Genomic DNA, 67996 nt, shown 5'->3' on the forward strand with positions numbered 1-67996 from the left:
AAGATTAAACTAATGTACGAAAATTCTCCTACTACAAAGGCTTTTTTTGTTGTTGTTTATTGTTTCTGATCATGTGCAGTCTTTTGTATCCAATTATTCTCGTACGAAAACCATATGAAAACAGTACACATTAAACTAAAATCATTCGTTCTGTTCATGCATGAGAACAATTTTGGAGTTTGTCCCTTCGGAAATTTTAGTTTGGCAAGTCTAAATCGGAAACAATGGGAAAAAGGTTTGGGACTTTGTATGAGGCACATATAGAATGTGCCTCCATCCCTAATTGGAGGTTAATGGAAAAGTTTGGGACTTTATTTGAGGTCATAGACATGGTGGAGATGAATTCAATAAGGGTACACATTTATTATCATAAAATCATGAAACAATTCAATAACAGAAGCCACATAGGTAAAACACATTATAGTAAATGTAATTTCATGTTTGTTCATACATACTATTAAAAGTGTGCATGCAATACAGGCAACTGGGGTACATCCGAGTATAGTAGCCAAGTGCCCCACAGTGGTCTGATTGATCAGTACATACATTCTATTGAGTTCATAATGGTACAGAAATAAGTCGACAATGCTTGCAATTGAGACAGTGAGACCAAAAATAATGCATAATCAAAACAAAAAAAGGGGATTATGAGGAAAATCATCGGGGTGTGGAGAAACATCCCAAGACCGCCCAGAACAGATGGTAGAAAGGGGGCTTGTATCTGCATCCCAAAATAGTAATGCCCGACGCTTTTAGTGTGTTGCACACTCATCAGGGGCGGGTGCTGATACTGTATCTACAAAAATATAATGAAGTATTATTAGTGGGCTATAGTAAAACCTATCCAGGAGAAGATAGAGAGGTGTATCCCAAAATACTTACAAGGACTCACTGTGAATGAGGTGTAGCACATATGATACCGGGGTCAACCAATCTATGCCGGGAGCTGAGGTGATCAGACAGCGCGCTGGCAGGGCATATATCCAACACTCCCCAAAACACAGGACACAGCCAGAGGGTATACGTGGTAAGTCAAAATATTGGAGCCAAAGGTGATTACCAAGGGAAGTCTAGAGAGATATGCAATATAAAGATGTCATGAAGTCTAGAAGGGTGTATAGTATCCAGATGTCATGATATTCATGCATGTTGGAAAATAATATATAATTTATAAAGTGATGAACAGTCATCCAAAATAGCTTACCAATGTCACTGCTGGGAGAAGGATGGTGAAATAAACTGCATCGTCAGATGTTTAGAAAGCAATGAAGAGCTGTGCCTGGGGAGGTCAGATATACCGCTCCACACAGGTGCACGCTGCCCGTCACCAGCGTCACGCAGGCACGGCTGAGGAGGGGAAGTCTAAATCGGATGTCGAAAGTTGTGTACTATACGAAAGTCGAACGATCATGCCTAATACGGATTTTTTCTTCTAATTTTCTTATAGTGTACCCTACTTTTAGAGGAGGGACCCAAGCCCTTTTCTGTCTGTAGTTCATCTGACTGCAGTATCTGTTAGAGAGTGACACTCTACAAGTGTGCAGCTATCGCTGTGCTGTCTCATCAGAAAACTCAGAAGACTTTTAGAAACCATGTCATGGAAACACTCTGTATTAATAGTTTATTTTGAAAAAATTTAAATTTGTATCATGTTCAACCAAAATATATCAATAAAATGACTCGTGCGTTTTTAATTTTTTTTTTTTCAAAACCCATAAAGAACTGTGTGGTATGAACTTCAGGCTCGAGATTGGCCTTTCAAAAAGCAAGCAGTTGAGGCTCTTATATGGCAAGTTGGAAGTGGTGAAGGTGTAAAGCAGCTATTGTCCACTATAAGTCTGGGCAAAGAGGTTACTGTAAGTATTCTGTGAAGAATAATAAAATCTCAGTGCTATTAAAAAATGTTGTGACACTAGCAGCTATATAACTCTCAGGTACAATTGCAACATGCATATATACTACAGAGATCTAGCACTCTGTAGACAACACACATCTGAATTAATCTTATGCCGCGTACATACGAGCAGAATTTCCGAACAGAAAAGGTCAGATGGGAGCTTTTCATCATATATTCCGACCGTGTATATGCCCCATCTGACTTTTTTCATCGAAATTTCAGACGGACTTAGATAGAGAACATGTTCTATATTTTTCCAACGGAACAAATTACTAATGGAGATCGCACATTCCTCACGCTGCAAATTCTGTGATCTTTTAATGCAGCACATTCTTTTGTGCTTTATAATGCTAGAATAATGAAGTTGTTTTGCTGCTGATATTCACACAGAGTTCTGACAAACTTATTTCTTTATTATTTCTCGTGATCTAAAACGATCTGGAAAGCACGAGTCTGAAAAGCGTGAATCGTCTCTCACCAAACTTCTACTAACACGAGATAAACATGAGATTAGCAGAAGGAGCCCAAAGGGTGGCGCAGTGGCTATTTAGCTTCCTTTTTCTAGTGCCGCCGTACGTGTTGTACGTCACTGCATTCTTGATGGTCGGAATTTGGTGTGAACGTGTGTATGCAAGACAGCTTGAGCGGAATTCCGTCGGAAAAACCTTTAGAGTTTATTCCAACGGTCATGTGTACAGGGCATTAGAACCATAAGTAACAAAGACTGCAATTTTATATAAATAAATCTCAGAAAGAAGTAATCCATTGGACTCTCACTTTTATAGACCATTCCACTAAGAAAAGAATGCTCATACTATCTACCAACACAGTACTCTTCCTTTTGTAGACCATGCACCACAAATATAAAATGGAATACACTGACCAGTGCTTTTAGCCTCCACCCAAATGTGTTTATCATATGTTAGCAGTGCTCCAGCAACTCTCTGACCTGTCGATACGGCCTGATTAAGTCATGTGTTCTTCCAGTTCACTTTGTCACATTGGTCCAATCCATTGATATACCTGCACAGGCCACAAATTATACCCAGGAACATGGGTTGCTGCCCTGCTGCATCTGCCACCTTCCTTGCCACTACCCCTATGCCAGCTTCCACTATTAAAGTGCTTGTAAATTTGCAGAGATAAATTGTACCTATAGGCAAGTCTATAATCAGGCTTACCTATAGGTACTGTAAATATCTCCTAAACGTGCACTGTTTAAGAGATATTTACTGTATATGCAGCTGTCTACATCATCAGTGCATGCGCTCTGAAGGAACGGCCACTCGTGCCATTCCTTCAGAGCCCTGTGCCGTAACCGGCGGGTCCCGCGCGTATGCGTAGTAGTGATGTCACATGGCTTCGGCCAGTCACACAGCCGAAGTTCGCGGACCCAGAAGGAAGATGGGTGAAGATGGAAGCGGCCTCCAGCAGGGACAATGCATCATTGACTTTACAGGTCAGAAAAAGAAGAAAAAATTTGGCCTGAGGTTTACCTTTGTCTTTGTTACTTGGCCCCTCTTCAACGCAACTTATGATCGGTCATTGAGGCCACCCATCACATTTATGAACCAATCGTGAGCCACGGAAGGGGGTAGGACAAACCCCAACCTACTAGTGCAATTGAGTATATGCATATTAGAGCACCACAGATTTTGGAGCACCCTGGAAAATAACAATGGCATTTTTATACTGCAGTGTTTGTTGGCACTCGCATTGTGATCTCAGTTTACAGAGACAAAACTAAGTACACAAATTCTTTAAGGTTTTATTCTTCATATTCTTTCCAAACATTTGTAGGAGATTCTTGCTGCATGCTGGGCTTTTCATATCAATGAAAGACCAAGCTTTACCTTCCTTATTCACATGATGGCAAAGCTGCCAAAACTTAAGCGGAGGTTGTCACATCCAGGTCACTTCTGAAAATCTGCAGAGTGAGTAGCTGGGTACTTTATGCCATTAACAGCATGGGCTGTAGGCTCACATAGGTATCTGTGCCAGTTTATAGGAAACACTGTGATACATTTATAACTGCTAGACAACCGAGAGTAGAATAATCCTGGATGCAGAGAGGAAATGGAGTCATGAGGCTTCTGTTTGGTAAAATTTGCACATCTGACAACAATATTGGGATCTGTATGTGCTTATTGTGCAAGCTTTCTCAGCCAAACCACCCAAAGGATCCACAGGGTTGATTATTTATCAGATCTTAAAGATCTGGTAATGTGCATGTATACAGTAGGTGCATTATGAACCCATGTTGTGTTAACATTAATAAAATATAGATCAAGCAAGACTTAATAGCATGAGTAACAGAAAGCAGAGCATTGTATCTAGAAAAGTAAGTGAAACCCGAGGGCATTACAAAGAGTGAAAACATGAGACACGTCACGTGCTGTATTTCACCTGTAAGGACTATGGAGGCTGCCGTTGCTGATGTTCTTCTCAAAGTGCTGATTGTCTTGTTTCTTTGTTTATTCTCTGGCAATACTTTCCATGTCAGTGACCCAGAACATGTATGCACAACAGCAGTTCTGATTTAACTTGCTCCAAACTCAGTCTGAGGCAGCAACTTAAGGCACTGATGGCATTAAGACAGCTAAAAATATTTTCAGCAATGGTAGCTTCCATATAACACTTTGTACTGTACTGAGCAGTTTCTGAGTGTGCAGATGCAGGCACTGGGATCAATGAAGAAGACTCCAGAATTTGTCTCTGTGGAGGTATGATATGTACAGTATACATTATATTTGCCTCTGTGGTGATTTTTAATAGATGTGCTACTGCAGAATCTAAGTATACAGTTCATCTGCTGCCTGCATGCACCAGTCTTCTATTCTGCAGTGCACTATGATGTTGGCAAATCCCAACTGACATCTAGTACACCAAATTCAAACAGTGCAGGGACTAAAAGCATACTGGCAGTGGAAGAACAGCAGGAAGAGTCAAGATTTTACAATGATTTTGATTTTGAGGTCATTTTTCCTGGTGTTCAGTTTAAAATGCTTGTTCTTGCTTTAAGGATTGGAACCTGCACCAGAATAGCTACCATGCTAACTATATGAGAAGGTGGCTAATAGGATCCACAACCTACAGCAGGCCCACTCAAGCTTTAAAGATATTTTTTTATACCTGATTTAGAGTAAATGTATGGTTACAGAGGAGAGAGGGAGAAAAATTATCTTTTACTTGTTTATCCAGGTAGAAATAATAGGTTTTGTACAAAAGAAACCAGCCATAGGGTTTTGCTGAAGCCTGTAGATATACAATAACTTCTCCAGTTCATAATAATGTATAATTTATAACTGATGTATGATCTCTAAGTGAGAAGTGGAAAACAGGATGGGATAAACCTGCAAACACCATCTAACCTATGAGCCCGAGCCCTTACACTGCTGGATCAGTAGCTGTGCCTTAATTTCATTAGGATATGTATATATATATATATATATATATATATATATATATATATATATATATATATATGTATGTATATATATATATATATATATATATATATATATATATATATATATATATATATATTGTAGCAGAGCGTCCCAGAGAGAGCCAGGAAAAGTCCTGTTGGGGGTTTATTCGTCTCCCAGGCTCCTCTCGTACACATTCAGGAATCTCTGATCCATGATCCTGTTCGGGTCCTGGTCCTGTTCCCCAGGCTAATTTAAGCTCACCTGAGCCTTTGCTCTTTGCCTGGTAAACACAGACAACACTGGTCTGTGAGAGCAAAAAGGTTGGTAAAAAGCTGTTAAGCAGTTTATGTGGAAACTGAAAAGCGGTAGGCTTTCTCAGCCTGGTAGTTAGGGCCTACATAGTGTATAGTTAGAGCCGAGAAATGGCTAGGTTTTTTTTTGGCTATTTTGTTCTATTTTTTTTTTTTTAAACACTGTACAGCACCTCTATAGACTTGTAAATATCACCATTGAACACTTCACTGTTTGTCACTACTTCACTTGTTCTGGTATCTGTGCCTGAAAGCCTGCTTATCCCAGGAAGCTTTTGTACCTGCTACCTGTCCCCCAGGTTACAATATAAAAAAAGCCCTGTAACTCCCCGTTTCTGAGTCACCCCATTTTCCCCCTACCCACCTCTGAGCACCGTTCCATGGTTCCACCCTCCACCCACCTCCTAAATGGCTCCTTTTAGAGAATACAGAACCAAGTAATCATTTTGTGGTGATAAGTAATTTTGTATGGGATTTGCTAATGTCAACAAGAAACGCAGTAAAATCAATACCCCACAGCCAGCAACAATAGATCCCTCTCCAGCAACATTAGACCCCCCAGCAACAAAAGATCCACTCACAACAACAGACAGCCCCAACAACAATAGATCACCCCCCAGTAACAATAGATCCCCCACAACAGTGTACACCCCCAGTAACAATAGATCCCCCACAATAATAGACACCTCCAGTAACAATAGATCCCCCCACTACAGTGTTCACCCCCAGCAACAGTAGAGCCCACAGCAACAATAGATCCCCCATAACAATGGACCTCCAGCAGCAACAACAGATCTCCCAGCAGCCAGCATCAAGAGATCCCTCCCTCAACAATAGATCCCTCCCAGCAACAATTGACCACACAGCTACATAAGACCCTGAACTGCGTTCCCCCACATTCCTGCTGAAAAGAAGCTATATTATATATATATATATATGTATATTCTATCTCTGGCAACAGTACTTCACAATCTAGAGTAAAAGAATTGAGATGGATTTTGGTTTAACTGTAGTTTCCCCATTATCATGCCTATTTGTAAACTTTCAATAAGGGCCCTCTCACGCCTGTGCTCATGCAGTAATATGTATTTATGATGTGCATCATAGAATACATTTTCATATGCACAGTAGTGCTTTTTTTTTTTTTTTTTTCGTGTAGTGTATTTCATTCACGTGTCATGCGGCGTGGGTTTGAACTTTTAGAAATGTGGGTTTTTCATGGTGCAGATGGTGCTCTAAAAAAGTGCAAAGATGGAGAATATGAAATTAATTTTTACTATCCCCTTTCAAGTAGTTGCTCTATGCAATGTAGGTAGCTTTGCTCTGTTTTTTATAAAATATGAAATACATGTACTTTCATTTTTACAAAGTGTCAGAACGTAAAAGTGACCTTGCCACCCACAACTGATTGTGGGGAGAAAAGGTTAATACATTTATGTAACCCATCGTGCCTAAACAAGGGTGACCTGACATCCCTTTCGGCAGGTCCCGAGGAATGCTGAGCAGCTCAAACCTCGCAAGATGACTGTCCTACTAGAGAGTTATTTTGCAAGATTTGGACTACTCTATATTCTCTGCGATCTCCCCGAAAGAATGGTACACTGCCATTTGCAGTACGCGAGATGTCAGATAAGTATATTTAACTTTATAGATTTTATAGGTAACAAAAGCTTGTTCCACTGCATAATTAGGACTCCCCTGAGAAAATGACTTTAAGGGAGTTGTCTTGTTTGTAGATTTTACAGGTTTATGAATGATTGCCTAATTTTTATATAGGTTTTGAGCTTTTGCCTTTGGTCTACATGCAGGGATTTCAGTTTGTGTTGGTAAAGTGAACCTGTCCTGTCCTGGGGAACAATAGCATTGAATTGTAGGCTTGTGGTTTCTGCAAGTACCTGTATTATCTTTCAAATTGATCCCTGTGGGCCTATTTGAGTTCTTAGGCCCAAGGGTGTCTTGATTTCTGCCCAAGTTGAAAATAGGCACCACTTCTCTTGATACTAAGCCTTACCCTTATAACTCCAGTGGCAGACTAGAAATCCTGTCGCTGGTGGCAACTTCTCAGAAACAGGATTACTTAATTGAACACTCATCTGCTTCTATGTGGGTTTTTCACTGTCCAAACTAATGCAAAATCTCATCATGGGAGGAATTCTGGAGCAACACCTTGCTGGTCTGGCAGTGGGGGAGTGAAAACATAGAAGCAGGTAAGTTGTTTTTTTTTATTGTTTTTTTTTTCCTCTCTCCTTGAGATACTGTTGATGGTGAGTTGTCACCAGCAAAAGGTTTATTAGCATTACATGGACCTAATTAGGTTGTCAAATTTTAGTGTTTCTAGTCCACACTTGTATTTTAGAGTAGAACGGCAAAGATAGTGCTTAAAGAAGAACGTCATCTGGGTTTAAAAAAAAAAAAAAAGTCAACAGCTACAAAGAAAAAAAACTACCGGCCCTTGTAACGCTGCCAATAAAGGTCCTTGTTCAGGCACTTGCTGTTATGGGACAATAACCCTCTGTCAGTTTCCTAATTCCCTACCTATGTTGCCACCGTTTTATATGTGCTTCCAATGTTAACTATAAGCGGCTGTGGCCACAGTAACAGTTATGCCCCGTACACACGGTCGGATTTTCCAATGGAAAATGTCCGATCGGAGCGTGTTGTCGGAAATTCCGACCGTGTGTGGGCTCCATTGGACATTTTCCATCGGTACGCAAATCCAACGGACAAAGTGCCACGCATGCTCAGAATAAATAAAGAGATAATAGCTATTGGCCACTGCCCCGTTTATAGTCCCGACGTACATGTTTTACGTCAACGCGTTTAGAACGATCAGATTTTCTGCCAACTTTGTGTGACCGTGTGTATGCAAGACAAGTTTGAGCCAACATCCGTCGGAAAAAATCCTAGGATTTTGTTGTCGGAATGTCCGAACAAAGTCCGACCGTGTGTACGCCCTATATCAGTAAGCCAATGATGTGTAGCTGCCGCTGGGGAGCGTGCATGTGGACAAAGTGGCTTCAAAGAGGATGGAGGAGATCAGTAATACTGAGTTGAAAAAAAAGGTAAAAGTTGAATTTTTTCTAAAAGGAAAAATAGTAAACTAAATGTCATCCAGTTAAGGTTTAGATCTACAGTGCCTTGCAAAAGTATTCACCCCCTTTTTTTAACCTATTTTGTTACATTACCACCTTTAGTTCAATGTTTTTTTTAATCTGAATTATATGTGATAGACCAGAACACAATAGTCTAAGTCGGTGAAGTAAAATTAGAAAAATATATACATAAAACAATTTTTCAGAAAAAAAACTGATAATTGACATGTGCGTATGTATTCACCCCCTTTGTTATGAAGCCCATAAAAAGCTCTGGTGCAACCATTTACCTTCAGAAGTCACATAATTAGTGAAATGATGTCCACCACCTGTGTGCACTCTAAGTGTCACATGATCTGTCATTACATATACACACCTTTTTGAAAGGCCCCAGAGGCTGCAACACCTAAGCAAGAGGCACCACTAACCAAACACTGCCATGAAGACCAAGAATCTCTCCAAACAAGTAAGGGACAATGTTGTTGAGAAGTACAAGTCAGGGTTAGGTTATAAAAAAAAAATATCAAAATCTTTGATGATTCCTAGGAGGACCATCAAATCTATCATAACCAAATGGAAAGAAAAATGGAAAGAACATGGCACAACAGTAAACCTACTAAGAGACAGCCGCACACCAAAACTCATGGACTGGGCAAGGCAGGCATTAATCAGAGAGGCAGCAGAGAGACCTAAGGTAACCCTGCAGAGACTGGAGTATCTGTACATAGGACAACAATAAGCTGTACGCTCCATAGAATTAGTCTTTATGGCAGAGTGGCCAGAAGAAAGCCATTACTTTCAGCAAAAAACAAAATGGCACGTTTTGAGTTTGCGAAAAGGCATGTGGGAGACTCCCAAAATGTATGGAGGAAGGGGCTCTGGTCTGATGAGACTAAAATTTAACTTTTTGGCCATCAAAGAAAATGCTGTCTGGCACAAACCCAACAGATTACATCACCCAAAGAACACCATCCCCACAGTGAAACATGGTGATGGCAGCATCATGCAAAAAACGCTGAAAATTTTGCTAGCCTGCCATCCAACATTTGTTGGTGGAAAATTGGACAACAATTGTCAAAAGGATAACGGTAAGATTTTAAGACAACAGTCTGTAAACAGACAATCCCCTGCCAACAATCGTACCGTGTGTACGAGGCTTAAGTCTGTGCCCAGAATTTGATCAGAATCATTGTAAGTCAGAAGCTGGGCTCAGGCTGCAGTCACAGTGCACCACCTGTTTGCTTCATCTGTACAGGACTCTGCAGCAGGACAGTGAGCGTGCTGAGAATGGAGGCTAAATATTCTGTATTGTCTGAATCTGAGCTGTACTGTCTATGCATTCTCTCCAGTCCTGAGCTCTCTGCCCCCCCCCCCCCCATCCTGGGGTCTCTCTGTCCACCTTGAGGTCTTTCTTTTCTTTTCCAGGACTTAGGGTTGGTTCATACTATGAATCGCACAGGAACACGCTGGCCAGAACTAACACACCGCTCCACCTTTACAGCCCAGTGCAGGTGCCGCTACTCTTCCCCCTCCCGGGTCCGGTTATAGCAATCAGAGCCCCAATGGGAGCCTGGTCCCAGTATCAGTACAGACATCTCTGTGGCTCAGGCCCCCCGTGTCTACTTAGTGCTGTAGTGGTGGCTGGAGCCGGTGTCTTGCCGAGAAAGTTCCCTCGGCGGATAAGTTCCCCCCCTGTACTGCGCAGGCGCAGCGCCTGAGCAGTACGAACTACTGTCAGCCGCCGGAGATAGCCGAAGCTCAAACTTTTCAATCAGCTGTACACGGTGCCTGCGCCCTAGGTCCAGGTTCCTTCCCCACCATCCAAGTGGAACTAGAGGGGGAATCAAAAAGAGATGAGCGAAGCGAGGCCGTGCCCGAAGCGTGGCGAGGGAAGCGAGCCCGCGAGGGGCCCTCTTACAGGCGCCGTGTACAGCTGATTTTCAGCTATTCTCCTTCGGCTATTTCCGCCGGATCCTACTGCGCAGGCGCAGCGCCTGCGCAGTAGAGGGGGGTCCTTATCCGCCGAGCGGAACTTTCTCGGCAAAACACCGGCGGCCCGGGACTGACAGCTCACATTTCTACTGTTGTTCAAACGATGACGCCTGCCACCTGCTGGACAGAGGGAACAGTGCAGTTAGAGGGGAGAGCGCTGCTGTTACTCTGTTTCATACATCATTCCCCGGCCATGTCCCATACACAGGAGGCTGCCTTCACCGAGTATCAGCACCAACACAAGGGCTTTCTATGGGCAGGGATGGTTTTAGTAGTGTCCCTTGCTCTTCCTTGTATCGTGTGTGTGTGTGTGTGTGTGTTATGTGTGTTATGTGTATTTATATATATGTATAATAATATGTAGTAGTCAGCAGTATGTTTCTCTTGCTCTTACGTGTATTATGTTGCCAGTACAGGATAGATGCATTGCCTGTGGAAACGTGAGAGGAGTGTTAGGAGTAGAGCGGTAAGTGCATGTCTATGTTGCCATGGCAGTCATAGTAGTGGAATGGAAGGAGCCCTCCTCTCCTCCTACTTGTGGCTCCTGTGAGGTTGTTGGCTGAGAAGAGCTTTGTCCTGTGTGCTGCTAGGCAGGCCGTCTGACTCCTTCTCAGCGATCTGCCTGGCAGCAGCATTATCATCAGAGTACACAGAGACCCATCCACTGTACGTCATCAATAGGGGCCCCAACACATCCCGAGTGATGATCCCCCCTTCCCCTGTTGAAGGGTTTGGAAGTGCGGAGCCGGGTGCGGTGTGCCCACAATGCCTACCATCAGGTCATGTCATATGGCGATGAGAGGCGACAGTGCCATGGACCTGTGTGTGGATGACAATGGGCAGTGATGGTAGAGGGCAGAGAGGAGGGAACAAAGCAAAGGATGGGGGAAAGGTGTAGTTCAAAGCCCCCCCCCCACCCCCCAGTATGCACCAAGCTCCTCACGAGGACGTAGAACACCTGCTTGTCCCCGGGGGCGAGGTCCCCCGCCTGGCCCAGCTGGTGGCCTTGGATTTGACCCAGAATTGTATCTTCTCATACACTTATCTTCACACATTAGGTCTTATGGCGTCACACCACTGCAAGGTTACCTATAACGTTTATGGTACCTACGGATTGAGATGTTAATTTATTTTTTTTTAATCAATAAAAATGTTTTTATTAATGAGAACACAATTCGCTACATGGTATATTTGCTTAGGTATACAATCCTTGAACAACAGGAGTCTCAATATTCACAATATATAAGTGGTGGTGAATGTATAACCATCTTATTTATCATGCGCCTGAGAAGCATTGTGTAATACCCTGAATTCCCTGCACTCATAACAAAGGGAAGTGCAACATTCAAACAAAATAATCAAAAAAGAAGGTACAAATAAAATTAAATTATAAGGAGAACTCTAGTCCAACTGGTAGTGTACGTAAAGGTAATTATGTTCTAAAAAACTAGCAAATCACTCTTGGCGGGTCACCTATTCTTCCATATAAGACTCGGAAATTAGCTCATGAAACCAACTATCCCATCAGTAATCTCTCTAAAGTTATCCGTGGGGGTGCCACCTCTGGGGAATTCAATCAGCTCTGCCATATGCTTATAAATTTTTTGGCCGATTTTCTATGATGGTATTTTTTTCTCGGATAAGGATAGTGTTGACCTGTTGAATCCGTTGTGTCATTTTTGGGGTGCGTGCCAAAAGCCAGAGTCGCGCAATCAGCTTCCTAGCTAGGTATAGGAGCCTTGTGAGGGCAATGTATACTGGAGGGGGGTACAATTGTTCATTAAGATTCCCTATCAGACACATTAGCAGATCTACTGCTAGTTGAACCTGGTATATACTATTGATTTAGGCAATGATTTTGGCAATGAAGGTGCTCCAGTAGCTCATCAGTTTGGGGCATCTCCAGAGCATATGAATAAGATTGCCAGCTTGGGCTTGACATTTTGGACAAATGGGGGTATCTTGCCTGCCCCATTTGTGCAACTGCACAGGCGTACAGTACACTCAGTGAAATATAAACAGATGGGACAGTCTTTGTGCCACGGACACCAACACCAAAGGTCCTACTCCCAAAATCTGCTCCCACTGTTTGCCATCAAAGGGGCCAACATCTCTCTCCCATCCCTCCCCTACAATGTAAAAGGTCAGGAACTTGTATGTTTGACAATAGGTGATTATAAATTCTAGAAATTATTCCTTTCTTCTCAGGGTCAGTGTATATGGAGTCTAGGAACGCAGAGTCCTCTAGTTTCAAATTAGAGTGTCTACTCTGGCACCTCAAGGCATAGTGTAGCTGAACGTATTGGTAATGATGACCTTTGACCTGGAAGAACCGTTTGTTCTCCGCTGCAGTGATGGAAACCTGCTGATACAGGGCCTGTGCTTCCTGTCACCTACACTCTGATTCCAAAGTGGGGGAGGCAATATACCTCTCCTCCTCCTTAGCGGCTTCACTCATTACCAGATTCTCCCATTCTTTAGTCTTGGTTTTAATGGCAATCTGCGTGATGATTAAACCCCTCAGATGAGCCTTCAGAGCATCCCAGATCACCGCAGATCCAGCTGAGCCCCGATTGAATTGTAAAAACTCAATCACGGCTTTGGAAGTGTGATCAGACTCTGGAAAGATTGTGAACCAAAAAGGGTTTACCTTCCACAGCCTATGTTGGGGGAGAGGGGAGGCAGCTATGCGAGCAGGAGGGAATGGTCTGAAATGTTGCATGGAGCATACAGCACGGAAGTGGTCAGGGTATGCGCCAGGTTGTTGCCCAAACGTAAATCAATGCGGGAGAGGCATTTGTATGATGCTGAATAAAAGTAGCATTGCACATTTGGATTCTGGTCCCTCCGCTCATCTGGCAGGCCAAGTTCTGCAAGAAATATAGCAAAGGGGGGTAGGACCTCCCGGTTGGGGATTGCCACTAGCTCCTGATTAAAATGTATCCATTTGTTTATCCATTACATTGTTGTAATCTCCCAGTACCCAAATAGGGAGGTTGGAATATGAGGCTATGAATTGTGTTAAACACTTCAGGCTGTCAAATGAGAAGGGTGGAGGGACGTGGATATTTGCAACAATACATACTAATTTGCATAATAAGAAAATGTGCTGTCCCTGGCCATCAATCAGGGAGTGCAGTAATTGGAAGGAGACAGAACGCCAAATAAGTATGCTGACACCTCTGGAGTAAACTGTGTGGGTGGAGTGAAACTGGGTGGGATAGCTGCGGCTTTTAAGTGTAGATATGGAGTTAGCCTGCAGGTGAGTTTCCTGCAAACACACCACAGAGGTTTTGTGGGCCTTTACCGTTGAAAAAAATGCCACCCGTTTCACTCCATCGCCCAGGCCCCTCACATTCCATGAGATTAAAGTACACACATTAGACATAAAGTAATAAACTGGTATGGAACTTGTAGGAGCAATTTCAAGTGTAGGGATTTGTGAAGGGACTCTCTGCATCTCCAGGTAGCAGCTTTATGGGATAGGCTTTCCCAGACCAAGTCTAGGTGAGTGTGTGACGGTGACCGCCATAAAAAATTATTCCCTGCAACCAGCAGGGGTCAGAATAGAAAGAAAAACAAAGAACATTAAGCAACCAAAAAAAAAAAGAAAGAGGAAAAGAAAAAAGTTTGTGTATCCTGTACACAATGAAGGAGCTCAGTAACATAGAGCATGTCCACGCAGGACTGTGTTTGCGGGGGGGGGGGGTGGGGGTGTTTGGGGTTGTGGCGCTTGCTGTGATTCATGCAACATCATATTTACGGAGGCGCTTCTTTACTTCAGTGAACTTAGCCCTGCGGTATTGTAAGTCAGCGGAGAAATCTGGGTAAAATGATATGCGGGCATTATCTATCTTCATAAGAGTTCCTTCCGCAAACATGGAGGAGAAGGAATCTTTGCCAAAACATGTTAAGTAGCCAGTTTTCAATGAATGCTACGGGATTTTTCCCTTCTGCCCTCTCCGGTATGCCCACTGCATGGACATTATTGCGTCCCTGCCTGTTCTCCATGTCCTCTAAACGGGCTGAGTGGCCGGTGATAATCGATTGCATATGGCAAACTTCTCTCTGCAGTGGTATAACATCATCCTCCACATTGCTCACTCTGTCTTCCAGGGCTGCAGTGCTGTCATGCAGCTGCTGCATCTCCTGTCTAACTAGATTCAACTCCAGTTTCACCCCTTTAATCTCCAGTAGTTAGGATAGTAATAGACATATTGCATGATGTAACTGCTGCAAAACTTTCCCTAAGGGTCGGTTCAGGGGCAGGGAGCTCCTGGTCTGCCAGTGCCCTGGCATTATTATCAGGGGCTAGTGTACCCACTGCGTACTCACTGCGTCCCATAAAGGAGGTATGTGCTGGGTCCTGAGGCCATGCATTCTCCTGTGTCTCTGGGAGGGAGTTCTGCTCGGTGGAGTCCAGGAGAAGGGAGGGTGTTTTAGACAGGCTACCCTTTCCCAGAGCACCTCCAAACATCTTTATGGCCGCCTCTTTGGCTGAGCACTGGGACCGAGCGCCATCTTGTTTACCATGCTCTGTTGCTGGCAGAGACTCTCTTCCTCCTTTGCGAGACATGTCCATTACCGGATCGCGGAGAATGTGGTACCGTTGGATCGGGGACAGTGCGGGCATCCCTCCGGTGCAGGTTAGTTAGTAGCAGTTTGGTCGTGACAGGATGGCTAAGACAGGAGATGTGCTCAGATTTTCAGCTGAGTTCTCACACCACGCTGCTTACTCCATCAGCCACAAGCCACGCCCCCTGAAATGTTAGGTTCTAATCGCTTGTGCGGTGGCAAGTCTCCTCATTCGTTTCTCATATGGCTTACATTACGATTTTCATACGTTATGACATTTCACTACTTACTTCAGTTGCCTAAAATGTCTTCAGGTTCATAGGCCTGAGTTTACATTTTTAATTTGGCTGATACGCCTCAGGTAACTCGGCCTTGGTAAATTCAGGAGACTGACACATTTCAGTCCTGCACTACGTATACTTCGTCATTTATCACATACATGGTTAAGGTTATATTTCACTTTTAGGTTACGGCGTTACACCATTTACATTGTTACCTGTCACGTTTATGGGTATTAACGGATTGAGATGATCGTTTTTTTTTGGCTTGTGCGGTGGCAAGTCTCCTCATCCGTTACACATACATTTCGACATTTCACAACTCTCATATCTTTGCCTGACACGTTTTCAGGTATCCAAGGCCTGAGTTTATGTTTTTAATTTGCCTGCTACGCCTCAGGTAACTCGGCCTATAGCCGTTTCACAAGTCTGACACGCTTTCAGGACTACACGAACACGAATTTCGTTAACAAATTCACTTCCACCATATGGAATACACTCATAGCACCTTTTTTCTAAGGAAAAAAAAAGGGGGGAATTTATCGCTTTTTCGTGAATAAATTATTTGCTCACGACGAGTTTTTTTTTTTCAGTCAAATAGGTCATGTCACATGCGGCAGCTATTGAAGATTTTGCTTCCATCCGTCCTTCTCCGGCAAGGGGTTCAGTACACGCTAACATGCCCTCCCTGAGATCCTAGACCATCCCCAGACTCATGGCTGAACTACAACGCAGGGGTATCTCGTACCCGGCTTCGGCTCGCAAAGCTGTATTTTTCAGACTTTTATTCCCAGTGCACCAGGCTCCAATCGTGAGCAAGTCACCCTTTGTTCGGTCGGGTTATCCCTCTAACAATTCGCTCCACCCTGAGCTCATTGACAACCTCCTGTCAGGAGCTACAAGTCAGGGTCAAGGTGTTGGAAAGCCATCCATGCCTGGCCCTGGAGGCACTCGTCATTCCCGACACATCAGCGGTTTCCGGGTCCCCCTTGGTTGGACCTTTAGCCTCAGGTAATGATGCAAGTTCTGTTTCTGTTACTCCGGCTCATTTCATTCCAGCAAATATCAAGAAAATATTCTACATGGTAAAGGCATGAATTTAGCTTCCCTTTTGTTAGCGACCCACGATATAACTGACAACAATCATATGTTGGTGGTGAGGTCTCTGTAGTGGCAAGACCAGGACCACAGGCTTAACCGTAAGCTCTCCTTTCCAGATTTAGCCCTTGCCTTAGTGTCTTTAGGGACGTTATTAGCTCTGTAAGTGAATGCTAGACAAACCCCCACTGATCTGCAGCAGCTTATGGCAATTTTTCTGCACCTAACACCCCACTGGCAAATAAGGAAATTGAAGGCCTAGCTACTACACTCACTTTCCTGGGGATCATGTCAGACACTTGGTCTATGCAGGCTAGTCTGCCTGCGAATAAGATAGCAAGAATCAGACCGTGTCAATGGGTTACGATCTCCCGAGTCTGTTCCAGGAAGGATTTGCAATCACTGCTAGGCATGCAAACTTTGCCATGAGAATCATTCCCCAAGGCTTTTTATTTCTTGGTTGTTGGCACTGTTACCTTTAGCCCCTGACTCAGATTATGAGGTCAAACTAGATTCTGGGGCTTTTTTCCAATTTACACTTTTGGGACGAGTCCTTCCAGCACTGGAAAGGCATCACCATTGTTATCCCTGCAGTTGCGGTGTTGTCTCCTCAGGTCATTACTGATTCTGCAGCCACCAAAGGCTATGCACCAATTTTTGGCACTCACTGGTTAGCACGACCATGGCTGGATGAATGTCTGGCAATTCCCAGGTTTGCACAAACGTCAGCTTTGGTTGAGATTACCCCATAGGGTCTGCAGCGCAGGTGTGGGGTCACTCATGGACAGGTAACACTGTAAGGTTCGCCTCAGACAATCAGGCTACCTCTGAGATCTTCAACAAGGTAAATCCAGTTTATTACTCATCATGGCTTTCGTACTCAGGCTCATTTGGCTGTCTCTCCAGTTCAAATTCCAGCTGCATTTGTAGGTTCATTAATTGGTATACAGAATACAGCTGCGGACGCACTATACCTCATTTTTAATTATCAGTTGTTTTCCAGCAAGTCCCAGACGCAGACGCCTGTGCCATCCCGTCCCCGCACTTCTCACTTCTAACGGTAGAATAGATACTCACTGAGCTATAGCAGTAGGGTTGGTCAACGGGTCATTATCTGCCAACACGGGGAAGGCTTATAACACCGCCTGGAATACTTTCCAGACTTTTCAAGCACGGTACCCTAGGCCTGATTGTTACAACATTCAATACCTTCTGGCTTTGTGGCCTACTGCCTCTCATAGCTTGAACTGTCCCACAACACCATTAAGACATACTTGGCAGGAATCCAACATTTGCATCCTTACGGTATCCCGATAGGCCATCTATATTCTTGGCACATTCCATTGAGGCCATTCTTAAGGGTATCCAGATGGGTAACCTCTCTACCACGGCCTTATCACAACGCTCTTGGTCAAACATTACCGCACCCTACTAATGAACTTGGGGCTGGACCCCAAGTCATACTCAGGTCGTTCTTTCAGGATAGGGGCTGCTTCAGCAGCCTCTTCCCAGGGTGTTCCCTGTCACATTATCAAGAGGTTAGGAAGAGGTTAGGTAGGTGGAAGTCGTCATCCTACTCCAGGGATGTTCCTCCGTTTCATGCTCATCCTACTGTCTTTATTTTTGCCCCCTTTTAGGCATAGTGACCACAGCACACTCCAGGTCACTTTCCCGCTTTCCTCCATTACATTTCCTTGATTATCTTCAAGAGACTCCGAGTACAAATGTGGGTTTATGTAAGTAGTAGCGTAAAACCATGGCAGATGTGTATTCTTGGTGCAGAAATAAGCTTCCAACTAAATGCCAAAAAGCGCCAGTGTGCGTGAGCCCGTAGGAACGGACTAATCATTGAGAAGGAATAACGTCACACTAAAAGCAGCTACATAGCTCGGTAAGGGCTTGTTTTAAAGCTTGTGCTTGTTCGAAATATGTAAATGTCTGTTGCCTGGACACAGGAGCACATTATAAAATGCTGTTTTCACATTTTTCATCCTTTTTTGCTCCTTATTGCTGTTAGTCCAGCCTCTTTGCAGCTGGTTACAGCAATGGTTTAGAATGGACTTCCTGATGGTGACTATTGTGGAACATGTCTATACCATGGTAGTGGCACGGCCAATAATAGTCTACAGTGGAAGTGCATGTGACAGGACAACAACGCAGCTGAGTGATTGGGAGACAGGGTGTTGCCACCCCATATCAGAAAGAGGTTGAACAAAGGACCTTTAATTCAAGATTATTATTTTTACTGTTATTTCACTATTCTTATCATTAGGTAATTTTATTTTTGGGTATTATTAGAATGAAAGCTGCTGATTTAAAAATATTGAAGATTACCTATAAACTTGCATTAATTACGTTACTTGTGTTTTTTATTGATTGGATTTAGATCTATTTCAAAGTGGAAGTCCACCCTAATGCCGCGTACACACGATTGGACATTCTGACAACAAAATCCATGTATTTTTTCCAACGGATGTTGGCTCAAACTTGTCTTGCATACACACGATCACACAAATCTTGTTGGAAATTCCTATTGCCAAGAACGTGGTGACATATAACACATACGATGAGCTGAGAAAAAAGTTCAATAGCCAGTGTGGCTCCTTTGCTTGATTCCGAGCATGCGTGGAACTTTGTGTGTCGGAATTGTCTACACACAATCCAGATCTCAAATTTTGTGTGACGGAAATTCCAATGGAAAATGTCCGATAGAGCCTACACACGGTCGGAATTTCTGACAACAAGCTCCCATCGAACATTTTCCGTCGGAAAATCCGACCGTGTGTATGGGGCATAACACTAAAATTGCTACATCTACAGACATCCACGATCTAACACTAACCTATCTAGCCCTGTAAAGAAGAAATCAGTATACATACCTTTTTTGAAGCCACTCCGGTCTCCAGCGGCGGAAGCTCTGCAGAGGACACAAATTAAATGAATGGGGAGTGACATCACCCCTAGACTTACTATGGGGTTTCAGTTGTCGGCTGTATCCTCTGCACCCACCTTCTCATCGAAGCCGCAGCTGACAGCTCATGCTGGACTTATCCTTTAAATAAACAATGCCGTCCCTCATTTAATGATTAAGCCTCGTACACACGCTTAAGCCTTGTACACACGCTTAGATTTTTGGATGACCGAACGTCCGTTTTCTTGTAGCATGCTAGTCTCATGTCGATAGTGAAGAGGTTACTCACCATATGAAAATTTTCGTACGTCAGAAGTGACGTGATGTGTTGAATAGTTTTGTATGTATTCTTTCGTTTCTGAGCATGCATAGTCTTGCTCTTATGATATTTTTCGTCCGAAAACCGCACTAATGAAATGAAAATCGGACACTGATTTCACATCCGCCAAAAATTTTATAGTCTGCACATGCAGCTTTTGTCTGACGAAAAAGCAAAATCGGCTGTCGAAGGCACCGTACTAACGATCTGAAAATCGGCAGACAGCTCGTCGTACGAATTTTTCCATTCGATTTTTGTATCCTGTGCACGGGCCACTGATATTTGGGTCCTCTGACTGCAGATGTCAATGACCTTCCCAGCAATGCCACACCAAGGCTGAAGAGTGAATAGTTATTGTAACAATGCACAATAAATCAATAGGCAAGAGATGGAAATGCAATAATAAACACTTTAACAAGTATATGGAAATGGTTACAAAATATTGTGTGACTGTAAACAGCAAATGGACCAATGATTGATTCTATCCCTCTACAATGGGAGGTCCTGACGAAGGGCAATGAGAGGATAATGGTCCTACAGTCACTCGCAAACCCTCCCCCACTGGCTAGCACAAATCCAGCATTGGAGTGCTCAAATGTAAGTCCCTTTGAACACGGGTATAGGTAAAGTATCACACTTGACATAAGACATAACAGTATAACAACCAATTGAACATCAAATTAACACTGATAAGGAGCCAAGTAACACTTGCTCGTAATAATATCAATAGACCGTTTACATTATGTATATTTGATTCTAGAGGTCAGGCTAACTTTGTGGCCATGCAAAGGGAGCATGCATGGGAGACTCCCATCAACGTGTGTCAGAAGGTAGACCAGAGCCTTTCTCTACTTTTATGAAGACTTTGATTACTAAAGTGGTGATAGCTGCTTCTGCATGTGGCCGCCATGCATCACCTGAGGTTCCCCAAGCAAGCCAAATCTATTGCTTAATCCTCTGCTTTTTGAGTTCAGATGTTTCTCTGACAGATGACCCCACTGCATCATCGGAAGGCTGGGCAGAAGACGTCTTCTAGACACCAAGTTTCTATCTTCTGCTCGAGTCCACAGGTATCTTGCCTAACTGAGACATCTTCTCTGCTGAAGGTTTATTTTCTAGTGTCAGACGCATGTACACTGGCCACAGCAGGGGGTGTGCTTTCTCTGCTAAAGAATCACATCTGGAGGCAACAGAAGCCAGCTTTTGCCTCACTAGATCTGTGTTCATCCCATTGATTAGAGAACTTTTCATGAACCCTGGTGGCTGAGGTCACACGATGGCCAGTGTGTCTGTCCCCGGCTGTGCAACAGCTAACAACATCTGTAAGACCCCATCACAGGGGTCACATCCTTGTTTTGAAACCTTGACCCTCTAAGTCCTCTTTCTTGCATCACATCATGATTGGAAGTTGTCTTACAGTGTAGGTAGTCAGGCACCTGGCCAACTTCATTCATGTTCGTAGTGGCCTACACCTCTGCAATTTTGACAGGTCGCTGAATCTGACAACAGCTCAAGTGAATTACTAAAAGCAGGGTCACCATTTCCTTCAATTGAGACACTTCAACTTTAAAGAGTAACTCCACTTTTGTTGAGAAAAAAATATCCCCCTCTGGGTGATCTATGTACAATACAAGGATTTTAAAATTTGTTGCAGATTCCTACCTTTTGTTATTCTGAAGAAATCCCTGTGCGTTTGTCTGTGTCCATGTGGGAAAGTGAATCTAATGGGAGTGGTTTCATAATTCTCAATCAGCTACTGCACCTGCATGGCACTAATGAGAAAAGCTGCTGGGCTTGTATCCCTTTAGACGTGATTTCCTATTGGGAGTATCTCACCAAAATTCACATTTTTGTTGCAGGAGATGCCTAAAATCTGACTTGTATCTTAGGGCAGACTTCTGGGAAAATCAGTAAGCTAATCACACAAGCAGGAAATGATGTGCCTGGGGGCATTCTGTACATATTCTGTGTACAGAATACCTGCAGATAGCCACATTGCATTTTATAGAAAATTACAGATCTGCAGATTGAAAAGGAAAGGTAATTTTTAATAACATTCAATTACAATATGACTTGAGTTACCTCCACTGCACTAGCCTCTATGATTCCCATGATAGGCTCCGACCCTTGGCTCTTCTTTTTTCCTCCAACATGGCATCCTCTTCCCGCATGGTTCTGACTAATTCAGGGTATCTCAAGATTCCAGCATCCCTTTATGTTTTTATTTGAATGATGATGGGGGTTTTGAATCACGAAGGGCTGAGCTCCCCTTAAAACCTGTCTTACCCAAACTTCATCCACCTTCCTGAAATCTGTTTTTCTTCAGCAGCAGTTGATGCAATATCTTGCCAAGGCACTGCATGTATTCAGACACTTTCTACCCCTCCCTTTGAAATGTATGTTCAAACTGATAAATGTGGTTTGAGGCCCTATTTATCAGTTTAATACAAACATAATGGCCTAACAGTCTCTGGCAAACCCTCCCCGACTGCACTTGGAACCAAATCAGGCATTAGAGCACTCAAGCATAAGCCCCTCTGAACCCAAGTATAGGTGCCTAAGTGGTGTCCCAAGTAAACAATATTGTTTTAAAAAGGGTGCAGTGGGGTATTTATTTTTATTTTATTTATGTTACTTGTATAGCGCCGTCAATTTACGCAGCGCTTTTACATATACATTGTACATTCCCATCAGTCCCTACCCTCAAGGAGCTTACAATCTGGTATGGCCAGTGGCCTCTCACCAACACATAGGATGATGACTTTTCTCCTCTTGCTCTCTGTCCGAAGCTCAACAATACCAGCTGCAAAGACGTCCTTCCCATGACAAGGCAGCTACACCAGGCAGTGACATCAGGCTTGGCACTGGCGTTCCCACAGACAAGATGTCTGCAACTCTATCTTTCTGATTCCCTAACGCTGCAGTTAATTGTCCTATCAGCAGCCTGCTGCACTTTTGTGTTCTATGATGCCCTCCCAACGACTGTCCCAAGCAAAGGAACTCTCTGTCTTTAGTATGCTTGCAGAGCCCTGGGACTCTGCTGCACCAGGTACAGTCTCTCTGGAGAATATACCCCCCCACAAGTCATTATTCCTTCCAGCAGGCTCTGTCCTTTCCCATGCTGCACAGCAACAGCATTATTGCTTCCTTTGTTTTTGCAGGTGGTGGGTAGGGTTGGGGCAGGACTCGGAGCACTGCGGACCTGAGCTATACTCCTCACCAGGAGCCAGTATACTAGTCTTGCTAGGTGGGCTGCTTGTTGTTTTAGAGAAAAAAGGAAATTGGATTGAATAATAAAGTGATGAAGTAATATCATACAATGGGGTAGATTAACGAAAACTGGAGCACACAGAATTTGGTGCAGCTGTGCATGATGGCCAATCGGCTTCTAACTTCAGCTTGTTCTAATGAGTCTTAACAATAAAACCTGGAATCTGATTACTATGCACAGCTGTACTGGATTCTGTGTGCTCCAGTTTTGGTAAACATCTTCCAATGTGTCAGGCTCCCTTCACACCTGAGCTGCTGCAGCTCTCTTTTTTTTTTTTTTAACTTTGCTTTGTTTTTAGTGGGACAATTTTGGAGTGGCACTATTCATTTGAATGGGCCCCGCTCCGCTCCAAAAACACTCCAAAGAAGCTCATGTACCAAATCTTGGCACAAAGCCAGGAGCGTTTGCGGTTGCGATTTTTGCTGCGATTGTCGTGCATTTTGTTCGACCATTGCAGCAAAATGACCCAACGTTTGGGGTGCCATTAGGAAATAATGGTATCACAATGCGTTCCGTGTTTTGCTCCGATTCTTGAATCGCAAGCAGAATCGTGGCGATTCTGCACATGATCCAAATTGCTCAGGTGCCAATGGTGCCTTGCAGTGCAAGGGAAAAATACTGTAATTGAAAGCTGGGTGGTTGGTGAACAGGTAAGGGCTAAACACAAACCCCCACAAAGTAAAGTCTTCCTAACATTATTGTAATCTCTGGGTGCCCTTTCTCTGCATATTAAAACTTGGCTTTACATGAAATTACCAGATGTTCTTGCCAGTAAGGATGAGCTCCGGCGTGTTCGCACAGCCTTTCCCACCAGGAAGTCGGCACTGCGCTGCGCTAACCACAGGCAGTGAGACATTTCCCAATCTCTGCAGCCGCGCATCGGGACAATGTCTCACTGCCTGTGATTAGCACAGCGCAGTGCCGACTTCCTGGCAGGCTCTGCAAGTGGGCTGTGCGAACACGCCAGAGCTCATCCTTACTTACCAGTCACAAGCCACATTTTCTACTCTGTAGCAGCCATCTGCAGGCTCATAGAGCTTCTACTGTGTTGCCATCATAGTGCTTCAAGTAAGGCCACATTTACTCCTCACTTACTATTGGAAATAATCATCCTAGCTAACCAAGAGAGGGCAGGGCTAAGCAGAAATGTCAGTCAAATATCTAATCCATGTTGCTGACTGACCGCTCCATTCTGCATGGTCTGGGGGTAAGCCTGGAAAAGCTGAAGTGACATCACTAGGATATGTAATACCCTGTGGCTTAGGCTTAACTTTTGACCGTGAGAAGGTGAAGGGAAAAAAAAAGTGGTTGCGTGACCTATAAGTTAAGGAATAAAATAAAATATTCATGACATTTCTTTTTAAAAGCTTTTCCTCTTCAAATGAGCTGCTGGTGGTGTGCTCTATTCTTTGAACGTGGGCGTTTAGGCTGGGTTTACAAGCACGTTAAATGTTATGGAAGTGACTGTGTTGACCTGGGATGTTATCTGAAGTTGTGGTATGACCATATAAGGTACTTACAGCTGTTTGTCCAAGGCGAAGATACATGTCAGAAAGCTCAGACCTTGAGCAAGGTCAGAGTTAAAAGAGAAGTTAAAAAATGATACTCACATAGGTGGATGCAGCATTGGTCCGATGCTCCATCTGTCCCTTGGTGGCTCTATGATCAGAAACTGAGTGATTAAACACTGCTGATCACTCAGTTCTTGGTTACAGGCTGCAGACAGCTGTTGACTGTCAGTCAGCGGTTCTCTGCTCTGCCCTCACTAACTGGAGCACTGGGCTGTGGAGGGGTGGGGGCGGCTGGCTCAGGCTCCCAACGGCTCGCTGAGAGGCTGAGCCAGCTGTCAGTCCAGGTATCTGGGTGTATCCTGACCATATTAAGCTTCACAGGCTGCTTTTTCTATACACGTAGAGTTCCTTTTTAAATTTGCATTTGCTTCAACAGATATTGTCACAGGAATATAGAGATAATATTCAATATTAGATGCACAGCCAGCATTGACCTTGTTTTCTAGGCACAGAAGTTGTATTTTGTCTAAGCCAATTGAAATATATTCTAACCTTATCACTTCAGCTGGGTACACATGATCCGAATATCATCTGGTTCAGTGTGTACAGCTGTCTGGCCTATAGAAGCTAATCTCACAACCAGCTTCTGTCAAAGGGGCATGCTGGAAAACCAGCATCTAACCAGTAGCCGATCAACAATCGCAGCCAATGGCTGTGGATGCTAATCAGTGTGTTCTGGCAGGGTGCAGTCCCCTAGTCAGATCAGAAAGGTACAGCGGGGTAGATTGCCACACTAACATTGCTTGTGTTAATATGTTGATCTATTGCTGCTGCCACTGGGTTGAACGATAAAAAACTGTGTGTGTGTACTCAGCCTTAACAATACAAAAGCTCTTCAGCTACAAAATAAACTGAAACAGTTTCTGGAGCTATATCGGGGGTCTCCAAACTTTGTAAACAAAGGGCCAGTTTACTGTCCTTCAGACTTTGTGGGGCCGGACTGTGGCCATTGGGAGTTGAAATTGTTCTGGTGTCAATAGGAGTAAACAATGCATCTCTGGCATTAGAGGGAGGAAAGGTGCACCCTCATTGGTTTCAGTAGGATGACTAGTTGTTGGTGTCAGTGGGAGGAATAGTGCCCCATCGTTGGTGTCAGTGGGAGGAATAGTGCCCCACCCATCATTGGAGCACAGGTGTGTCAGGAGGAGGCTGTCTCTGGAGCTGCTGCAGATCCGTGTGAGAGGGGACTGGTGAGGAAATCTATCCCAGCTCTCCTGGCCCCTTTCTGGGGAAGCCATGGAGGCCAGCAGGGCCTCTCCTGCTGGAAGCTCCCAGCCATCTCCTGGGCCGTCGGTTGACATGCCTTCCTCTGTACAAAACATGGCTTGTGATCTTTCTGCCCCTGGTAAGGATGAAGGCTCAGAGGCAATTCAGGAGCGAGTGGTGGCCGGGATTAAAGCCCTGAATAGAGAAAGAGACAAGCTCTATAAACTGAGAGCGGAGCTGAAGCGCCTGAGAAGGCAGCGTGAGGGCTTACATAGCCAGAAACGAGGGTCCATGGATCCGGAGATCCAACTGGCCAAGGTCCGGGTTGAACATCAGGAGACCATTGTGTCCATCATGGAAGGAAGAGATGGGCCATTTAAGGAAAAGTTTTACAATGATAAAAGGTTTGCGAGGATGACAAAGATGGAGGTGGAGGAGGAGACCCCCAGTTCTGACCCCCTGCCCCCTCAGGTAGAGGTAAGCAGCCCCATGCCTTCCCAGGACTCAGGAGGCATGCTCAAGGTAATCCAGGCAATGGAGTCTCCTTTGCGGGGTGATCAGCTGGTGTTCCATGAGGAGGACATAACAGATAATGTGCCTGACAAGGTAAAGCCCGTCAAGCCCCATGTGGTGCATAAAACAGTTTTTGTGACTGATACAGGGGGTCCCCGGGTTACGAACAGGATAGGGACTGTAGGTTTGTTCTTAAGTCGAATTTGTTTGTAAGTCGGAACAGTACCTTTTTTAAGTGCAAATCTAGTCTCAGAGACAGGATGTAAACCCAAATCAACAGAGAAAGGCAACCGGATGGCAGGGGCGGCATGGTTAGTTCAAATATGTTTTGTTTCTTTTATTTTTTTACTTTTTAATCACTTTCTTTTATTTGTATTTATTTGTAGCTTGTCGTTTACTTTTTTTTTATTTTTGTATAATTTTCTTATTTTTAATATTATTTTTCTTATTCTTTACATTTTTTTATTATTTTTTTAATTTTATTAATTTAATTATTACTGTATTTCTTATTTTTATTTTTTTTTATCAATTTTTTTTTCACTTAACTTTATTGCTATCACAAAGGAGGAAACAATTCCCTGTGTGATAGCAATTGGAGGTGACAGGTTCTCTTTATTGACCCTGTCACTTCCAAAACAGGAGTCCAGGATCGCAGCTGAGCACAGCTCTCCCCTCTCACTATTGTGTACAGCAGAGAGGTACACTGTATGGCACAGCAGGGAGATGGATGGTGAAAGCAGCCATCAGAGGCCAGGCAGGCCGGCCGGCCGGGCGGCCGGCCGCGGTGCACCATCGCGGGGCAGCGGCGTAGGAAAGACTGGGGATCGTGGAGGCTTCATAGGCCGCACAAGGCCTCGGCCACGACGGGCAGTTTCAGCGGCCTGGCAAGCCACCGGACCATACCAGGCCTGTGGATGGGCAGGCAGGAGGACGAAGGGGACCCGCAGCCAAGCCAGGAATGGAGGAAAGGCTCAGGAGAGGAAGATTCGGCCAGCAGTGACGTCATTCGGGCCCCGTTCGTAAGTAGGGGTCGTTCGTAAGTCGGATGTTCGTAAGTCGGGGACCCCCTGTACTGACAATGTGCCCAGTGACAATCAGGCTGCTAGTCCTATGTGTAGCAATGCTGTGCCTGCTGATGCTGCAGTACAGCAAAGTTTGCATTTAAAAAATGACATTCCTGCAGATGAACTGCAACATTCAGCAGAGCCTATTAACCCCCATTTAGCTGAATCTGAAGCTGTTTGCCCCAAACCTGCTGAAGACTCTACAGCACAGCTTCAGGAGACAGCTGGCATTGCAGCAGAAACTGTGACTATTCCTGATAAGAATGTGGATATTTGTGTGACTGATAAAAATCATCCCAGTACAAGTGTGATGAACAATGGTCCCAGTACAAGTGTGATGGACAGTCCTACCAACTCCGTTCAAGTAGTGAATAATAATAGTAACGTACAGACTGCTGTAACTTCAGTGTGGGGCCTTGGCCCTGATAAACCCACATTTGCTCAGGTGGTACGCTCTGCTCCTGGTAGCTCCGCCCCCAAGCGGGGTTTCCCCCTGCAGCCTACCACTTTGGGCACCCCGGGATCTGGTCTTGGGTCTCTGGCTTCTGCTGGGGGTCCGAGAAGAAATGTGGTAATTCTCAAATGGGAAGGTGGTGCGATCCCTCCAGCACGGCGTGCAGTGGTGGATTTGATTTTAGAGATGGGTTTTGGGGCAAATGACCTGTATGCTCTAATACATGTAGCTGGGACACGGGATTATACCATTAGTTTCACCAGGCCAGAGGGTCTTGACCTGTTCTGGGAGCGATATGAGGCTCGGTGCAGGTCAAGACCTGAATGGGAAGGTCTGGCCCCAGTTGCGGTTTCGCAAAGGTCAACGGTGAAAAAGATAACCATCATACTCACTAATGAGAGTGTTCCTGCTCGGGACCTAGAGGTCTGGTTAAGGAACTATGGTGAGGTTTTGACTAAGCCCAGTAAAATCCTTGATGAGCGTAACATCTGGACTGGGGGTTGGTCGGTTACAGTCAGGTTGGCCAGGGATGGGAATGTTGTCCGTCACCTGCCCTCCTCAGCTTTTATAGGGAGGGATAGGATGACTATCCCAGGTTTTTCTACCCTGGTCAGCCGAAGCTGTGTCACCGCTGTGGAGAAAAGGGGCATTTGAGCTCTTCCTGTTCAGCCTTGATATGTTCAGTGTGTCGGGGTCAGGGTCATATGGCTAAGGACTGCACCGAGATGATCAGGTGCAACCTGTGCCTGCGCCTTGGCCACCCCTACAGCAGGTGTCCTGAAGCCTGGCACAATATGGAGAAGGAGGTAATTGATGACATGTCAAGGCTGGACAGGATGGAGGGTGAGGCCCCTGGTGTACCATCCTCCTCTGCGGTGACCGTCTCCCCTGGTCCTGCTCAGGATCCCTCTCCAGTTCCTGTGGCCACCCCTCATGTGTCTGTAAGTATTCCTTCTGTATCTGTATCTGTCTCCCCCCAGCCTACTGTACCCTCTCCTCTTGTGTCAGAACCTTCCAAGTCTGTGCCCCCTGAGTCAGTTACCCCCCAGGAGTCTACCCCTCCTAAGTCTGATTCAAAGGGAGCACCCCCCCCACCAGCAGTAGTAGTGGGTACTAAAAAGGTTGCTTCTTCCTCTGTAAAGAAGTCTTCTGTAAAGACTTCACAGAAAAAAGTAAGAGATGAGGGCATCTCTGAAGCTGACCTGCAGTACCTGGAGGAGAGAAGGAAGGTTGGGAAGCGGAAGAAGCAGGTGGTGAGGACAGAACAGGCTCCAGTGCCTGTCTCCAACCGGTATAGGTCCTCTAATTGGGATATCTCTTCATCTGGAGCTTCTTCGGAGCGAAGTTCTGATTCCGAAATGGAGTTTGAGGCGGCCTCAAGAAAGAGAGAGGCTTCTGGTGATGAGCAGCAGAGGGGAGCTAAGAAGCAAACCACCCAATAACCCAAATGGCGGTTCCCCCTCCGTTAAAAGTGGTGACAATAAATGTCGCCAGCATTAAGTCAGTAAGAGCTCGTTCTATGGCCTTCTTTTTGTTCAGCCAATTAGATGCTGAAATTTTATTTTTGCAAGAGACTAGGCTCACCTCCTTGGCAGATATTCATATGGCCAAGAGAGAGTGGAGGTATGGTCCATCTTACTGGTCTCTTGCGGCCGAGCCTTACGGCGGTGTGGCGGTGTTGTTTAAAACCGGCATGGTAACTGTCCGGCGGGTTATTGAGGTGGAGATTGGGAGATGTATGGTCTTAGACGTCCTTGTGGGAGGGCAGGACCTGCGCCTAATTAATGTTTATGGACCGCACACAAAGTGGGACAGGAAATGCCTTTTTACAAGGATCAAGCCATTTCTTTTTACATCCCGGCAAGTGGTCTTTGGAGGTGACTTTAATACAGTAACTAGGCCCAAGGACAGGAAGGACTTCAAGGACAGGCTGGGATATGATAGCGTTTTTTTAAATAGTATGGTTAGGGATGCTGGTCTTGTGGATGTGCACATTAAGCACCTCCCGGATGACACTGGGTTCACCTTTCATCGAGGTAATAGTCAGAGTAGAATAGATAGGTTTTTTTTGAAGGAGACCTCTGCTTTCTCACCCCCAGTGGTGCAGGCAGTAGAGTTCTCTGATCACTGTATGCTATCTGTGGTCCTGAATGCTTCAGACGCCCCTCAGAGGGGCAAGGGCATCTGGAGATTGAATTCGACTCTACTCAAGGAAGAACATGTTAGACAATCCTTTGAGGAATTCTTTCAGGCACAGGTGACCATCCTGGACTTTTGTAGCAGCAAGGCTGAGTGGTGGGAGCTGACCAAAAAGAGGATTGCTGGATTCTTCAGGGGCCTAGCCAATAGAAAGCAGTTTAATAAATACATGACCTACCAACGTTTACGGAGGAAGCTGGATATTCTTGTCTCGAGAGGAGGAGATCCTGGGGCAATCTCCGAAGTGAAACTCCTTCTCAGGAAGTGTCAATATGACCGGCATGCCTCTTTGGTTCTGGAGAGGGACTATGGGAAGTACCACTCGCCTGACCCTTACCAGAACTGCAAACAAGGTGTAGCTGTTAAAACGGTCGTTGGCCTTAAGGACAGTACAGGTTCCTTGACAAAGTCCAGGTCAGGGATTCTGGAGGTCGTGAGGTCCTTTTATGCTGACCTTCTTGGGAGGAAAGAGCTTGACCGTGACAAGATGGAAAGCTTTTTGGACTCTACTCCAGGTCTAAATGATGAAGATGTCCCATTGATGAATTTGACAGAGGAGATCACAGTTGAAGAGGTGATAAGGGCAATTGAACAGCTTGCCATCAAAAAATCACCTGGACCGGATGGCTTGACGGCTGAGTTTTACAAAGCTTTTAAGTCTATTCTGGCCCCACATTTGGTAGAGGTTTTTAACAGTTGCCTTGCTGAGGGGGTACTTCCCTCTTCCATGAGGCACTCAGCTGTGATTCTTCTTTCAAAGGGTAAAGATCCTTCGATGATTGAGAATTGGCGCCCCATCAGCCTTCTTAATGTCGATAGAAAGATACTGGCAAAGATCATTTTCTGGCGCCTATCGCCAGTAGCAGAGTCTTTGCTTTCTCGCCATCAGCACTGTTCGGTCCAGGGTAGGTGCACCTTCACAGCAGTTTTAGCTGTCCGGGAGGCCTTGGAGCGGTGCAGGGCTGCAGGCTGGGGAAAGTATTTGCTGACATTGGATCAGGCAAAGGCTTTTGATCGTGTTAACCATGAGTACCTGTGGTTGCTCCTTAGTAAGTACGGTCTGCCGGGTGGTTTTGTCGATTGGTTAAAAGTCTTGTATGAGGGGGCAGAGAGCTTTCCTCTTGTTAATGGTTGGGTTGGGCAGTCCTTTGAGGTTGGCTCCGGGGTGCGCCAGGGTTGTCCCCTGAGTCCCCTGCTCTATGTGTTTGCAATCGACCCCTTCATCAGGAGGCTAGAGAGCGGCATGTTGTGTGGGGTGCCAGTGGGGCTTCCGGGTGAGCCGCCTTTGAGGGTTGTTGCCTATGCGGACGATGTGTCGGTGATTGTCACCGGGGCGGATGAAGCAGAGGAGGTGGTCTCTCTGACATCACGGTATTCTGAAGCATCAGGCTCCAAGATCAATCAGGAAAAGAGTGAAGTTTTCTGGATGGGAAAGGAAGGTGAGGGGTTTGATCTCCCGGACACCTTTCCAGTGCCCCAGGAAAGAATTAAGATTTTAGGCATTGAATTTGGACCTGGCGATTATGGCCTCAAAAACTGGGAAGGCAGACTGGAAATTGCCAATACTAAGGTGGTCAACTGGAAGAGATGGAAGTTATCTATGAGGGAAAGGGTTGATCTGATTAAGACTTACCTGATTCCGATCTTCTTGTATGTCAGCTTTGTCTGCATCTTGCCAATGTCTCTCTATGCTAGGGTCAGTAGTGTGTTCTTCCAGATGTTGTGGGGGAACAGACTGAACCCCATCAAGAGGAATGTCACCTATCTATCCAGGAGGGAGGGTGGCTTAGGTATGGTCAACCCAGTTCTTTTCTTTTCACTGCTTTTTCTCAAGTTTAATATTGGTAATATGCTTGCAGTGGAACCTCCTGGATGGGCAGGCATATTTAGATCTTGGTTTAGGCCTTTTCTACGACTTTGGGAAGAAGGTGGCCAAGTGAAGAATCTCAGGGGTCATCGTGGTCAGCTACCAGCCTATGTCGCTCCGTGCCTGAAGTTACTACGGCAGTGGCGATTGTCGGCTGAAGATCTCAGATCGGTTCCGAGGAAAGTCCTTATGAGTCGAGTCTTGAGCGAAGTCTTTCATGACCCACTGGCCTTAAGGGATTGCCCAGGCCCAGTTTTGAGGGCAGGGTTAAGACTTATTAATTTGGACAGAGTACCCCCTAAATTCAGGGATCTGGCCTGGTTGTGCTTCCATGGGAGACTCTATGTTAGGGGCAATTTGAAATTCCGCAGTGGGGTGGATCGTAGCTGTCCTCGGGAGGAGTGTGCAGGTGAGGAGGAGACTATGGACCATTTTCTGCTTCATTGCCCTTTTAACATAGAGGTGTACAAACAGGTGGGACGGGCCCTCGGTGTCCCTTTCCTCTCCAGGCTGGGTTATGCTGAGTGGGTGTACGGAGCATTCAATACTGGTGGGGTTTTTTGTTTGGATACACTTTTTCTAGTTAGCCTAGTAGTCCGTTATTTCACTTGGAACGCACGGTGTCAGGTCTGCATTCGGCGTAAAATCCTTCCTGTTCAGGTGGTGGTGTATGACATTTTGCATGAGGTGGAGAAGATTCGGGTGCTCGAGAGAGACAAGCGGAGTCAGGGGGCTTGGTTGAAGGCGTGGAGGGGTTTCAAGCCTCCCTGACTGCCAGGAGTCTCTTTCCCGGGTGTGGCTCTCTGTCTCTTATCACCCTAGATTATTATTTTTTTGGATTAATTTTTGATAAATGGCTGCATACATAGGTGATGGGTTGTGCCTCTTAGGCCCTCTCTGCTGCTTTATGTAAATAATTTTGGTAGTGGATTATGTATATATTGTATATATTCTGAACATGGATGTGTATTCCTTGGATTTCTGTTGAAGTTTTGTACTATGGTTTTGTTTTTTACTTTTGTATAAAATTGGTTGCTTGATTCTTTTAATAAAAGATCAATAGTGCCCCATTGTTGGTGTCAGTAGGAGGAATAGTGCCCCATCGTTGGTGTCAGTAGGAGGAATAGTGCCCCATCGTTGGTGTCAGTAGGAGGAATCGTACCCCATCGTTGGTGTCAGTAGGAGGAATCGTGCCCCATCGTTGGCGTCAGTGGAAGAATAGTGCTCCATCATTGGTGTCAGTAGGAGGAATAGTGCCCCATCAGTGTTGGTGGAAGAAGAGTGCCCCATCATCAGTGGTAGGAATAGTGCCCCATCTTTGTTGTCAGACATGAGTTACTGCATGTGCAGAAGAGACATCCAGCCGAAGCAGTCTGCCTGAAGGGGGGAGGGGGAAAGAGCAGCAGCGTGACAGACAGACTGCGAGTACTCTGATATCAGCCAAACACAAATCAGCTGATATCAGAACTCTCAGATATGCATAGGTTGCCGTCCTTACTGGAGCTTGTTCTTGTAAATTGCAAATAACGGCGTTGGCACTTACCGTTACTCTCAGGCCTTCCTCCATCCACCGCACCTGGTCCCGCACGCATAGTCCACCCCACACATAGCCTAGTGAGTAGTGGCCAGGAAACCGTAAGTGACGCCGCAAAAAGCACCGCCCACTGTCCTCCGGTCCCTGCCAATCACACACAGACAAGGAGCCAAAGGGACAAATGACTGTAGAGTGGAAGTGTTTGCGGGCGCATCACTTGCGCCCTGAACCTTCCCTAAACACCAGCAAATCAGCTTCCCAGCTTGCAATCAGCTGATTGCAAGCTGGGAAGCTTCCCATAGACTGCTGTGTGTCCGGAGCCTGGTCACTCTTATGGATGGCCCCATAGTTGGTGTCACTGGAAGAATAGTGCCCCATCATTGGTGTCAATTGGAGAACCATTTCCCTTGTTGTTGATGTTAGTAACAGGAATGATGCCCCATTGTTAGTGTCAGTGAGAGAAAAAATGCCCCAAGGGCCAGATAAAGACAAGCAAAGGGCTGCAGTTTGGACACCACTGAGCTATATAGTGTGTGTGTGTGTTCTCCTGTGTACATGTTAGGTGTGCATTCAGTGGTGTGGATGGACCCTAAAGGGTACCTCTTTTTTTTAAACAACAGTTTCTACTTTAACACACCTCTTCTTGTTTTTATGAAAAATCGTCTATATACTTCATATTACCACTTGCTTGATGAAGCAAAGTGGGTCCATAAGTCCGTATCTTTGGATATTTTAACCTTGTGCCGACCGTGTTACGCATTTATGCGTCAATAAAAGTGAGCTTTAACTCCCAGCCACCGCACATATGCAGCCATGGTGGCCTGCATGCTTCCCACACATTGAGTGAGTTGTCACTGACAGTTCTTAGTCATGAGTTCTGATCGGGAGCCAGTGAGACAGGCTCCCCATAATATGACTGCTGTGAGAGCCAATCACTGAGGTCATATGATAGAGAAGCCTCACCATCACCCTGACATTTAAGCTGGGAGGCTGCATTAAGAGGTTAAATAAACTTTTGCTTGCACCAGGGGCGTAGATAAGGGGGGGTCAGGGGTGTTTAAACCCCCCCGAGCATCCTGCCAAAATGCCCAGACCGTGTCCCTGCTGTTTAGCCTCAGCATTAGCACAGTAGAAGCAATCAGAGTTTCGGAGTGCAGCAGCCAGCCCCCCTTCTATTGTGCCCCATCCCCTCAGTTTAATAAGGGATCCCCCTGAAAAGCATGAAATTACTGCGATGTCTCAGATGCCGGTGTTCTGCCGAGAAAGTTCCGCTCGGCGGATAAGGACCCCCCTCTACTGCTCGGCTCTTTTTTATTCCCCCTCTAGGTCCACTTGGATGGTGGGGAAGGAACCTGGACCTAGGGCGCAGGCGCCGTGTACAGCTGATTAAAGATTTTGAGCTTCGGCTATCTCCGACGGCTCATAGTAGTTCGTACTGCGCAGGCGCTGCGCCTGCGCAGTACAGGGGGGGTCCTTATCCGCCGAGGGAACTTTCTCGGCAAGACACCGGCAATTGACAGTGCACCCTTGAGGGAAGTCCTAGACTCCTCCTTGAGGTATCATATGACACAGCCGAAGGGAGACTGGGGATGCAGAACTTTTCCTACTTCTGTGTCCTGCTGAATCTGGTCTGGTAAGTGGGGAGGCATCAATTTTCTGTTTTGGGAAGGAGGAAGTGAGAATTCCAGCCTGGGGGAATTTCTTTTGGTGGGGGGTTAAGAAAAGGGGGGTGGGTTTGCTTTTGGAGAAGGGGGGACGTTCTTGTAGAGAAGTCTACAGAAGGTGGTTAATGGCAGGGATTTGCTTCTGGGAGGGAGTTTGATTGGATGAAAGGAGATTTTCTTCATAATTAGGAATCTTTGCTGGGGGAGAGGGTGTTGACTGAGGGAGATATTTTTGCTTTGGGGGGGTCAGTCTAGAGACAGGGGGGTTTAATTTTTGGGGGGATATTTGAGGGAGGGAGATATTTTACCATGGGATTCTTTGCTTGGGGATGGGGGGTTCTGAGGAGGGAGAGGGGGATTTTTTTTATTTAAAAGAGATACATATTTTTTTTTGTTAATTATACTTACCTAGGTGGATGGAGCATCAATCCAATGTTGCATCTGTCCCCGCTGATCACTCAGTTCTCTGCCTTCAGTGAGCAGTGGTGACTGTCAATCTCGGGCTCCCCCCCCCCCCCCGGCTGAATCCTGACTTTAACCACTTCAGCCCCGGAAGGATTTACCCCCTTCCTGACCAGAGCACTTTTTACAATTTGGCACTGCGTCGCTTTAACTGCTAATTGCGCGGTCATGCAATGCTGTACTCAAGCGAAATTTGGGTCCTTTTCTTCCCACAAATAGAGCTTTCTTTTGATGCTATTTGATCACCTCTGCGGTTTTTATCTTTTGCGCTATAAATGGAAAAAGACCGAAAATTTTGAAAAAAAATGACATTTTCTACTTTTTGTTATAAAAAAAATCCAATAAACTCAATTTTAGTCATACATTTAGGCCAAAATGTATTCGGCCACATGTCTTTGGTAAAAAAAAAATGTCAATAAGCGTATATTTATTGGTTTGCGCAAAAGATATAGCGTCTACAAACGGGTACATTTTCTGTAATTTACACAGCTTTTAGTTTATGACTGCCTATGTCATTTCTTGAGATGCTAAAATGGCAGGGCAGTACAAACCCCCTCCAAATGACCCCATTTTGGAAAGTAGACACCCCAAGAAAATTGCTAAGAGGCATGTTGAGCCCATTGAATATTATTTTTTTTGTCCAAAGTGATTGAATAATGACAAAAAAAAAAAAAAAATTACAAAAAGTTGTCACTCAATGATATATTGCTCACACAGGCCATGGGCATATGTGGAATTGCACCCCAAAATACATTCAGCTGCTTCTCCTGAGTACGGGGATACCACATGTGTGGGACTTTTTGGGAGTCTAGCCGCGTACGGGACCCCGAAAACCAATCACCGCCTTCAGGATTTCTAAGGGTGTAAATTTTTGATTTCACTCTTCACTGCCTATCACAGTTTCGGAGGCCATGGAATGCCCAGGTGGCACAAAACCCCCCCCAAATGACCCCATTTTGGAAAGTAGACACCCCAAGCTATTTTATGAGAGGCATGGTGAGTATTTTGCAGCTCTCATTTGTTTTTGAAAATGAAGAAAGACAAGAAAAAACATTTTTTTTTTCTTTTTTCAATTTTCTAAACTTTGTGACAAAAAGTGAGGTCTGTTAAATACTCACTATACCTCTCAGCAAATAGCTTGGGGTGTCTACTTTCCAAAATAGGATCATTTGGGGGGGGTTTGTGCCACCTGGGTATTCCATGGCCTCCGAAACTGTAATAGGCAGTGAAGAGTGAAATCAAAAATTTACGCCCTTAGAAACCCTGAAGGTGGTGTTTGGTTTTCGGGGTCCTGTGCGCGGCTAGGCTCCCAAAAAGTCTCACACATGTGGTATCCCCGTACTCAGGAGAAGCAACAGAATGTATTTTGGGGTGTAATTTCACATATTCCCATGGCACGTTTGAGCAATATATCATTTAGTGACAACTTTGTCCAAAAAAAAAAAAATTTGTCTTTTTCTCGCAACTTGTGTCACAATATAAAATATTCCATGGACTCGACATGCCTCTCAGCAAATAGCTTGGGGTGTCTACTTTCCAAAATGGGGTAATTTGGGGGGGGGGTTTGAACTGTCCTGGCATTTTATGCACAACATTTAGAAGCTTATGTCACACATCACCCACTCTTCTAACCACTTGAAGACAAAGCCCTTTCTGATACTTTTTGTTTACATGAAAAAATTATTTTTTTTTGCAAGAAAATTACTTTGAACCCCCAAACATTATATATTTTTTTAAAGCAAATGCCCTACAGATTAAAATGGTGGGTGTTTCATTTTTTTTTTCAAAAGTATTTGCGCAGCGATTTTTCAAATGCATTTTTTGGGGGAAAAACACACTTTTTTAAATTTTAATGCACTAAAACACACTATATTGCCCAAATGTTTGATGAAATAAAAAAGATGATCTTAGGCCGAGCACATGGATACCAAACATGACATGCTTTAAAATTGCGCACAAACATGCAGTGGCAACAAAATAAATACATTTTTAACCACCTCAATACTGGGCCCTTTCGCCCCCCTCCTTCCCAGACCAATTTTCAGCTTTCAGCACTCTCACACTTTCAATGACAATTGCGCGGTCATGCTACGCTGAACCCAAATTAAATTATTATCATTTTGTTCACACAAATAGAGCTTTCTTTTGGCGGTATTTATTCACGACTCTGTTTTTTATTTTTTGCGATATAAGCGAAAAAAGAGCGGAAATTTGGAAAAAAAAAACAATATTTTCTTCTTTCTATTTTAAAACAAATCCAATAAAATCAAATTTTGTCATAAATTTAAGCCAAAACGTATTCTGCTACATGTTTTTGGTAAAAAAAATCCTGTTAAGTGTATAATAATTGGTTCGTGTGATCACAGACACGTGTGCGCAAATGATCATGTACAGATGTGCGCAGGTGACATATGTGTGCAGATAATCATTGGGACATGTGATTTTACTTGGACATATGTGGGGGACATGTGTTTTTACTATGTGGGGACATGTGTTTTGGGGACACGTGTTTTGGGGACATGTGTTTTGGGGACTTTGTGTGTTTACTTAGTGTTTGTTTTGTGTTTTTACATGGGGTCACTAGACTGGTGATCAGTGAGTAAACAGCTCATACTCACTGATCACCAGCCGGCTGCAGCGATCCGCTCTCCTCACTGACAACTTCCGTGTGAGGAGAGCCGATTGCCTAGCAACTGGCTCTGTGTTTACATCACATGACGGCTGTGATTCGACACGGCCGTCATGTGATCAGAAGGGCCAATCGCAGAGCCCTCCTGCCGATCGGAGATGCGCCGCGTCCGGGTGACACGAGCGCATAGGGATCGCGCCGCTGCGCGGGCACGCGCGCGCGATCCCGCTCCTTCTGAGGGATGTTCCTGAACGTCCAGTCAGAAGGAGAGACAGCCCACCCGGCAGTTTATGTGCAGTGGCCGGGTGGGAAGTGGTTAAAGTTAGGATCTGCCACAGCCTGGACCTGCTGAGCGATGCAAGCTGATAGCGGGCTATAGCTGGCTGTCGGCTAAAAATGGGTTACAAAAGTGCAGAACGAACTGCACTCCTCCCCAGGAGAAGTACAACCAAGCGGTATGCCGTCCCTTCAGAGCGCATGCACTGGTGACATCACCGGATGTTTTCCATGTGAATATCTCCTAAATACCACATGTTTAGGAGATATTCACTGTACCTACAGGTAAGCGTTATTATAGGCTTAATTGTAGGTACAAGTTCAAAAGCTGGGTTTACTACATTAAGACTGAATAAAAGCCAACCATATTGACCAGGTGCAAATGGCACCATCCTGTGGTAGGCAGTGCACAATATTTTTTTTTTTTTTCATCTCTTAAAACATTTCAAAAAATTTCTTACGACAGTTTTTTAAGGTTTAAATAAATCACTGAATTTACTGCCCACCACAATATGTTGCCCCTTGCACCTACCTGCTCAACTTGCACAGTAAGGTTAGCTAAAATCCAGTCTTGGGTCTCATTCATACATCCTACATGTCCATGGTGCAGCAAGTATACTGTAAATACCTGTAACCAGGATCTCAGATGTTCCAATATCTGCTCAGTCTGTACACCTGAATGATGGGCTGAAAAGAGCCAAGGCTGTCTGCTGCTGTAAACACGTATCCACCTGTATCTGCACATCCAGTGGTTACCTGTAGGTAGGGATACATTTTTGCCCTTGGATAAAATCTCTCTGCATCCAGAGTCAGAAATTTGTCCCTAACAGCAGGTAACCATTGTGACCCACAGTTTGTTAGTGTGTCGCTCAGGTTTAATCAATGTGGGGAGTAATGTAGATGATACCGAATGTACTGCAGGAGTGCTGGCAAGGGATGGAGCTCATTCCAGCTCCTGTAGTCACTGAAAGGAAGGGAGAAAAAACATCCCTGGTGGCTGGTGCCACACATCCACAGAGTCCTATGGTAATGTAGTAGTGATAGGAGAGACTACCTCAGCCTGGGTTCCCGCCAGGCCACACCCCAATGTGTTTTTCTTTATCCCCCGGAGCTTAAACATGGGGACCACTGGATGTACAGATACATGTTAACAGCAGTGGCTCTTTTCAGCCCATCACTCAAGTGAACAGGCTGAGCAGCTGACAAAAATTGAAACATCTGGGATCCTGGCTGTAGGTATTCATGGAATATTTGCCATTCCATAGCCATTTAGAATATGAATGAGATCTAAAGCCTGGCTCACACGGTAAGTTTTTTTTAGTTCAACCCAGCGGGCTGAACGAAAAAACAACTAGGGAGCTTAGGAGGAGCTCGCTATACTAAAGAGTACACTACCGCACCACAACTGCGTGCATTGCGTTCTCTTCAGTTGAATGGGGATCATTTTTGCTGCACTGCATTGCAAAGCCTCATGGCCCCACTCTGCTGTCACATTTTTTTTACCGTACCTCCCCCAACATAAAAGTGTAAATGATACCTTTAAGTTTGAAAGACCTGAACCCCACCCAGGAAAAAGAATGATCTACGGCCCTGGCTAGAATCCATCTGTGTGTAATTTAATCTCAGTATAAATACAGCTGTTCTGTGAATCCCTCAGAGGTTTGTTAGAGAACCTTAGTGAACAAACAGCATAATGAAGGCAAAGGAACACACCTGACAGGTCAGGGATAAAGTTGTGGAGAAGTTTAAAGCAGGGTTAGGTTATAAAAAATATCCCAAGCTTTGAACATCTCAGCACTGTTCAATCCATCATCCGAAAATGAAAAGAGTATGGCACAACTGCAAACCTACCAAGACATGACCATCCACCTAAACTGACATGCTGGGCAAGGAGAGCATTAATCAGAGAAGCGGCCAAGAGGCCCGTGGTAAATCCAGAGGATCTGCAGAGATCCAAAGCTCAGGTGGGAGAATCTGTCCACAGGACAATTATTAGTCATGCACTCCATAAATCTGGCCTTTATGGAAGAGTAGCAAGAAGAAAGCCATTGTTGAAAGACAGCCATAAGAAGTCCCGTTTGCAGTTTGCGAGAAGCCATATGGGGGGCACAGCAAACATGTTGAAAAATGTACTCTGGTCAGATGAGACCAAAACTGAACTTTTTGGTCTAAAAGCAAAACCCTACGTGTGGCAGAAAATTAACACTGCACATCACCCTGAACACACCATCCCCACCATGAAACGTGGTGGCAGCATCATGTTGTGGGGATGCTTTTCTTCAGCAGGGACAGGGAAGCTGGTCAGAGTTGATGGGAAGATGGATGGAGCCAAATACAGGGCAATCTTAGAAGAAAACCTGTAATGCCGCATACACTCGGACTTTCCGACAACAAAAGCGTGGATTTTTTTCCAAAGGATGTTGGCTCAAACTTGTCTTGCATACACACGGTCACACAAATGTTGGCCCAAAATTCCGAACGTGAGAATGCGATAACGTACAAGACATACGACGAGCCAAGAAAAAGGAAGTTCAATAGCCAGTGCAGCTCCTTCTGCTTGATTCCGAGCATGCATGAGCTTTTGTGTGACGGACTTGTGTACACACGATCGGACTTTCCGACAACAAATTGAAGTTGGCGGAAAATTTGAGAACCTGCTATCAAACATTTGTGGCCGGAAATTCCGACAGCAAATGTCTGATGGAGCATACACACGGTCGGACTTTCCGACAACAAGCTCACATCAAACATTTCCTGTCGGAATGTCTGACCATGTGTATGCGGCATTAGTCTGCAAAAGACCTGAGACTGGGATGGAAGTTCACCTTCCAGCAGGACAACGACCCTAAACATACAGCCAGAGCTACAATAGAATGGTTTAAATCAAAGCATATTCATGTGTTAGAATGGCCCAGTCAAAGTCCAGACCGAAATCCAATTGAGACTTGAAAATTGCTGTTCACAGACGCTCTCCATCCAATCTGACAGAGCTTGAACTATTTTGCAATAGAAAAATGGGCAATAATTTCACTCTCTAGATATGCAAAGCTAGTAGAGTCATCCCCAAAAAGACTTGCAGCTGTAATTACAGTGAAAGGCGATTCTACAAAGCATTGACTTAGGGGGGCTGAATAAAAATGCACGACACACTTTTCATATATTTATTTGTACAAAATTGTGAAAACCAATTTATCATTTTCCTTCCACTTCACAATTATGTGCCACTTTGCGTTGGTTTATCACATAAAATCCCAATAAAATACATTTACGTTTTTGGTTGTAACATGACAAAATGTGGAAAATTTCAAGGGGTATGAATACTTTTTCAAGGCACCCTACAGTGTGTGTGTATGTATGTATGCATGTGTGTGTGTATATATATATATATATATATATATATATATATATATATATATATAATAGCAATCATATGTATCTCATATAAACATGTTTATCTTTTTATACATATTTAGATCATGTATATTTAGAATATAAAACAATATATATATATATATATTTATATAGATCTAATCACATATGTACTTGTTTATATAATATTCATATATATTATATTAATATTTATATAAATGTATATTTATATACATTATATACATACATATAAAAATTTAGTATACAATTTTATATATTAAGAATAAAAAATATATATGTAAATCATATATACATATTTATATCACATTCTTAATAACACTCAAGTACTGTAAATGTATACATATGTACATACTGTATGTATATAATCTAATATATATATATATATATATATATATATATATATATATATATATATATATATATATATATATATATATATATATATATATATATATATATATATATATATATATATATTCATATATGTCCTATTCATGTGACCATTTTTTCTTAGTTTATGTAGTGTCTTGCTTCACACACGTCACATTTTCAAATCTTTGCAAGCCTTTATTATATCAGAAATAAAATGATAAATATTGTGAAATGGGACATATGACTGAAAGTAGTGTTTTGTGTGTCCAGTAATAGAAGGTGTGTGATGTGTTGTATTTGGGTATGGTGATTACACTGTATTGTGTGGAGTTGTATAGTGAGGGTGAGGTGAGCAGCATTCCCCTCACATTAGATGTACCAGCAGTGAGCACGGCGCTGTGTGATAATTCTCCTCACAGTATACACGGCGGTCCTGTCAGTATATAGAGGGGAAGTCTCAGGGACGGGCTCTCTTCCTATGGGCGGGACACCTCATTACACCGTTATAAAGTGCTAAACCCGGCTATTCCGGGCCAATTTGACCTCGTCCATTGCAGAGCTGCTCTACTTTACTTCTCCACACAGCCTTCCCATCATGTCCCACGGACACCTAGTAAGTGCGGGCCGTGCCTGGCCCGGGGGCCACTATTTTCTGGGAGGGAGGGGCTTTAAAGTCTTCTGTTCTATCCATCCTGTATATATTGTGTAGCTGAGCCTGTGTCCCCAGGTTGGGGTCAGTCATGTGATGTGTGGTGTTGGCAGGCAGGCAGGTTGTCATGCGACTTGAGAGCTGAAAGTCGCAGCCCAATTAACTGCAATGGAACCATTCTAATCGGTGCGACTCAAGTCATTCTGACTTAGAAAAAAGGTTCCTGCACTACTTTTGGTGCGACTTCAAAGACGTGCATTGACTTTTGTTGAAGAAGTTGTATGCAAGCCGTGATGAAGTGGCGCAGGAATGTCGGATTCAAGGTCGCGGCAGTGTGAACCCAGGCTAAGACCTCTTGTACAGGGGCCCATCTGCCCACCTAAAGCCTACCCTACCGCCATGGAGGGCTGTTGACATTTGCAAGTGGCAGTGCCTGTCAAACGCTCCTATTTAAGTCAATAGGGCCACCCTACAACCTGTTTTAGTGCATTGGTCCCACTGAGAATACAGGATCACCTGGTGAACACCTGGCAGCAGTAGCTTACCCGCATTCTGAGAATCAACCGTTTTTTGGGGTTTTTTTGGGAGAAAGCTCAAACAAGAACCTAGCTTAAAAGAGGTATGGGTTTCTGGGTTTTTTTATTATTAGTATTATTTATACTTACCTAGGTAGATGCTGCATCTGTCCCCCAGGGCCTCTACACTGAGAACCGAGCGATGGAACATCACCGATCACTTAGTTCTCGCATCTCCCCGAGCAGAGAGCCGTACACTGTCAGTCACAGCTCTCCGCTCTTCTCCCTCCTCGCTCACTGGAGCACTGGGCTGTGGAGGGGCAGCCGGTGCAGTCTCTCAGCAGGTTGCTGAGAGGCTGAGACAAGTGTTAGTCCAGGCACCTGGCGGGTCCTGAATCTGTGGCGGATCCTGATTTCAGTCCGCTCTCTGCTGAAAACGGGTAACAGGAGTGCAAAGCGAACTGCACTCCTGTGATCCATAGAAGAAGTTCTGCCAAACGAGCTCAGGCTGGACTTCTCCTTTTAATAAAATTTGTAGTGCAGCCAAGGGGCCCCAGTAGTTTACAAATTATGTTGCCGTGTAGAGAAATTCAGCTTTGGTTACATGACTTTGCTGTCATTCCTCTGAGCCTTGCCAGTGAAGTAGTATAATGAGTGATCAGGGGTGTCCTGCACATAAGCTGGGACGGCTGGTCTGTTGAGCACACCCTCATAATTTGTGTCCTTCACAAATCCACACAGTAGACTCTCCCATCCCATTACAACATGGGGATTTGTGGAGGATAATACAACAGAACCATGCTCATTCCTGAAATGAGGGGGGGGGTCGCTCAACATACCATCCGCGCTAGTTTATATGCTGGATGGCACTAATCACTCAAAATTCTCTACTTTTTAGGCTAGGCAAAGCAGAAGCTGCAGTTGGCCTACAGATATGTTATTTAAGCTGAATTTCTCTTTCTTCTCTGAACTGCAAGATTTAGGCCTTTTGCACGGTGTCTGAGCCCATGCAACCTAAATGTCAGCATATTTCCCCTGCCCGGAAAGCCCAGGGTGCTGCATAGAGCCAACCATGTCTATGGACAGCTGTACACAGCACCTAGGCTTTCTGGGCAGGGGAACACAGGCTCAAGTGCCCATGTACAAGTGGCCATCAAATCCAAAAAGAATGTTATCTATGCCCTAAATGAAACCATCTGGCAATAAAAATATATTTGTAGTTCAGTTACATTGTGGGGGTTATTTACGAAAGGCAAATCCACTTTGCACTACAAGCGCTGTAGATCTAAAGGGGAGATGCAAGGAAAATAAAAAACAGCATTTTAGCTTGCACATGATTGGATGATAAAATCAGCAGATCTTCCCCTCATTTCAGATCTTCCCCTCATTTCAGATCTTCCCCTCATTTCAGATCTTCCCCTCATTTCAGATCTTCCCCTCATTTCAGATCTTCCCCTCATTTCAGATCTTCCCCTCATTTCAGATCTTACCCTCAGATCTACGGTGACTGCACTTGCAGTGTACTTGTAGTGCAAAGTGGATTTGCCTTTCGTAAATAACCCCCAGTGTGTTGTAGAAAAATATGAAATCTGGGATTCCAGGTTGTGAATGTATTAGAAAAGTTAAGCTGGCCATACATGGATTAAATTTCAGTCGGTTCAGCAGGGACCAGCTGAGATTCGATCCACCTATGGGCAGGCTGGTTGTACTAAAGTTGATCCATCAATCGACTTCAGTACAACCAGCCTGTTGGATTTTTTCATGCGATCACTGCTGGTGGCTATAGCTCCCAGTAGTGACCATGTGTGTTCTATCGGCAGGTTAGGCTCCCTGCTGGCAAAACACAATAGTGCAGCAGGAGGGATTCCCCTGTCAGCACCGACTGTGATGGGGATTCAAGTAATTTTCCACAGGTGGAAGGAAAAAGAAAAAAAAAATTGGCGCTTTTAGTAGCAGAAAAACAAATCCCTTTAGTTCCAATAAAAACTGAAAGTACACTTTAAAAATGTCATGGGACCCTGTGTGTTGTGCTAAGCATATTGGTACCCTCCATGGTCAGCACAAACAGGGGGGCACAGGAACTGGCAGGATCAACCAGGTTTTTTACAGCTTAGAGAGGGGCAAATGACACAGCAGAAACACTATGCTGTGTATCCTGCTGTAAAGGATCAGGATCATTTTTTTTGTTTGTTTACAACCACTTTAATTCTTTTAACAGGGAGACATACAGAAATTGTGTGTTATTTTAGGTGCCAGAAATTCAGACATTGGGACAGGGAGATTTTTGCAACAGAGCTCACCTGAAGTTACCGCTCTCCTCGCACCATACTGCAACTCAGCTGCAGTTCAACTAAGTGAATTAATGGAGTAGTTTGGCGTACTAAAAAAACAAACATACATACTCGCCTCCGTGCTGTAGCATCACTTTAATGCTGCAACTGTCCCCTGCCGGTGTTCTGCTGAGAAAGTTCCCCTCGGCGGATAAGGGCCCCCCTCTACTGCGCAGCCGCAGTGCTTGCGCAGTAGGAACAACAAGGGAGCTGCTGAAAAGAGCCGAAGCTGAACACCGGAGTCAGCTGTACACGGCTCCTGTGTGCGAAGACTATTTTAATAAAAAAGAGTTTGTAACAAGCCGCTCGCCACGCTTCGGGCACGGCCTCTCTGCGCTCGGCATATTATTATTATAACTCTATGTCCATTTGGATGGTGGGACTTTAACGTGGACATGGGGTAGAATGTAGTGCGCAGGCGCCGTGTACAGCTGACTCAGGTGTTCAGCTTCGGCTCTTTTCGGCGGCTCCCTTGTTGTTCCTACTGCGCAAGCGCTGCGCCTGCGCAGTAGAGGGGGGGTCCTTATCCGCCGGGGGAGCTTTCTCGGCAAGACACCGGCTCTAAGCCTGAGAACTGAGCAATCACATGACCGCTGATCATTTCTCGATCTTCCTGGATCTTCCTTCTATGCTCTGCCACTCCACTGCTCACAGGGTAGGGGAAGGGCAGGAGTGAGTGGCTCTGTGACATCGGCTGCCAGCTGGCTTTAGCCTGCTATCGGCTGATTCTGGGTCACAGAAGTGCAGAACTACGTGCACTGTGAAGAGAAATATAATAGCTAAGACACGCGTGGATATAACTGGAGAGAGATGGGGCTCAGGTAAGTAATTAGGGGTTGCCGGGGAGGCTGATGCACACAGAAGGTTTTTTATCTTAATGCATATAATTCATTAAGATACAAACCTTCTGCCTTTACAACTCCTTTAAAAGAGAAGTATGTTTTGTTTTTTTTCACAGTTTTATACTTGCTTAGGGAAATCGGAGTCCATTGCTGGCAAAATTGGTGCGATGCTGACTTTGCGGTGCCGCACCGATTTCCAAAAGTAGTTCCTGCACTACTTTTAGCGACTTCGGGGGTGATTTCAATAGACATCTGTGCAGGAACCTGCACAGATGTCTTTCGAGGTGCCCCCGAAGTCAGACTGAAATGTGGCTTTGAAATTGTGTGAGTTCAGATGAACGCGCACGACTTCGAAGCCGTGTTCAGTGTGAACAAAGGCTAAAACCTTGAAGCTGATTGGTTTCTATGCACAGCTGCACCAGATTCTGAGTGCACCAGTTCTTAGGCCCTATTCACATTGATCTGACAAGAAAGTTGTGGTCCGACTTCCATGCAACTTCCGTGCAGCTTGAATGAACAGGATCCAATTTTAATCCGACTTTGAGATAAGTGCGACTTTTCCTTTGACCAATCAAAACAATTCCTTTGGTTCTGGTATGGATGAAACCTCACGCCAAATGTATTTAAAAAATGTTGTGGGGTCCCCCCCAAATTCATACAAGGTCCTTTTGGTCTGGTATAGATCTTGAAGGGGAACCCCAAACCAAAATGTAAAAAAAAAACAAAACTTCCCAGACCAATAGCAGACCCTTTGGTCTGCAATGGATTTTGAGGGGAAACCCTGCCCAAAAAAAAAAGAAAAATGGTGTGCGGTTCATGCAGCCTGGCAGGTAAGGAAAGGTGGGGGACGAGCGAGCACCCCCCCCCCCCCAAACCATACAAGGGCCCCCTTCCCTTTTTTTTTCAATACATTTGCCTCTGAGCACAAGATGCTGATCTGGCTTGGATGTGCTTCCATTGAATTCTATGGGCTGAAATCGGACAGAAGTCTGACCATAGTAGTGCAGGAACCTTTTCCAAAGTCACAAGTCGGACCAGTTAAGACGGCTCTCATAGGGAATCATTGATTTTTAGATGTCATGCGACTTGTGCTCTCAAAATCAGAGTGATTGTTGCACCAGTGTGAACCAGGCCTTGGTCTTAATCTTATGCAGGCAACACATGGATCGAATTCCGAACAAATTTTCTTTCGAATCAGTTTTGTGATCCGATGGTGCCAACATTGACTTTGAAATTTGACAAACCAAGCCTTCAATTTCACTTCATGTTGCTTCAAAAAAATTAGTTTTTTTCATTTTCGTGGCCGCCAATCTCCTTTTCTTTCCAGGTCACAGCTCATGCGCATTTCTTTTTCGATTATATTTCTTGCACGATTCTCCCATCATTGATTAGAAATGAATTTGTTTTTCCAAAAACTTTGAACATGCCTGATCACTCAAATTCAATGGCCGCACAAAAATTGGCCGTTGTTGCAGCCCACTAGTGGTGCGAAATGCAAATTAAAATTCTTAGTCACAATTTTCAAAAGAAAATTTGTTCAGAATTCGACCTATGTGTGACCGGCTTTAGTGTCCGAAAATTTCCTTAACTGGGCCTATGCAAAGGACATAAGTTTGTATGTTACAGTGTGGAAAGCCATGTCCTATGCGTTCTATTTAGTATTTATATACATATTGATTCATTTCTGCACTTTAGTTAGCGCCACATACTTCACTTATTCGTATGTCCTATGCATTACTGCACTTTGGAACCTCATTAGCCTTTGCACTTTCTTAATAAGCCTTTATGTATACTGCTGTGCTTTGCATTTTTAGTACAGCATAGTAGTCACTGACTGACTTCCTGTTTTAACCTACGTCGACACTTGTGGGGGTGGAACCCGCACTTTGTCCCACAGCTGCAACCACCCGCATACAAAACGCAGGACCCGCGGGCGAGTGCTATTAATCCTAATGGCACGCCGCCCGCATTGGAAATCGCACCCGCAGTGGGAACCGCACTTTAGTGGGCACTGCACTGCAGTTTCTGGAAAGGTGCAGGTACCTTTTCCCTTCCTTTTGCGAGGCGCGGCAGCCCATTTCAATTGCGCAAATGCAGCCTGCAGAGCATGCAAAGGTGTGAAGGTAGCCTTATTTATTATGACAGGTTTTTTTTAGCTGAGTCTAATGAAATTTGAAAAGTACAGTCACATTGCTGAAAACAAAGTGCAAACTGATTGTACAATCTCCTTTAAGTCTACCAATTATTATGTAGTAAAAGGGCCAGCCTGATTGGATTCAAATTGATTGAATAGTTCATGGAGGCCCTTATATTACATAGTTTTGGTAGATCTAAAATCTATTGTACAGAAAACGTATGGTAACATGTATGGTTAGCCTTAGGCAGGCCAGAGATGATGCAGATTTCTTTCCTGCAACCACGGGTTGCAGGAAGCCACCCTTGCTGGCAGAAGATAGTGATTATCGCTAGCGGCTATAGCAGTTGCTAGCGATAATCACAAATGAATCTGGCAGGCTGGTTGTACCCAAGTTGATCGATCGATCAACTTGGTACATTCAGCCTGCCCGTTAATGGTTCGAATCCTGCTGAATCGGCTGAGATTCAAACCGTCTATGTTAATGTTTTGTCAATTGAGCCTATGGTACTTAAATACATGAGTAAAGGAAACAATGTATATGCAATGTACAACAGCATTCAGCTCTCTTCATAGACCTTAAAGGCTAATTCACACCACATGTGTTCCAGTGCTTTATTTCCTGCATCCAAAACACGTAGAAAGTAGGTTACATGATTTTTTGTGGCATAGTTCCCACCAGTGCGTTCCAGTTCCAGGAACAAAAAGTAGAACATGCTGGATTTTTCCTGCACAGAACTGTACTGGAACGCGGTAAAACGCATCAAAAACCCACTGGAATGCACCTACATGCATCAAAAACCCCAGCACAGTAAAAAAAAAACAGGAAAACAAAAAGAAAAAAGCATCTGGAATGCATCCGAAAATGCATCAAAATGCACTGGAACGCATCAAAAAGTGTCAAAAACGCACATGCAGAAACTCATCTGGAACAGATCTGGAGGACGTTTTTGTGGTGTGAACTAGCCCTACCAGTAAAAGAACTTCCCTTTTTTAACAGCTGTTTCCATTAATACTACTATTTTTTTATTCATTTTGTAAGTACTTTATAGTGTACATTTATATTTCTTCATTCCAAAAGATACCATTTATTGGTTAAGGCCCCTTTCACACGAAAGGTCCGATCAGGTTCGCCTGTCAATTTTTCAGGTGGAACTGATTGGACACCCCATTCACCCCTATGGACCGGTGCGTATAAATGGACTTGTGTCTGTTTACACCCACCTACCTCCAGATTGGATCTGATCCTCTAAAAAAAAAAAAACAGAAGTGGATTCATCCCCCTCCATCTAAGCGTATAGGATCGGAGGGCAGTCGGGTGTAAACAGACTCTGCTGTCCGTTTACACTCGACTGAGCTCCGATCCTATACGCCTGGATAGAGGGGGATGGATCCCCTTCTGTTTTTTTTTTGCGTATCGGATCCGGAGGTAGGTGGGTGTAAACGGACACAAGTCCATTTACACACACCAGTCCATAGGGGTGTCCAATCAGGTCCGCCAGAAAAATTGACAGGTGAACCTGATCGGACCTTTCGTGTGAAAGGGGCTTTAGCCGGTCCACAGAGCGGGTGCTGTCTATGTCCGCTCTGCATAAACTGAGTGGACACAAACATGTCATCCACCCGCCCTGCTCCGATCAACAGGAAATCAGCAGACGGATCCCCTGCTGATCAAAACGGAGTTTGCCTCGTGTAAAAAGGGGCCTAAATCAAAATAAAAATTGCTGGAGTGCCAGAAAAACTGATCTTTACAGCTGAAGTACAGCTAAAAACTATTTTTGGAGATTTGCACGTGCAGAGCCCGCCAGGAAGCCAGCGCTGCGCTAATCACAGGCAGTGAGACATTTCCCGATCTCTGCAGCCATCTCAATGTCTCACTGCTTGTAATTAGCGCAGTGCCGACTTCCTGGCAGGCTCTGAACGTGGACTGTGCGAACACGCCGGAGCTCATCCTTAGACCTCTGCACCCGCCTCCACAGCGAAGCCACGGATTACAGCTCAGCATGGGATCGAGCGGATTGGCTTCATAAAGGGTATGTATACTGATTTTTTTCTTTACAGGGCTAGATAGGTTAGTGTTAGATGTCTGTAGATGCAGGGATTTTAGTTTTAGGGTGGACTTCTACGTTAAGCTGATGGAGTTGCTCTTTGACTTTAAATGCTGGGGTTTGTTCCTGACATTCATTTGAGCTGAAGAAGCTACTGGAATGAGTGGCAAAACATCTTCAACATAAACAAATCCAGTTGAATGTGACAAACTACTACTACCATAGTACAAAGAACATAAATACCATGATCTGAATAAATGAGAAGCTTCACAGTCAACTTTTTGCTTTACCTCTAGCATTTCTGTCTTATTTACAACTTACATGGTACAATAATTCTACTGCTATTATTTTAACTTAGTTGAACTGTATCTATTTTCTTACTAGGCAATTCCGTATAATACAAAAATCCATGGTGGCCTTTATCCTAACAAGGTCATTGTCATAAGTGGATCAGTTACTGGACATCCCAAGAGGTAATACATTAGCTTGTTCAGGCTTGCAACTGCAAGGAGCATTTTGCAAGGAGTGGCAGCCAGTAAGTGACTGCTTTCTTCACTACACTCCAGTAGAACCCCCTCTCCCTTCTCTTTATAGATCTTCAATTATTATTTGTAAACATCTTTCAGATTTCATGTCAACCTGAAATTCCATGGTGGAATTGCATTTCACTTCAATCCAAGATTTGATGAGCACACCATCGTTCGTAACAGCAAACTGAATGATAGTTGGGGGAAGGAGGAGCGTCAGATGCCCAGTTGTGGAATGTGTTTTTCTCCTGGCCAAAGCTTTGTGGTAAGTTCAATAACAGCTAGTGTGATAACAACCTACATCGGCTGATAAGTGTATACCGAAATATGTTTTTATGGAGTCAGACCCCCTTTTTGCTTTGACTGGTTCTGTAAAGTTATACAGTCTAATTTAAAAATGGGTTTTCCTCCTTTCTTCTTTTCTGCAAAGTAAAGGCATAATGTGCTGGTATGCATCGCATACCAGCACATTATGTGACACTTACCTGCAAACGAAGCCCACGCCGTCCTCGCTGCAGGCTGAATCTATCTTCGCCCGCCTTCCTTCCAGGGCCACGAACGCTGGCTGTGTGACAGGCTGGAGCCGCGTAACATCACTCCCGCACATCAGGTCACGGCACACGCTCCTGAAGAAACGGCACGGGCAGCCATTCCTTCAGAGCGCATGCGCCGATGACATCATCACCACAGTAAACAGTGAATATCTCCTAAACAGCGCACGTTTAGGAGATATTTACAGTACTAGAATAAGGCTTACCTATAGGTACAAATGTTACAGGGAGGTTTACAACCTCTTTAAAGACAGGGCTCGGGACAAGGGAAGGGGGCGAGCAGGCACCTGCCCTGAGTGCTGTGTTTTAAAGGGGGGGGGGTGCTGGCGATGTGGCTGCTTGTTTGGCAGGCTTCTGCTGAAGAGAGGATTCAGCTTTGTCATCCCTCCAGCCTGCAGGAGGAGATAGAGAGCCTGCGCTGAGACTGAGAACTCTCCTCAGTGTCATTGCCATTCTGATGGAGAATGAGGGCAAACTGTCCTTCCTCTTTCTACTCGTTACGTGACATATCACATGACTGGAGAGCAGAAGGAAAAGCTGCATCCATTCCAGTACAGGGGGGGGGGCACAACTCTGATGTAAGGGGGCACTGTGATGGGGGAACCTGATGTATGGGGGCACACTGAAGTATGAAGGCACACTGATAGGGGACCCTGATGTATAGTGGCACACTGAAGTATGAACGCACACTAATGAGGGGAACCTGATGTATGGGGTTACTGTGATGGGGGAATCTGATGTACGGGCACACTCTGATTTTGGCAAGAAGCTGATCAAGCACACATCGTACTTAATCAACTTCAGTGGGGTCCATAGGTGGCATTAATGGTCAAATTTTTTACGAAGAATTGGGAATTATATTGTGCACTAAAAGGAACAAGTTTATTTCTCCAAGCGTCTCCCAGGACAGCCCATGAGACCTTGGGCTCCTCCTACCAGGACAGGAAACACGTCACCCCCACCAGATAAAAGGGCGGTCCTCCAGGCCCATGTCAGTTATTTGTGTTTCCTCCGGACGGGGGTAACATGTTCCTGGAACCTGCTCCCATAGGCCTTATGAGCATGGCTATTTTTTGGGGCATATCACTTACCTCTTCCTCTGCCAGAAGCATCACACCGCTAGGGAGGTTGGCTGTGCTGCTGTTCCCTGACCTCAGTGCCTGGAGAGGGCCAGGACCGGTGTGAGGTCGGGCCCCTAGCGCAATGCATTGCACTATAGCTCAGCTTAACATCGGTTGTCCTTCCCTGCCGACAGCGTGGTTGATCTGAGTAGGGAATGGAGGAAGCCGCAGCGCTCGAGGGGGCGGAGCTATTGCGCTCCAGGCTGGCCCACAGGAAGTGCCTGGTGAGGGTTACTTCCGGGGCATATGACGTCATCATCGGGCACCGGAGACGCGGTTCCAGTCTCCATAAACGGCACGAACAGAGAACGCTGGCTGCTGGTGTTTCTTGGTGTAAAGCAGCCAGGCTGTGGACGACCAAGAGGGGTAGAATGGATCCTCCTGCAGTACCTGCACAGGCAGCGGATGCAGTTCCCAACACCAGCACCTCACAGGTAAGCCTGGAGTGTTCTGTTACCACCTTGCTATCCCTGTGAGTGTTCCCTCCCCCTCCCCCCTCTGTAGTAGTGGGTGTAAGGGGACACATTTCCTCCCTCCTGCACGTGGTGCTACGGAGCGATTGGGTGGCTTTAATTACATTTTGGGTCATTTATTTTGTCTTGCAGACCAAGATTCAGGACAAGGCCCAAGCGCAGCCACTTAAAAGGAAATGTGCGGTTTGCACAAACAAATTGAGCTCCTCATGGAGCAAAGCAGTTTGTCACACTTGTATAGAAGGCCTAGTAAAAGATGACCCGGTTGCCTCTTGCCAGAAGATGCTTACTTCTGTTAGGGATGAGCTTGCATCCACCTTCAGTTCTTTTAGAACACTTATTGACAAGCTCCAGACTCCAGCAGAGAGTCCGTCTTCACGGAAGGCGTCAGTCAGCACTCCGCAGCAGGCAGAGAGTGAGGACTCTGAGGCTGAGGTCAGATCTACCTGTTCTCCTCTGGAAGAATCAGGGTCAGATACAGAGCCCAGGGATAGAGAATCCACTCGAGGCTCAAGATTTAAGTTATCTGTTGAGGATGTAGATGACTTATTAAAGGCTATCTATACTACCCTTGAATTAAAAGAGGAAGAGGTTCAGTTATCCAAACATGATCGTATGTATAAAGGATTGCATAAGAGAAAATCAAGAGTTTTTCCAGTTCATAGTTCTTTGGTTGATACTATTAAACTGGAATGGGATAATCCTGAGAGAAAACCATTCTTCTCTAGTAACCTAAAAAGAAGGTTTCCTTTTGATGAGGACACTGCGCAGCCGTGGAATAATCCCAAGTTAGACGCACCTCTTTCAAAGGTTTAAAAAAAACTCGGACCTAGCGTTTGATGAAATGGGCACGCTTAAGGATCTGATGGACAAGAGGGGGAATATCCTTCTCCACAGAGCCTGGGACTCAGCAGTTGGAAACCTGAAACCAGCACTGGCTTCCACTTGTGTGGCCAGAAATCTGGAGGTTTGGTTGACTCAGATTCAGTCACATCTGTCAGCAGGTACCTCCAGAGAGCAAATTTTAAAGTCCTTTCCTCTCCTATTTCAGGTAGTGGGTTTTTTGGCGGATTCTTCCGCTGAGTCGGTAAGAATGTCGGCCAGGACTTCGGCTCTAGTGAACTCGGCCAAGGGAAGCCTTTGGCTTTAGACCTGGTCAGGGGACTCGGCCTCCAAGTTGCACCTTTGTGGCCTTCCCTTAACTGGCGATCATTTATTTGGCCCAGGTCTACAGGAGGCACTGGAACGCACGACTGATAAGAAAAAGGCGTTTCCAGAGAAAAAGAGAGTTCTGACAGCCAGAAAATTTTTTCGTGGCCAAGGCAGGCAACAGGTTCCTAGAGAAAAGGACAGCAGGCCGAAAAAACACTGGACTGGGCACAAAAGCAGAGGCAAAGGGGGAGTGCTGTTTAACCCTCCTCAACAGCCCACCAAGCCACCGTGACTTGTGTTGTCCGGTGGGAGGAAGATTGAGGGCCTTCATCCCACAGTGGGCAGCAGTCACTCCGAGCCCCTTCATCCTGGACCTAGTGACCAACGGGTACAGGCTGGAGTTTGTTCACCAACCACCAGAACATTTGTTGGTCACATTGCCTCCACAAGATCGGGAGAAAGCGAGGGCTCTGGGTCTCCAGATCGGAGACTTATTAGATCAAAAAGTCCTGATTCCTGTTCCACAGTCAGAGCAGGGCAAGGGATTCTATTCCCATGTATTTGTGGTCAGAAAGCCGGCAGGAAAGTTTCGACTTATCCTGAATCTCCGGACTTTAAACAAGTCCATCAGATACAAACATTTCCGGATGGAGACGGTTTTTACTATCAAAAACCTACTATACCCAAACTGCTTTATGGCCACGTTGGACTTAAGGGATGCCTATCTTCACATCCCTATTGATCCAGCCTTCCAAAAGTTTTTGAGATTGGCAGTGAAGACGGGTATGGGGACCCGACATTTTCAATTTCAAGCCCTCCCTTTCGGTCTTTCCTCAGCCCCACGCATCTTTACAAAGGTGTTGGGGAAAGCACCGGCTCCACAAAGGTTAAAGGCGATAACTGTTATCCCTTACTTGGACGACCTCCTGATAGTGGCAAAATCATACCAAAGGCTGTTGGAGGATCTCCAGGCTGTACAGGACTTCTTACAGTCCCTAGGCTGGCTGATAAACAAAGAAAAATCGTCCTTGATCCCGGCCCAGAAAGTAACTTATCTGGGTTACGATTTTGCTCAGTGAACCAAAGAGTTTTTCTTCCTCAGGAGAAGATTACCAAAGTGTTCCAGACTATGTCAGCATTGCAGACCAACCAGTCGGTCTCTCTGAGACAGGTGTCGAGGGCAGTCGGTCTTATGGCCTCATGTTTTCCCGCAGTACCATGGGCGAGACTCCTTCAGCGTCCGTTACAAATGTTTCTTTTAAGAAACTGGAACGGGGACGTAAGGTCCCTGGAGTCAAGGATCCGGCTTCCCGACAGGATAAAAAGAAGCCTGTGGTGGTGGAGAGCTGGTCAGCACCTAGCAGGAGGTCTCCCATGGTCCTTTCCCATTTCCCGAAGGATTAACACGGATGTGAGTTCCTGGGGATGGGGGGCCCACCTCAGCAATGCAGTAGCACAGGGAGAGTGGTCCTCAGAGGAGGCAAGGGCCTCATCCAATCAAAGAGAGCTGCTTGCAGTCCAGAGAGCCCTGCAGTCTTTTTAGATGGAGATCATGGGTCACAACCTCCAAATTCTGTCGGACAATATCGCGACAGTCGCGTATAGCAACAAGCAGGGAGGCACGAGAAGCCGAAGGCTTCAGTCCTTTGCCCAGGAGATCCTTTCATGGGCAGAGGGGAATCTAGCTTCTATTTCTGCTGTACATCTGAAGGGGACAAACAATTGCCTGGCAGATTATCTCAGCCGTCACAGGATAGACCAAGACAACTGGTCCCTTCATCCCGAAGTCTTTGCAGACCTCACGAAGAGATGGGGTTATCCCGTAGCGGATTTGTTCGCAAACCAAAACAACCGCAAGACGGAGATATTCTTTTCCATTAACCCGGCAGACCAAGCCTTGAGGATCGATGCTCTGGCAAACCTGTGGCCTCCAGGCCCATGTTATGCCTTCCCGCCAATCAGACTGATTCCAGAAGTCCTCCTGAAGTTTCTGCTAGAAGAGACGGATCTGATTCTAATTGCCCCATTTTGACCCAAGAGGCCATGGTTTTCCCTGCTACAGTCTCTGGTTTCAGAGCCTCCACGGAGTCTTCCAAAAAGGGAAGACTTATTATTGCAGGGTCCAGTATCACACCCTCAGGTGGTTTCCTTAAACTTGACGGCCTGGTATCTGAAGAAAAGATACTGAGTGCCCAAGGGTTCTCTGACAAGGTAGTCAAGACTCTCTTTAATTGCAGGAAGCCGGTTACTAGAGCCATCCAAAGTTTGGAAAAGGTTTAACTCATGGTTATCTGAAAATGAAAGATTAACTCATGATATTCCGTCTATTTTGGAATTTTTCCAAGAGGGTGTCGACAAAGGTCTTTCTGTTAGTACCTTAAAGGTACAGGCGGCAGCTATTAGTGTGTTCCTCCAGTTTTCTCTCCTGGAAAATCCCACTATAGACAGATTTTTCAAATCTATCTCTAGGGCCAGACCAGTAGTGGTGAGAAATTGTCCAACTTGGGATCTGTCCCTAGTACTTCAAACTCTGGTAGAATTTCCGTTTGAGCCTCTGGGAAGTATTTCAGTTAAGTTACTTACATTAAAGTCTGTGTTATAGCTGTTACCTCAGCTTGTAGGGTAAGTGAGTTGCAGGCCCTATCAGTAAGGGAGCCCTTCCTCACAATTTTTGAGGATCGAGTTGTTTTGCGAACCGATCCAGGTTTTTTGCCCAAGGTGGCAAGTCCATTCTACCGGTCTCAGGACATTGTACTGCCAACCTTTTGTAGTTCGTCACAGGGCAACCTAGAAAGAAAATTTAGTTTTCTAGATGTAAGAAGGATTCTCTTAGTCTATCTTGAGGTCACCAAGACTTATAGGAAAACTGATGCTTTATTTGTCCTCTTTTCCGGAGTTCCCAAGGGGAATAGTGCATCTAAAGCCACATTGGCTAGATGAATAAAGCAAGCCATCTCTGAAGCTTACAAAATTAGGGAGGTTCCTACACCTTTTGTTACTGCGCACTCAACTAGAGCCTTGTCTACGTCTTGGGCTGAGAGGGCTGGTGCCTCACCAGAACAAATTTGCAGGGCTGCCACTTGGTCCAGTTACTCGACCTTCATTAAACATTATCGCCTGGATCTCCTATCAGCTCAGGAGCAGGCGTTTGGTCGTAAGGTCCTTCAGGCAGTTGTCCCTCCCTAGACTGGTAAGTTCTGGCTCATCGTCTCATGGGCTGTCCTGGAAGACGCTTGGAAATAAACTGAGTTAGACTTACCGGTAACTCCTTTTCTGAGAGTCTTCCAGGACAGCCGGATTCCCACCCGGTATTGTCTGAAGTTATGTGTATTATGCATATGTTTTGCAGGGTCCTACGGTTCTTGAGAAGACATGGGCCTGGAGGACCACCCTTTTATCTGGTGGGGGTGACGTGTTTCCTGTCCTGGTAGGAGGAGCCCAAGGTCTCATGGGCTGTCCTGGAAGACTCTCAGAAATGGAGTTACCGGTAAGTTTAACTCAGCTTTTTTACTAACGTTATGGGTTTGATAAACAGTTGTGCTAGTATAATTTAACATAAAAAGTTGAAACTCCCACCATTTTATTCTTCAGGGTCTCTGCTTTCAGAAAATAAATATTGTTTGTTGGTTTTAACAAATATTGGGCCCCATTCACAAAACGGTATGTTACTGCACCCGTATATGCGGTAAGATACCACACAGCGTTTTTCAAAAAGTTTTTTAGCATTCACTAAAAACGCTATTAAAATATGGCATGAGTTATTTTATGAAGTCATGCAGTATTTTAATAGTGAAAACATGCGGTAATGTAACGCCTGCTCATATTAATTGACATTAGCAAATAGGCATTGTTAAGGAGCGGGCGGCCACCCGCATACTTAACAACCACTAAACAACCTGCTTGTTAATGAGCGGGCAGCTGCCGCGTCCTTAACAACCAATGAGTCATCAGCTGTCAGCAGAGTTCCTTGCTGACAGCTGAAAGTGAAAAAAACAATTGCTGGCAACTAAAAACTGAAAAAAAAAACCTTTGGGCCTGGTATGAATTTTAAAGGGAACCTACACGGCACAATTATTTTTATAAAATATCGTGAGGTCCCCCCAAAATCCATGCCAGGCCTGAAGGTTTTTTTTTTTCACATGACGTCACAAGGGGGGTGGGGGGTCACCCAGTGACATCACCAGGTGCCTCCACTGCTTAGTTATTGAAGAACTAAGGATGAGCTCAGGTGTGTTCGCAAACAGCACGTGCTGAGCCTGCCAGGAAGTCGGCACTGCGGAGCGCCAATCACAAGCAGTGAGACATTGTCCCAATGCGTGCTGCAGAGATCGGGAAATGTCTCACTGCCTGTGATTAGCGCTGTGCAGTGCCGACTTTCTGGCGGGCTCTGCACGTGCTGTTTGCGAACACGCCTGAGCTCATCCTTATAAAGAACTGGCAGACAGCGGAGCTGGCAGACAGTGGGAGCCTTCGTTGCGAGTGGACCTTTTTTTTTTTTCGGGTCGGCAGTTGTGGTGGGCGTCATGATTGACGATGGATCTACACCGCGGGACATTTATTTTTTAAATAAAAGACACGTCAAAAACTGTCTAATGTGTTTTTTTACACTACACATTTTTTTGAGGTGAATGAGTAGGGGTACTATTTACCCCATACCTATTCACATGGGGGGGGGGGGATCAGGAGGCCCTTTGTTAACAACCAGTACACATTCCACACATACCGCATGCCTGGACCACTACTTAGTTACCACTTGTATTTCATTATTTATTTCCTTCTGTGAATTGAGTTTATTGCCTGTTCATGCGATATTTAATCAGTATTTTCAACGTTATGTCGTAAAAAACGCAGACCGTTATAGTGAGTTGATAGTTACAGGATTGCGTGCAATATTTAGGCAAAATGTGTCCGGTCACCTAAATATCGCATGCAAGTTCCTTTTGTGTGAGCCTATTCCTTCAGACTGTGTGCATTATATTGTGTGCAAAAATTGTAAAAACAGCTCTGGCAGCAAAAGGGTTTAAAAGTAACTTTATACCAGTCAAATCCTGCCTGCACGTCCAACCACCCTAATCTATATTCACTTTTAGCATTACTTCAGATATTGGAACGTCTGATATGGTAACACATGAGGTAAACAGCAAAACATTTATCCCATGACCAAACCATTATAAATTTGTCTTAAATGTTCATTGTTTACTGGATTCTAAAATTTCAGTCTTCGGGTACAGTTTACTTCTATTTCTTTCGTTTGTTTTTTTACAGATTGAAATTATTTGTGAACAGCATGCTTTCAGAGTCGATGTTAATAAGCACCATGTGTGCAAATTTAATTATCGTGTGCCACATCTTAATCAAATAGACACTCTGCAAATAGAGGGCGACGTTGCCCTGCATCATGTTCAGGTTTAGATAATACAATGTCTATGTCTATGGCTTTGTCATGTCTTTTAATACCCAACTGTTTTTAACATATCTATACGTATACCTCGTACAACCTAGTACAGAAAGAATACATAGTACAACTACATAAAAAAAGATAGAGCAAAGACAGCAGACAATATATATGCTGTCAGTTTTTTTAACACATTTAAAGCTAGATGATTAAGTATAGCCCATATATAAATTATATTTACATTTATTACAATATTTGTAAAATATCTACACATAAATATGATTTTATGTGCATATACCACTTTTTCTTGGCTACATATTTTCTACTTCACACACGAGACTAATAAATGTGTGCTTTTCATTAAATAGAGCCTAAACTGAATACATTTGATAACTTTATGTATTTTTTTTAACCTTAAGACCCCTTTCACACTGAAAGTGCCCAGGCAGCTGAGACTTTTTTCAGGCGCTATTTTTAGCGCTGAAGCGCCTGAAAAACGCCTCCAGTGTGAAAGGGGTCGTATACCAGCAGAAATGTTATAGAGTGCTTTGTGTTAGGTCATCCATTTGCAAAGCATACACTGTTTTGTTTTCAATCTTTTTTTTTTTTTTTTTTTTTTTTTTTACAATCTTTGACTGAGATGAAGAACCCATGGGCCTAGGATAGTCAAGGCACAAATAATACAAAGTCTTATGATTTTTTTTTTTAATCAATAAACTTTTATTTAGGAAGAACAACATTCTCCTATTTTTTTACACAGTTTGTTTTATGGAAAAGTAAAAAAGTACAAAATAAAACTACGTGACTCATAGTACATGAATTGTTTAAGTTCAGTCTTTGAGCTTACAGGCAAACAGAAAAACTTCAGCAATAACCATGAAGGTGTGGAACATAACGGTAGATAGTGTATTAACATTGTTAAAATAATACAGTTGTCAATAAAAGTAATGTAATAAAAGTTTTTGATTATGAAGAAACAATGGTGTGTGTTCTCATTCATTTTAAATATTCATGCAGAGTGCTATAATGGATGTGTGAGGGAGGAAAGGATATCAGAGGCATACAGATGTAGGAGAACTCTGTTGCTCTCAATCAGGGGGGAAAGGTTGCTGGTCATCAACAAGCTGCCATGCATACCAAATATTATCAAATTTTGCAGGGCAGCTACTAATCATATAATTTAATTGGTATAGGGTGAGTATTTTATATATAGTTTAAAGGCATAGTTCACCATTACCAAAAAAAAAAAAATGAAATTTAGTTTGCAGACTTACAGTAAAGTATAATATTTTCTTAAATGTATTTATAAATAAAATAAAATGTTATTAAACATTTGTTTCCAGCATATCACACAAAATGAGGTATTCAAATTACAGAGAAGATATCATCTTTAAACTAGTGGTTAGACTCCAGCATCAGGCAGTTAGTGCTAGTAGTATATCACAAGGGACAAGATGTAAAATATAAGAGAATAATTTCCAGTATGTCAATATACTGAACTATGCTATTATCCAACAGTGAGAGAGTCATTATACTCTCTAGGGATGCACCGATACCACTTTTTTGACACAGAGTATGAGTACCGATACTTGACATCATGTACTCGCCGATACCAATTACCGATACCTGATTTTGGTCGTGACCTCTTTTTTTTTTTTTTTTTTTTTAAATAATGAAAAATTACACATTTTCAGCATAATATGAGGAATTGAAACGCAGTCAAAAGATTATGAAAGAAAACATGTTTATTTGCTGGTCACAAAGCTGTTAAAGCGCAAATTGCACAGAACATGTTATATAAAAAATAATGTCAATGTCATCAATGATACATTGCAAGTTCACAATGTTTAGGCGTGAGGAGAAGCAAGAACAGTACAGTACCACAGTCAACTCACAATACAAGACATTTATAAAATTTCAAAAACCAAAAAAAAACAAAACATGTGTTTGTTTCCAGTTCAACTTACACATGTGTAATGGCGCGTACACACGGTCGGACTTTTCGTCTACAAAAGTCCGACGGACCAAATCCGGCGGACAATCCGATCGTGTGTGTGGGCTTCCCCAGACTTTCGGCGGACTTTTCCAGCCACAAATCTGACGGACTTTAGATTTGGAACATGTTTCAAATCTTTACGTCGTAACTCCGCTGGACCCAGAAATCCGCTCGTCTGTATGCTAGTCCGACAGACAAAAACCCACGCTAGGGCAGCTATTGGCTACTGGCTATCAACTTCCTTATTTTAGTCCGGTGTACATCATCACGTACGAATCTGTCCTATTTTTGTGTGATCGTATGTAGGCAAGTCTGTTTGTTAGAAAGTCCACCGCAAGTCCGCCAAAAGTCCGTCGAAAGTCTGTCGGACGGGCTGTCGGACTTTTGTAGCCGAAAAGTCCGACCGTGTGTACGCGGCATAAGAGAAACACATTTCACAGACAGAACATTCCAGGATGGCAAGGATGTTAGGTTGGCATGTAGGCTGCAGTAAGGCCTCATGCACAGCTAAAAGCAGCTGCTTCTCCAGGTGTTTTAGCTCTTTTGAGCTTTTTTTTTCTCCACCTGTTACCTCTTCCCCTCCTTGTTACCCTATGTGTTCATTCATGGCCATTGGCCAAGGAACACTATGCAGTTTCAGAAGTATAGTGGCAGGGCAGCTTGCAGGCAAAAAAAAAAAATCCAAAGAAATTGGAAATGGAAATCTTTGGATTTTTTTCTGCCTGTAAACGTTCCTGCCACTAAACTCCTGAAAGTAGTGTGCAATGGGCTGACATGGAGGGGAGGTGTTAACAGGCAGAAAAAAAGCTCAAACTCCTTGAGGAGCAGATGCATTGTACAGGCATTATGCCTTGAAAATGAAAAGCTCAAATGTCACACAGAACATGAAATATCATCATTGTTGATGATGCCACGTATAAAACAAACATAACATGTTCACATCATCACATCAACCAACCCAAGTGCAATACAGTTAAATAATGTTAGGCCTGAGGAGGAGCAACTGAACAGTACCTCAAAACTAACATTATTTTGTAAACATTTTTTAAATGATAAAAAAGTGCTAGCTTCTAGTTCAACTTCTTATGAAACATGTGAAAAAACATTTTTCACAGACCAAAATTAGGGTCATTCTAGGATGGCAAGGCCAAGGAGCCAAGGACTTAGTAGCAGTAAGGCCACATGCACAATAAAGCTCAAAGTAGCTGTTCCTACAGGCGTTTGAACCTTTCGTTTGCCTGTAGTGTTAACTCTATTAGACATCAAAGAAATCCTGGACAGCCGCACTCCAAAAATATTTGCCTTTATTCACTAAAGTGTCATCCAAAATACAGGTCACAGCAAAGTGGAACAAAACTTACGCATTTCGCACTACACAGAGTACTTAGTCATAGCTAACAATCATAAAAATCAAAGTGAAATAAATAATAAAAGTTACAAACCATGTGATCACATAATTAGCAGATACCAATTAATCAATGAATATACCAATTAGGCATCATGGGTCACCTGTGATTTCAACAAGTGCAGTGAAAAAAAGAACAAAAACGAGATCAATAAAAAAATGATTGAAAAAGTACAAATAAAGGATGTTGTGTGCAAAAAGCAAAAGTGTATGAAACAGTTGTGTAAAAAATCTGTGTGAAGATATATGAATATAAAAATGTATGTATAAAAAAATGTGAAAAAATTATGTATATATGTTGAAATATGCATGTGTATAACAATGAAATAAAGTAAAATAAAACATTGTGAAAACTGAGGTAAATGCGTGTGTGTGTATATCTAAGTAAACCAACAGTAATTAATGATTTAAAATGATGGAAAATGTATTAAATGTGTGTATAAAATAAAGTGAAAAGAAAAAAGTGCAATGAAAGATGGAATCTGTGTTGCAATAAATATTACTAATATCGGCCAGATCCATATACGTGAAACATCAATTAATGTATATTTGGTATATGAAATGAATATATGCGATCAAAATAAGGGATGAGGGAGGGGGAGGAGAGGGGAAGAGGGGGGGAGGAAAGGGGGAAAGGAACAGGAGGGAGGGGAAGGGGGGAGAAGGCAGGAGAGGGAATGGGGAAAAGGGGGGGAGAAAAAAGGGAAGAGGGGAAGGGAAAAACGGGAGAAAGGGAAAAAGGAAGAAATCGTGTTCACTAAATAGCTAAACATAAATGTCACTAAAGCCCCATACACAGGATAGGACTTTGTAAAAACTTTCCCTTGAATTTTTGTACAAAGGGCGTTGGTCAGAAGTTTGTCTTGCATACAGACGGCAGGACTTTTCCAGCCAACTTTCACCCAATCACGTAGTTTTTCAGCTCTTTACCACCACCCTTTGGTCAACTTCTGTATTGTTGTCTGATATTGTGTCAATCTCGCCACTTTTATTGGCGAGATTGACACCTTGCGACCCGGGTTCACATTGGTGCGGGGATCCGAGCACACAGCCCAGCCAGTCAAGAAAGGGGGTGGGGACGAGAGCCCCCCCTCCTGAGCTGTACCAGGCTGCATGCCCTCAACATGGGGGGTGGGTGCTTTGGGGGAGGGGCGCCCTGCGGCCCCCCACCCCAAAGCACCTTGTCCCCATGTTGATGAGGACAAGGGCCTCTTCCCGACAACCCTGGCCGCCGGTTGTCGAGGTCTGCGGGCAAGGGGCTTATCGGAATCCTGGAGCCCCCTTTAATAAGCCCAGCCCAGCCCCCCACCTTTTGTGAATGAGTATGGGGTACATCGTACCCCTACCCATTCACCTAGGGAAAAAGTGTCAAGAAAAAAACACAGTACACAGGTTTTTAAAGTAATTTATTAGGCCGCTCCGGGGGTCTTCTTCTGACTCCGGGGGTCTCTCCGGCATCTGGATCTTCTGCCGCTCTTTTGCTAGCAGTGGCCCGGACATCTGGATCGTCTTCTTTCCTCTTCTCTTCCAGAGATGTTGACACGACGCTCTCTCGGCTGTAATGCTGTCTGTGCGCTCTGTTATGACTTATTTAGGCGGCCCCCCGCCCGCAGACCCCGACAACCAACGGCCAGGGTTGTCGGGAAGAGGCCCTTGTCCTCATCAACATGAGGACAAGGTGCTTTGGGGCGCCCCCTCCCCCAAAGCACCCACGGTCTGACAATACACATAGAAGTTCATTGATAAAAACGGCATGGGAATTCCCCACAGGGCAACCCCGAACCAAAATTAAAAGAAAAAAGATGATGTGGGGGGTCCCCCTAAATTCCATACCAGGCCCTTCAGGTCTGGTATGGATATTAAGGGGAACCCCGGCCAAAATTTTAAAAAAAAAATGGCGTGGGGTCCCCCTCAAAATCTATACCAGACCCTTCAGGTCTGGTATGGATTTTAAGTGGAACCCCGCGCCAAAATTTTTAAAAAAAAACGGCGTGGGGTCCCCCCAAAAATCCATACCAGACCCTTATCTGAGCACGCAACCTGGCAGGCCGCAGGAAAAGAAGGGGGGACGAGAGAGCGCCCCCCCCCTCCTGAACCGTACCAGGCCACATGCCCTCAACATTGGGAGGGTGCTTTTGGGGTAGCCCCCCAAAACACCTTGTCCCCATGTTGATGAGGACAAGGGCCTCATCCCCACAACCCTGGCTGGTGGATGTGAGGGTCTGCGGGCGCGGGGGCTTTTCGGAATCTGGAAGCCCCCTTTAACAAGGGGACCCCCAGATCCCGGTCCTCCCCCCTGTGTGAAATGGTAAGGGGGTACAAAAGTACCCCTACCATTTCACTAAAAAACTGTCAAAAATGTTAAAAATGACAAGAGACAGTTTTTGACAATTCCTTTATTTAAATGCTTCTTCTTTCTTCTACCTTCTATCTTCCTTTGTTTTTTTCCTCCATCTTCTTCTTCTTTGGTTCTTCCTCCGGTGTTCTCGTCCAGCATCTCCTCCACGGCGTCGGCGTCTTCTTCCCTTCTCCTCGGGCCGCTCCGCATCCATGATGGCATGGAGGGAGGCTCCCGCTCTCCTCTTCATCTTCTTCTCTTCATCTTCTTTTCGGGCCGCTCCCACATCCATGATGGCATGGAGGGAGGCTCCCGCTGTGTGACGCTTCTCCTCTTCTGACGGTTCTTAAATAACGGGGGGCGAGGCCACCCGGTAACCCTGCCCCCCTCTGACGCACGGTGACTTGACGGGACTTCCCTGTGGCATCACGGGGAATGCCACAGGGAAGTCCCGTCAAGTCACTGTGCGTCAGAGGGGGGCGGGGTCACCAGGTGGCCCCGTCCCCCGTTATTTAAGAACCGTCAGAAGAGGAGAAGCGTCACACAGCGGGAGCCTCCCTTCATGCCATCATGGATGCGGAGCGGCCCGAAAAGAAGATGAAGACAAGAAGATGAAGAGAAGAAGATGAAGAGAAGAGCGGGAGCCTCCCTCCATGCCATCATGGATGCGGAGCGGCCCGAGGAGAAGAAGGGAAGAAGATGCCACGGAGATGCCGGACGAGAACACCGGAGGAAGAACCAGAAGAAGAAGATGTAGGAAAAAACCAAAGGAAGAAAGAAGAAGCATTTAAATTAAGGAATTGTCAAAAACTGCTGTCTCTTGTCATTTTAACATTTTTGACAGTTTTTTAGTGAAATGGTAGGGGTACTTACCATTTCACACAGGGGGGAGAGATTCCGATAAGCCCCCCGCCCAGGGTTGTGGGGATGAGGCCTTTGTCCTCATCAACATGGGGACAAGGTGTTTTGGGGGCTACCCCAAAGCACCCTCACAATGTTGAGGGCATGTGGCCTGGTACGGTTCAGGAGGGGGGGACGCTCTCTCGCCCCCTCTTTTCCTGCGGCCTGTCAGGTTGCGTGCTCGGATAAGGGTCTGGTATGGATTTTTGGGGGGACCCCATGCCGTTTTTTTTTTTTTTTTAATTTTGGCGCGGGGTTCCCCTTAAATCCATACCAGACCTGAAGGGTCTGGTATAGATTTTGAGGGGACCCCACGCCATTTTTTTTTTAAATTTTGGCCAGGGTTCCCCTTAATATCCATACCAGACCTGAAGGGCCTGGTATGGAATTTAGGGGGACCCCCCCACGTCATTTTTTTTAAAATTTTGGTTCGGGGTTCCCCTGTGGGGAATTCCAATGCCGTTTTTATCAATGAACTTCTATGTGTATTGTCGGGACCAGCAATGCATTAATAGCCGCGAGTAGTTTTAAATGACTTTTTTTCCTTTGAAATGTCATTTTGCTGTCAGACTGTTCTAAACACGGGAAACATGCACCCCTTTACAGGCATACTATAGACACCCCTCTGAATGAAATTTAAAAGGGATATTACACTTTTATTGTTTCACTTTAAACATTATTAAAATCATTGCTCCCGAAAAAACGGCAGTTTTTAAAACTTTTTTTGCATTGATCCATGTCCCCAAACACTTTTTATGACAATACCATGATGAATATAAGCCTTTAAATTAGCACTTTTGATTTCTCCCATAGACTTTTAAAGGGTGTTCCGCGCATTCGAATTTGCCGCGAACACCCCGAATTGTTCGCTGTTCGGCGAACTTGCGAACAGCCGATGTTCGAGTCGAACATGGATTCGACGCGAACTCGAAGCTCATCCCTACTCCAGACCCACTAACAGGCCAGGTTTGCAAGATAACTGAGATACATCACAGATGATAACATTTGCTACTCAGTGATTGCAGTATTCTAGTCTGCATCTCCCCAAGGTAATACTTAAAATCTGGCCTGTTAGTGGATCCTGAGGACAGGGGTTGAGAACCACTGATCTATGGGCAATGGTGAAGTGCAAGTCTATGTTATACATATGACGATCAAAACAAAGACCGACCACTAGGATTAGGGCAATAGTGGTCGGTCTTTGTTTAGCATATAATAGTATGTATATACACATGTTCAGGTTT

The 67996-nt window shown here is 44.6% G+C and overlaps 1 protein-coding gene across 1 annotated transcript; it reads left to right on the forward strand.

Annotated features, from left to right (window-relative positions):
* Positions 1-42837: 42837 nt before the first annotated feature.
* LOC141128000 (galectin-5-like) lies at positions 42838-60733 on the forward strand. Its single transcript, XM_073615011.1, has 4 exons — positions 42838-42989; positions 51279-51367; positions 51521-51686; positions 59984-60733. Exons 1-4 carry the CDS (start codon positions 42972-42974, stop codon positions 60128-60130), a joined length of 420 nt encoding a protein of 139 aa, XP_073471112.1. The 5' UTR covers positions 42838-42971; the 3' UTR covers positions 60131-60733.
* Positions 60734-67996: the final 7263 nt, after the last annotated feature.

Source organism: Aquarana catesbeiana, linkage group LG02, assembly GCF_042186555.1.
Source record: "Aquarana catesbeiana isolate 2022-GZ linkage group LG02, ASM4218655v1, whole genome shotgun sequence".
NCBI lineage: Eukaryota > Metazoa > Chordata > Amphibia > Anura > Ranidae > Aquarana > Aquarana catesbeiana.

Bases quoted from the DNA above. Each gene is read 5' to 3' on its own strand.
- LOC141128000 (XM_073615011.1), top strand. The intron at 51,368-51,520 runs GTAATACATTAG...AACATCTTTCAG, and splicing joins GTTACTGGACATCCCAAGAG to ATTTCATGTCAACCTGAAAT. The intron at 51,687-59,983 runs GTAAGTTCAATA...GTTTTTTTACAG, and splicing joins CTCCTGGCCAAAGCTTTGTG to ATTGAAATTATTTGTGAACA.